Source organism: Microcaecilia unicolor, chromosome 11, assembly GCF_901765095.1.
Source record: "Microcaecilia unicolor chromosome 11, aMicUni1.1, whole genome shotgun sequence".
Lineage (NCBI taxonomy): Eukaryota > Metazoa > Chordata > Amphibia > Gymnophiona > Siphonopidae > Microcaecilia > Microcaecilia unicolor.
The window spans coordinates 175,142,546-175,214,190 of NC_044041.1; the positions used below are offsets into that span (position 1 = coordinate 175,142,546).

Genomic DNA, 71,645 nt, shown 5'->3' on the forward strand with positions numbered 1-71,645 from the left:
AACATGCGTGGGATAAACATAAAGGAATCCTGTTCAGAAGAAAGCCGAGAGCTTAGCCGAGATTGGATAACAGAGCCGGTGGTGGGAGGTGGGGCTGGTGGTTGGGAGGCGGGGATAGTGCTGGGCAGACTTATACGGTCTGTGCCAGAGCAGATGGTGGGAGGCGGGGATAGTGCTGGGCAGACTTGTACGGTCTGTGCCCTGAAAAAGACAGGTACAAATCAAGGTAAGGTATACACAAAAAAGTGGCACATTTCTTGGACAGACTGGATGGACCATGCAGGTCGTTTTCTGCCGTCATCTACTATGTTACTATGTAGTTCAAATATTGACCCCAGTGCACGTGGACAGGCTGAGCTACAATCCCCTAAACATCCATGAATTTCCAGCTTTGACTTCTCTTTAGAAAAAAAAATTCTACCAGAACAGTGTACCAGTGATTTAATGGTAATAATCCTTAAAGGGAACTTTAAAACAATACAGGAACGCAAGACCTTTGAAGTCAAAATGACCATTAATATGATTCAAGGACACTAATTACCCGTTATTATCATTTACCTATTGCTGTTTAATTGTTATTCTATTCATACGCTCAATTGTATAATTATACCTCTTGTACTGTAACCTTATTACAGCTTTATTGTAAGCCACTTTGAGCCTGCAATCAGTGGGAAAATGTGGGATATAAATGTAATAATAAATAAATAAATAAATATTTTGACACCCACCAGACAGGACTTAACAAAGATCTGGGTTTTGTAGCCCATTATAAACCATAAAATTGTACTGCTTTGTCACCCTCCTGTCTCCATGAATATCTCCCTGTCCCTCATCCACCCGACCCTTCCTGTCTCTCACCTATCAACCCCCATCCTGTTAGACTGTCACTGAAATGCTTTGATGTTTCACTGGGGAAGATCTCATGAGAGGATTGAAAGATATAAGATTAGAAGGAGCCTTGGCTTTAAAATATTTGGTTATATGAGATGAGAAGTTATATATTCCATATACTGGTCTGCAATAATCTATGATCACTTATATATACTGTCATCTACCAACATTTGCTTAGTTCCAATCTGACGAAGAAGGGCAACCTTTGAAAGCTAATCAAGAAATGTATTAAGTTATGTCCAATAAAAAAGGTATCATCTTATTTTCTTTTCCATGTTTTATTTCTATTGATTACCTAAGAAAAAAAAAAAGCAAAGGACTGCAAATGCCATGGATGCACTGAAGGTAACAATAGATTAAAGACAAATTCGAGAAAGTATTTTTTTCAACACATGACTAAGCAATGGAATTCCCTGCCAAAAAATGTGGGCAAGATTAACAATACAGCTGAGTTTATAAAAAGGATTGGATAAATTTACATTAACTATTATTTAGCCAGATAGCCCTAGTTGTCCCCATCTTCCACGAACAACATGGAATGGACCTTCCTACGTAGGAACTGACAGGTAACCCAGACTGGGCAGTGCCCGAGACTGAATGTTGGATCCAACAGATCACTGGTAGAAGCCAGCCTGACAACTCTTAAGTTCTTAAAATCAAGACTGGATCAACCTGTACAAGAGAAATAGGACTTTGCTTCTAAACCAGCATAGGAAGCCTAACCTAGGATTGAGTGGAAATGCTCCTGGCCTTAGTTCCTCAGCACATTTCTCAGACCCGTTGCCCTGTTCTCATTTTTACGCATGTGATTATGGTCTTCAATCCTTACTCCAGGTCCTGGGCATGCTGCTCATGTAATCTGCTCTGACCACAGATCTTATACACGATTCTAAGTCACTCTGCAACGTCCTTTGCTCCCGGCAGTGTCTCAGACAACCCCTCCCCCCCCCCCAACACCCTGCCCTCATTTCTTGAGTATATCAACAGAACCATCTATTCTGCCCTCAGTTCTTGGGGCTCTGTCCTAGTTTCTGGCTGAGATTCCTTGGCGAGCTCACTGCTGTAATCCAAGCCAATAATAGTGCAATGTGGCAACATTTCCTCCATCATGATGGCGATTAACTCTTTGTTTGACACAGAAGGGAGGTGGGAGACATCAAGCCGCTTCAGGTTCCTGCAGAGACAGAAAGAGGTGGAATGAATTATACTGGTAATGACGCTGTGGCTTAAGTTCAAAGAGGTTCACCAGCTAACGACAAAACCTGGGAAACTGTTAAACCTGGAGAAAAGGACAGTGGAAAGCAACAGATCTCAAGTTGCTTCTGTGTCCTCTTATCTACAGCCCACATCCTGTCCCCTCTTCCATCCCCCACCAGTATGGGTAGATGATGACAATGATGGCAAATAAAGACCTAACTATCCATCCAGTCTGTCCAACAAGATAAAACTCATAGCATATGGTATGATGTGATATAACGTATGCATACTTGATCTGTCCTTGCACAGACCGTAGAAGCCTGTCAGGCATTGTCCTTGTTCCTCAACTACTTGAGTTGCCATTGAAGCCTCATTCCAGTCCATCCAGATCTCTCTAGTCATAATCAGAGCCCAGATCATAGAAGTCTGGCCTTATTTTCTCAATTACTGGTACCACTCCAAGTTAGTTTTGCTGCCATTTCTTCCACACTCCAGCCATTGCTGGGGTGGAGACAGACTGGTTGCTGCTTATCTGTTTCCCTGAAGACATTTTCACAAATACATGAAATCTAAGGGGGGGGGGGGGGGGGGGGGAAAGATATCACCGGTGCAGAGATATGACCACAGCATTGTGGGGTCAGCAGGGCAGGATAAACAGAGCATCATGAGGGTTAAATACTGACTCTAAGTGATGCAATGTGGCCAAGCCTCGCTCTGTGACTTGGGGGCAGCCAGCCAGCGACAACTCCTCCAAGGAATCCTTAAATACGTGCAGTCGGCTGAGACACCAATCATCCAGATAAGGGCAACCACTCAGATTCAACATCTTCAGCTCCTTCAGGGTAACTGGACGGAGACAAGAAAGAAAGCCGAAATCAGACATCTCAAAGCCATACTGCATAACTCACATATGCTTAGTTTATGTCAAAGGTTCCCATCAGGCTTTTTAAATGATAGTTTTCAAAATGTTAAAGTATTTCTTCAGCAAAGCAGACTTTTAGACACTGCAATTTGGGCGCTGCTGTTTTGGCACCTGTACGCATTGGCGTTGGACCTATGGGCGCAAAAATGGAGGTATCTAAAAGTCTTGCTCTGGCAGGGTATACAGCTTGCTGGTGAGAAAAACAAAAACAAAACATTCCTCTGAAATGAAGCCTTGTTGAATCCTGCCACCAGTCCTAGCGGTTCCAGCCTCCAATGGTGTGCCAACTTCTCCCAACGCTGCTCAGCCATCCTCCGGTCACCATGACACTATCCCCAAAGGACAGCTCATCCAGCCTATGACGACGCAACAAGAGAGACACCCCTCCCCCTCATTGGAGCCACGAAATCCCTCCTGAGGTCTTCCCCGAGTCAGCAGTGACATCGGTGCCGACCTTGGAAGCTTGGCAGCCCGTTTCACAGTGGGGCTTCTTCAGGGGATAGTGGATACCGAGATCCTGAATACAGGTTATGGCTCCACAAGTGCTGTGGACTTTGATTCTTACAAGTCCACAGCACTTGTTGAGCCATAACCTGCATTCAGGATCTCGGTATCCACTATCCCCTGGAGAAGCCCCACGGTGAAACGGGCCTGTCGGGTTTGGATGCCTTCCTGGGACGACGTATGCAGTCAAGCTCAGCCAGTTAAGTTAAATTTACAGACAAAGATTTCAGTACTGTGGTGGAAAGTGTTTGTTTATTAATTAAATCTATTTTCGCAAACAAAAGCAAATTAGAAAAATAAAAGAAAATTGAAATTTCGCTGCAATATTACTACTACTATTTAGCATTTCTATAGCGCTACAAAGAGTACGCAGCGCTGCGCTATCTATTGGTTGGATCGGGGGGGGGGGGGGGGGTTTCTGACCGATGATTAAAGAGAAGACCTGTGACCAGTAAGATCTTCACTGTCTATTCCAGCTCTGGAGCTGGTGGCCACAACTTTCTGAGGTCTTTCCCACCGCTTTTTCATTTTTCACATGTATAACCCATCACATTCAAAATTTGTACCCTAATTCACAGGATCATTCATGGAGATGCTCCGGTCTATATGTTAGATCTCATAGATCTACCACCCAGGAACTCTAAAAGATCATCTCGCACACTCTTGAATCTCCACTTCCCCAGCTGCAGAGGATTAAAATATAAACTGACAAATGCATCCAGCTTCTCCTACATAGGTACGCAGCTATGGAATGCACTACCAACTGCTATGAAAAAAATGCACGACCTACTTAACTTTCAGAAATCCTTTAAGACTCACCTCTTTAATAGAATTTACCATAACGATCCATCATTTGAACATTAATACATTGCCGCGTTACCTGTTATTCCGATGTTATCTATATATATGATGCTTTTATACACTATGTTTCCCAAGTACTTATGAAATTAATAATTGCATATGCTATTCTGTTGTGGTGACACCATGGCGGAACAATGTAACCACATTGAGCCTGCAAACATGTGGGAAAATGTGGGATACAAATGCAATAAATAAAATAAATAAATAAAGGCATTAGTCTCATTTTTGTTTTTGGTGGATACAAATATAACAAATAAATACATTAAATTAATAAGTCAGTCCTCACCTAGGTTGTCCAGCCCAATGTAGTTAAGCGGTGAGCCGCTGACATCCACCTCTTCCACTGGCACATCTTTGAAGTTTAAGAAATCCCAGTTGATCTTCCCTCGCTTGTTTGAACGAAACCATGTCTCCTGGCCCTGAAACCTTTCCAAAAATACAGCACCTGGATCACTCTCACATTAAAGGCCAGCTCTCCTGATATTGCAGGGTCCATAAACAGATTATATCCCCCGGCTTAAAGTTTTTCTTTTTTAAAAGATACACTCATTTCAAAAAATATATAAATACGGTACAATTTTACAGCTATGTGAAAGGAAGAGGGTAACTTGTTAAAAACATACTTGGTAGCAGAAACAGGATTGTTTCTTATAGAAAAAAAATCAGTATCTCCTGGAAACACACTGCAGAACAGCCTGAACCAGTCCAAGTTTTGTTTGGCGTTTAACTAGTCACCCTTGGGCTTCTTATCAGCAAAATGTACAACAGAGGGTATTTTACTGTTCAGACACGGAACACAGTATATATTTGAATGAGTCCTGACGTGCAAAAGTAAAGATAAAATTAGTACGTGATCCTCATACTCAAAGCTCAAGGACCTGTCTATAAGTTTTAGCTATAAAGTTCTACTTCAGGTATGCTGCATTATTTCCCATCCCCCATCTTTCTTTATTGTCAGTCACATGAAGGAATTTCTGGCTGGTCACATGCTCTGATGGTGCTTCATGTTGCTAGGGCAACTCAAGCTACCCAGGGTTGCCAGGTAGAAATTTTTTTTCCAGCCCAATCCGGGCCAGAAACCAGCCCAAAACCCGCCCAAACACAAACCCCGCCCCTGACACCCCCACCCCCGCGTCACCGGCCCCGCCTCCCACGTCATCGGGCCCGCCTCCCCGTCATCAGCCCCGCCTCCCACGTCATCGGGCCCGCCTCCCCATCATCAGCCCCGCCTCCCCGTCATCGGCCCCGCCTCCCACGTCATCGGCCCCGCCCAAAACGTCACTAACCCCGCCCAAAAACGTCACTAACCCCGCCCCCCGCGGCCGAAAAAAATCAAAAAGCCGCCCAAAAAGCCGCCCGGAAGCCTAAAAAACCGCCCAAAAAACCGCAACCCGCCGCGGGCAAAAATTTCCCGCGGCGGGGCGCGGAAAACCGCCCAATTGGGCGGTAAAACCGCCCACCTGGCAACACTGAAGCTACCTGGTACAACTTGTTACAAATGTAATTTACTGAGAAGAGGTATGGCAAGGACACCAACTGAAAGCCTCTAGCACATATGAAAGACCCAATTACAAGACTCCAGCACATATGCAGCACCTATGATTGGTCCTGGATAGAGGAGAGGTGGATGCTCATCACAGCCTATTAACCAACGCTGCAGACAAAGAAACTCTGAAAAACTAGGCACGCTTGGAAAGAGATTTTCAGATTCGTCCAAATGGACTATTTTTCCCGAAGGGGGTGCTCTCCCACCTTCGTAGAAATAATTCTTTACAGCTAAGAATCTTTCTTTCATTCTTTCTCTCTGTTCTGTGACCTTTGTATGAGGAATAAGCTTTCCTTCCTCCTTTTTCTCTTCTTTAAATAATTAGCCTGATTACTTATAATTACCAGAGGTACTGATGTTAGATTTTGAAAGTTTGTTATAACTTATCACTGATGTCTGATGCTGTGCTGGTGGGTGAGTAATAAAAGACTTAATTCTCTGATTCCTGTACAATTTTTCTATATTATTTTGTAATATTTCATAAGTTGTTTAGAGAATAGCAAACCAAATGCGCAGCCTAGTACAAAAGACTACAGACTGCTGGAATTTTAGCCCCCATAACGACATGCGCTTAGCCTTCTAGAACCTACTGCAATAGAAGGCATTTTGCCTCCATGGCGCTCATTCCAGGAGAGAAACAGATACCTTACACCACCCTTCTGGGACAGGACAAAATACGTGACTGCTGCAGAACGTCCATAGTGCTTTTCTGTGTACCCAAAGTACCTGCAGGAAGAGAAACAACAAATAAAAACAGAACCCTCCCAAGATGTTAGAACAGGATTATATGGTTCTAGCTGCTCAGTCTAGAAACCTGTGCCAGTCACCCACCACACTGCTAAACCCATTTAATCTTTTGCAAATCAGAACCAAGGAATCTCCATTTTGCAAAACTGGCTGCAAGTTTTCCTGCACAGACAAAGCAGTACAGATAAATATGGCTTATTACAGAAAGATTTCTTCCACTATCGACACATTAGAGATTTTCTACTGCACAAGGCCAGTGGTGAACTGACTCTGGAAGAGACAGCCCTTGAATGGGCACCGAGGTCTGGATCTGGCCGAGGGAGCATTACTAGACTTTATCAAGTGCTATTGCTTTAACGGAACCCCATAGCATGTTTTATCATCACTTGGGAAAAGTGATCTGGGTAATAACTACGATTTTGCTAAATGGAGGAAAGTTTTTCAGCATCTTTTAAAAGTTTCTATATCCAGCAATATGGTGGAGAACGGCTATAACATTCTCTTCAGGTGGACTATATTCTGGTCTGTCTACATTGGATTAATAAAACAAGATCAACTTTATTGCTGGTGGCAGTGTGGTAGGCAAGGAGACTTATCATACCTAGTGGACATGCACTAAAGAGCAGCTCCTGGCAAGAGTTACTGGAACAGTTGAAACAAATCACAGGAGTCTCCTGCACTGTGGAATGTTGCCTGTTACATTTTAAACCACCCAATGCATACCATGGCATACATAAATATGCAACATAATTCTTCACTACCAGCAAGCTACTCCTGGCTCAACATATAGTGTTACTATCCCTGGTTTGTTGCAGTCCTCGACTGGTCAACTCCAATTTGAAACTATTGGAAAATTAGAGTGTAGATCGCTATTTCCAATAGCTTTAAATTGGAGTTAATCCTAATAATATCACATGATATAAACATCATAAAATAATTCATTGATAGACATGCATTAAAGCAATTCAATAGAGTATAAAATATTAAAGAAAAGGCATCAGGTAGTCCAGTTATGAATAATTGTAAAGAATGCCACTTTTAAAAGTTGGCACATCTGCTCAGCGACTTTTCACCCCAGAACATTAGCTACAAGAGCTGGACACATCATTAATGGATAACACTATATGATGGCTACTCTGAGGCTTGAAAAGAAGAAACATGATCAGCGTCTCCTAGGAAAATCTGTACTATAGAGTGGTATCCCATGTCCTTAGTGCAGAGACAAAGGATGGATACATTTGCACACGCATGTCAGGTTGCATGTTAAAGAGAGAAGCCACACATACGCATTCTTCCGCCTGATATTCCACTGCTGGAGATGAACAGTCCAGTTAATTATGCTCTCCAAGTCATAAAACCTGGTGTACAGGTGATGGATGATCCTTTGTTTCAGGGGTGCTGGCGAAGAACTGAATGATGTACTACTGTAGCGAGATCCTGCGGTCAGGAGGCTGGCAATATCCCGCCCTCGTGTCCACTGCAGAGAAATCATAGTCCCTCATCATTATTGTTCCCTAATTTAATACACAGAGGCTGGGCGGCCTGAGAATCTTAAGACAGTGCTTTATCTGGGTTCTCAAGATCACAGAGGTCTCTTTTTTTTTTTCAGATATGCCTAATCTGCAGGCTTTTAAGAATGCATTCGCCCACTCGTCACCAGGGCTGTGGAGTCGGTATACCAAACCTCTGACTCCTCTATTTGTCTACTGTCCAACTCTAACTCCTACTGATATTAAGCTTTAAATTTTTTGTTCTGATCTAAAGAACTGGCAAATATAACATATTTACCAGTACTTTAGATCCAGCACAAAAAAACCCATATATTATAGTGTTGTAAGTTTTTATTTTGAAGTTGAATTCAGAGTTGGTGGGGGGGGGGGGGGGGGGGTGGGAGACAAAGGTGTAGGGTGGGTAGAAGAGCATGAGGATTCAGAGGAAGAAAGGAAACTCAGGGAGCTGCAACGGTGTTTGGGGAGGGTGACCAAAGTGCATTGATTGCATCTCACTGGAAGACCTAGAAGGGGGGGATCTGCACTTGTCAGGGAACAAAAGTATTCATCATATACTCCCATCTCAAATTATTGGAGGTAAGGAGTCAATAATGAGTGTCCCTTTCAGAACCTAGCTTATGAAGCCATTCAGACACAGGTGCTGCCAGATAAACAAGTAACTGAGCATGATCTGAATTTTTCTTTTGCCATTAAAAAAAAAAAAAATCTATGTACAGTCATCACAATAGTTCCTGTTGCATGCACCCAGTCAGTGCAATCAACATTTGCAAAGGCCATTTTTTAAGGGTAGGCGAACACTTAGTAACACTAAAAAGAAAAAAAAATTAAATACACAAGATCATGTACACACAACTGACTCCTGAGACACGCCATTTCCATTACAAAAGTGAGCGTCTTACAAGCTCTGCAAAATTTGATTTCAGAGCAAAGGGCCGGCTCTGACCTGTTTTATCCATGAATTACTACAGGGCTATTAAGAAGCACACAATCTTCGTTGCACAGTAAGCTCTGCTGCTCTGTACGTTAAGAAGATGAACACAGCAGTTACTCTCAATCAGAGAGAGTCAGGACGCTCAGGTGTTGCATGACTGTGAAGGGCTTTGGATTCTCCAGCTTTGCAAAGATACCAGTTATGTATTCTGTGTGGTATAAATAGATGCATTCTACATTCCATATCAAAAGTAAAGTAATGATTGTAGTGCCTCTTTATCCGTGCAGTTCCCTTTCTAATCAGCATGACCCCATTTTAACACCTACAAATTCGAGTGACCCCAGCTGACGATGAAAACAAAAGGGCAGACCTTCACCCCCTTTCATTCCTTAATAAATGAAGACCAGAAAATGGAGGGGCAGACCCAGTATTCTAATCTCTAGAGATGAGATAAATAAATATCCATACACTACACAGATGTCTGAAACACATTAAAAATAAAAAAAAATCTCCTAGGGATGACAGCTGAATTACCAGAATCCATATGCAGGGAGCACAGTGTGTGTATATACTTGCTCTCCGCATTCTATAAATGATTTAATTAAACCTATAATAAGTAATATAGTAGTGCCACCTACCAGCCCGGCCGCGGCCATCTTGGCCCCATCACCTGACCTTGACAGCAAAATAGCAAGAATAGATTGAGCACAGGAGACGGCATGACGTCAAAAAACTGAAGCCCTCTCCCTCGCATAGCCACCATAATACACCCAAAACAAAACAATCTTTGTCGTCCTTTATTTTTGTAGCATTTTTATTTGATCTTATATTTTCAAGGCTTGTGCAGCATACGGATATACACAGAGGAAGTATCGGTTTCATCGGTTAGAGTAATCAATTAGTTCTAAATCGTAATCACTGTGTCATTTGGAGGACTCCCTGTTTTCGTGCAGAGATGTTTTCTCCTAGCATGAGGGCGAGGGCCACCAAAATAGACACGTTATGAGAATCAGGTGCTGAACATTAAAAGTTTCTATTTATAAGTACAAAGGGTTTTTGTATTTGTGTGGTTTTTTTTTAACATTAATCAGGTTGAAATCTGGGAGGATTTACAACGCAGATGCAAGTTGGGGACGGTGTAAAAGCCAGATCTGCGGTATCCGTTTTTTACCTCTTGCCACGAATAGGGTTGCTTGCTTTGTTTTGTGTGAATGGCAATGACGACTGCAGTGCGCGGGGGTCGGGGAGTGGAAAGAAATAGAGATGAACCAAATTGGCTTCCTTACAGTGGACTAGATAGGCTCACTCACTCCTGGCTATTAAACCCCCTTGCAGCAGCTCATAGGTTTGCGTGCTGTGATTTGAGTGTATGGGAATGACGGCTGCCGAGATTAACCCAATTGGCTTCCTTACAGTGGACTAGATAGGCTCGCTTCCACTGCAGTCTATTGCACCTCTTTGTTTAACTTGCTAAAAGATTTGTGTAGTGCTGGGTTATGGCTGGTGATCGCTGCATACTGTCAGCAGCAGCAGCGCGGCCGTGAAACAAAGAAGCGCCCCTTCTGTGACTGTCTTGAAACCTTATTTGACGCGTGAGAAGAACGCCCGATCCGCTAAGTTACGCCCCCTGTGGCGTAATGTTACCGTCCCACGGAGGATCGCAACTTTTAAGGAGGACAAGATTGGTAAGGAAATAGGAGGATCCCGGGAGAATAATCTTCAGCTTTAACTACATCAGCTGTCTTGTAAAAACATTTATTTTGACAAATATATGTAAAATGTCCACATGTAAACGTCTGGGCAAAGAAAACAAAAATGAACTTTTAAAGGTTTTTAAATCGAATCCGGGAGGATCCCGCTGTATCCGTTTTTTTACCTTTTGCCCAGAACTTCCTATCCTAAATTCAGAACTATCTTGACGTTTTTGTAGCCAAGCTTAAGTTTCCCCAAATGAGAAGGAACGGTAGTGCTCGGATGAACTGCAACTTTTTTTCTTTTCCTTTCCTGTGCTACATTTCTGTTTTCTTTCTCTCTTTCCTATTGGATTGTAGTTCCGTTTTGATAGCGTTGGTTGTAAACTGGTTGCTTTGTGAAAGACGGTATATCAAGCAGCAATAAACTTAAAAAAAAAAAACGGGGCATCTAATTTTTCACGATAAGCTATTTTTCTGGTCTACATATGAATTTTCTTAAATGCTACACAACCTACACACATGCTTGCTAATACAAAAAACAGAAATCTTTCTAATCTAGACCACCCTTGGTCACTAGCTGGTTCCTACCACTGAAGCACTGTGTGTGTGTGTGGGACGGGGGTGTGTTTGGAAAGATAGTTTTTCTCGTAATCACATCCTGGATCCTTAGGCAAAATTTCTGATCGAAGAGGTGGATTTCTACTGTTTGTAGCTGATGTAAACAGAAAGCCCGGTCCAGCTGGAAGAGTACACGTCAGTTCAAAAGATGAACACCCCCTCTGGATGAGGGACGAGTGGAAAGTCCCAAAACTAAAACGTTTGCAGTGCTCGCTCGCCCGACGCCGCGGCGTTCAGCTTTAACCTGTACGGATCGGAAACGAGAGAAGGAAAGCGGAGCAGAAATAATAGATTGCGTCGTGTGGTGTGACCCCGTTTATAGTGAGAGCTGTTGGGCACCATGACTGTTAAAATTAATGTGGTTTATTGGTAAGCAGCACGGGCAACAAGCTATTATTAACATTTGTATAGCGCTAACAAGCTCCTGTTCTCTTTGCAATAGGTAGATCTAGGCTGGCAGAAATGTGCAGTGTGTTTGTGAATTAGATGGTGAAGCAGTGCAAACATCTTTAAGAAACATAGGGGTCCTTGTGCAAAGGTGCGCAGAAAAATGGCCTGCAGTAGTGTAGATGCGTGTTTGGGCGCAAACAAACATTTTTTAGCGTACCTGGATTTTTGGTGAAAATTGCTGTGTGTCCATTTTGGGTCTGAGGCCTTACCACCAGCCATTGACCTAGTGGTAAAGTGTCATGCGGTAATGACCTGCTACGCGCGCCATGAAAATAAAAAATATTTTTTGATGTGCGTAGTGGAAGCATGCCAAAAATGAAATTACAAGGGCCATGCGGTAGCTGGGCGGTAACTCGGAATTGGCGCATGTTGGGTGCACGTAGACGCTTATGCAGCTTAGTAGAAGGGCCCCATAAATTGTGCTCTAATCCAGCAATGATCAGACTCGCAATAGTTATTTTTGTCTTGATGGCTATTGCCAGAAATAGTGAAGATCACTGGCTCACACAGTGCTTTAGTGTGCTGGTTGAAGTTCAGGGGAGTTCCAGGGGACTGAGTTGGTCTTCATACTGATCTTCCACCATGTGGCATGGACCCAAAGCTGGTCAGTTTGACGATCCAGAACCTCATAGCAGTGGTATAGGAAGGGCTGGGGGGGGGGGGGGGATGTCGTGGTATAGGAAGGGCGGGGGGGGGGGGGGGGGATGTCGGCTCCGCTGGTTTCCTGCTCCCTCTGTCCCGGAACAGGTTACCTCCTGTTCCGGGACACAGAGAGCAAGGAACCAGCGGAGCCGACGCAGCTCCCAGTGACGTGCACTCGGGGGCGGATCGGCCCTCTCGCCCACCCCTCGCTTCCTAATTGAAGTAAGAATGCGCTCTGGAGGGGGGAGGGGGGCGCCGTGCTGCGCTCTGGAGGGGGGAGGGGGGCGCCGTGCTGCACCCGGGGGGGGGGGGGGGTGCGCAGCGGCGACCCACTCCGGGTGTCAGCCGTCCTTGTTACGGCACTGCCTCATAGTCTTGGAAACCGATACAAATACAGGCTGCTCTGATCGCAGCATTTTTTACTCAAGTTATTTGGTGAAAAGCAAGAGTGCAGCAAGACTCCACTAGAAAGTAGGGAAGTTAGTCCCCTCTGTAATTGCACCAGTACCAAGAACCTTGTCTCCGAACCTTTGCTCCTGCTCCATTGACCTCCTCTTTTTTTATTGTTTGTTTTGGAAAACTGAGCAGAATTAGAAATTGCAAAGCACTGTAGTTCTTTCAGTGCCCTCCACTTATGCACACAGAAACATAATATTTAACAGAATTAGAATGAACGCATCCCCACCCCTAACCGCCCCCTGTAACATAAAAATATCCTCATAAAATTTCCTCCTTTCAGTTTTCTTATCTCCTCCCCCCCCCCCCCCCCCTCCCAATCACCCTCTAGGATGCAGGAGCGAGGTCCTGAGCTGGCTAGTGTAATGCTTCGATCCAGCACAGAACTGTGGCTAGCTCACTAACCTTAGATACCAGTGGATACAATTCTCTTTCCCACTGCTCTCCCATTCCCATCTATAGTGAAATTTAGAAAAGATTCAGAGGTGACAAAATGTTTAAGGCGATGGAATTCCCTCATTTGAAGAAAGGTTCTTCGGCTTGGGACAGCTGAGGGGTGATACAAGTCAACAAAATCCTGGATTAGAGCATATGAATATCTTTCAAAAAGTACAAAGACTAGGGGGACGCTCTATGAAATTACATGGTCATTTTAAAATGAATAGGAGAAAATATTTTTCACTCAATGAATAGGTAAGCTCTGGAACTCGTTCCTGGAAGATACACTACCTGGGTTTAGACAAGTTCCTGGAGGAAAAGTCCATAAACTGCTCTCAAGGTGGACTACTTCCCATATCTCTGGGATGGTATCATGAATCTTGCTACTATATGGGATGCTGCCAGGTACTTATGACCTGGATTGGTCACTGTTGGAAGCAGGATACTGGGCTAGTTGGACCATAGTTCTGACCCTGTGTTACTGTTCTTAAGTCTTTAAGATTCCAAACCTCCTGTTAACACTATCTTTTGTAAATTGTCCTCTGCAATGAGGTTCATAGGCTCCTTAGTTTGGTAAAAGATTTAATTGTGATACCTATGGCAATAACTCAAAGTGAAGGAGCAAAGTGAGGGTGTGGACAATGGTTATTTCATTTAGTTAAAATGTTTAAGAAGCTATAAGTACATAAGTTACCATACTGGGAAAGAGACCAAAGGTCCATATCTAAGCAGCAACACTTGCAGCATACGGAAAAGGTTAGACTTTTTGCAATACGTATCACCTACTCATTCAGCAAGATTATGGGAATCCTGTGTAAAATTCTTTTTTTTTTTTGTAAATCTATTTATTCAAAAGCAGTAAATTAGCAAACAGAAAAAGAGAACATCATCACAGAGCAAAATCACCAACATCCATGTTGCACAACAGCCCAATACCTCAAATAATACATATCAAGCGCTACAGCCAAAACATGAAAAACTGCTTGTCATTTTCTATGTATAAAACGAACCAATGGATATCCCCAACTTCCCACCCCTTGTACTACCCAAAAGAAAACTACCCCCCTCCCTCCCCCTCTTGTGTCTGGGTGTCTTGAAACTAAAAGTTAAGAGGGTATTGCAGAATTGGAACCAGAATCTCTAGACATCGCTTCTAGCACCCTCACACAACTCTTCCAGAGACGCTCATCCTTCCAAGGAGGCCTTTGTGGCCTAGCTGAAAGTCTTGTATTTTCCCACTCAGCCATCTCTTTCATACTGCTATACCACTGTTGCACGTGCAGGACCGACTGGGCAGCCCAATGCAAGAGTATTGCATTCTTGGCTAAGACCAAACTCAGCGAAACAAATCTGCATTGGGAGTCACTAAACCCTTGATGCTGTAAGTCCGCATCTGAGCCCATAAGCAATATCCCATAGGACCACTCAGGGGTGGTATCTAAAACATTCTCCAGCAGCGTTAGATCCCCCAGCCAGAACCCCCTGAGCAAGTTACATTCCAAAAAGCCATGTACAAGGGAGCCCCTACTCCGCCCACATTTAACACATTGATCAGAATCTCAGAGGCCCATATTCTTGCCCTTACTTCTGGTTATGTATGCATTGTGTAAGATCTTATATTGAATTTTCTGCAGTCCTACGTTAAGTTCACCCACACAGCCAGCCTAAAACACCTGGATAGCTCGCATTGCGAAACCTCTTTCCTCAAACGTGTACTCCATTCTGTCGCCAGCAGTACAAAAAAGGGGGAGGGCCTATATTCTTTGCCCAGCTTCTACCATATAGGGAAAGCTTGTTTTGTGTGGCAGGAACCTGCATGAAGGCCTTATCCAGAGCAGTGAAACCAATACTTAAGTCAGAAGTTTTCTTCATGTAGTGCCGAAGTTGTAAAAAGGAATAAAAGTACTTCTGCGGTATATTCCACGCTTCCTGACACTGCGCAAAAGAAGGGCAACCTCACTGTCCCAAGGCAGTAGGCCTACATATCTGCATCCCTCTGTTGTCCAAGTGTCGAATTGAGATTTTTCCTGCCCAGGTGTAAAGTCGCGGTTGTGCAGTAATTCTAGGAACGGGGAAGCCCCCTTTGCCCTGTCTATTCTAGACCTCCACCAATTCCATGCTGACTTCAGAGGGCAAAATAGTGGAGCGTGTCATCCCACACTTCCTGAGGGGCATACTTAAACTGTCCTGTGTGGAACTCGTGCACCCAACACAGGGCTGCAGCGACATTATACAAGCGCAAATCTAGCAGATTGTTCCCCCCCCCCCCCCTTCTCTCGGTCTCGGGTGAGCTTGTTGTATCCTATTCTAGCTCCTTTAGCTCCCCACACAAATGTGGAGATTATTCCTGTGTAAAATTCTAAATTTTAACTTTTTTTTTGTTGTTGTTCTTTTCAGTGGTGCCTGAGGATACGGTCCCAAGGTAAAGTTAGCACAACCTTTAATATGGAGTATAAGTAGAGCGAGCTTAAAAATTGGTCAGTGCTCACTATTATCTAAATATCTGAATAAATGAGGTGAAGGGACTTCTGTCCCATGATGTAGATTTTACTGCTGATGCTCATGCTGGTACAGAAAAGGGAAAAACAATTGTATCTTCAGGGTTCTTCCTTTAGAAAACGAATCATTTTATAGTTTTCCTGGGAACGTTTGGGTAAATGGCAGTTAAAAAAAAAAAAAGTTTGTGTTGTGTGGTAAACCCTGTTTTTGTTCTCCTTCCCTAGTACCAGTGTTTAAAGGCAGATCTGGAGAAAATGTTCCCAGGACTGCTTGATATCGTAAGTAGCTTGATATCTAGCACACTTTCTAGCAAAAGAGGGCTTCCAATCCTATATACTCTGCTGAACAAGGCTTTAGTGCATCAGTGTTTTAACCATAGACGATTAACGAAGTAGATCACCATGCAGCACTCAGATGAGAGGGCATAAAATATTTGTCATGCTCCAAAGTGTATGTGCTGAGAAACACCCAGTACACAGCCTGCCCAACTGCTGCTGGTGTAAGGGTATAATAACACCTGCATTAAGGCTTTCAAATGCTGTATGCCGGGCCTTATTCAGCATTTGCATGTGTCCTGCATGATGGCCTGTTGGAGACTGGTAAGGACCCCTTTTTAATGTTATACTGAATTGATGAGATTTTTTTATTTATTTATTTATTAATTACATATACAATTAACCATTAACTTTCCTGGAATAAGACCATAACATAGTACAACACTGTTTATCTGTGCATCGTTATTTTGGTATTAGCAGCCAACATAAGGTCTCCGATTTCTGTAGCTGAGTATTTTTTTTAATTTATCTTTCTATACCCTGCTTTTCCTACTGAAAACTTTACTGCTTCCCAACATTTAACTTCTTGTACAAGTAGGTAATTCCCTGCTCCAGGGGTTTATAAACCTGTACCTGAGGCAATTGACATGACTTGTCCAACGTCCAAAGGAGTGTTGGAGGGAGGAGAGGGATTCAAACCAGGACTCTCCAATTATTCAAGCTGAGGCTTTAACCACTAGGCCAGACAAGTTGGTTTCTGTTCATTAAATGTATAAGAATTCTTGTGAATTCAATGCATAAGATGACAGATTGAGTTGCTGTGAAGTGGTATTTTTTTTTAATTTATAAGAAGTCTTTATTAAATGCATAGTCAAAGGGACACATAACAAAGTAGTGAAGTGGTATTTTGAGGTGTTTGGTGCAACCAGCATATTGGCAGTTGGACCCTTTCAGTCCCCACCTTCTTATTTCAGAGCTTTAAATTCTCAACTTTCTTCCCAACTGTAGACTGGAGAAGGGACCCGTACCACCACAGGCTGGTTTGAAGTCACTGTTGAAGGCAAACTGGTGCATTCGAAAAAGGTAAGAGAGTGGTGGCAATAGGGGGCCACAGACTTCTCTCTCAGCAGGGGGTCTCTTAAGATTAGCATCGTGCTATTTTGAGATGCTTTCTAGAGTGTAAACTCTACACTGAAGCTAGAATTGACACAAGGGGCAAAGAACTCTGCTCCACACTGCACCCCCCCCCCCCCCCAGAGCAGTGGGTACTAAAGGCACAAGAAAGCATTGTTTTATAGGCAAAGCCCCCTGTGTTCTACCTTCTTAATACCTGCATGATGATGTGCAGCTAAACCAGAGTATAAAAACATCACTATGAGAAGACTCAAAACTCTCTTGAACCAAAATCATCTTTAATGCAGTAATCAAATAAGGAAAAAAATGACTTGCAGTTCAGATGTGCTGGACATGAAATTTTGCGTTGCAAACTGGGGAGTCTGTTCTCATCTAGCCCTCTCTCCATGCAAGAGAGAAGCTGGGAGCAATGTTGTGTATATACCTCTTATACTGGTAAAATCTTGATAGTGTCACAGGGCTTTAAAAAGGGGTCATACAGCAAAGCACAGCTTAGGCAGATAACAGTTCACAGAGGAGAATGATGCAGGTTCTCTCTTACAGACGCAATGAAGGAGGGGGGAGGGCAACTATCCTAGCATGTACAGGGAACAAGGCAGGCCAGTAAAGCCCCATAAGACACAGGGATCTGGGACATGTGCTCTGAAAGAGCCTATTACAGGCATTTGTAGTCTTAGGCATTTTAAAGATACATAAACAACAAACGGCCTGCCTCCCCTTCACATGGGGGCAGAACACCCAGATAATCCAAATACTGTGCTTTTCTCTTTCTGTTGTTTAATGTGCTTTTTGGGTTCTTCTAATCTCTCCTTTTGGACAGAATGGGGATGGATTTGTGAATGAGGCCAAATTTAAGAAGATAGTGGCAGCTGTTGAAGCAGCTTTGAAGTAATGGTGGGAATTGGGTGACCACATTTATGCACGAACAGCAAAGGTAAGACTGATGGAACCAACGTCTAGGGTGAGAATGTCCATCACTAATACGGGGAGGGGGGGGGAATACTCTATTAGTAAAATCTGTGTAGCCAGTCTACCACCTTTAAACCTTATTTGCTGTTAAGTTGGCTCAGGACTCCTGAGGATACAGGAAGAAGGTGGGGTCTCCCCACCCCCGAGGCAGAACCAGTGCATGGCGACCAGACACTGTCCTATGCATCATAGCCTGAGGGCTATTCTAGCACAGAGGGGCAGGAGCACATCACAGCACTATGCCTCTGGAGCAGTACTGTTGGGGCCACAAGTTTGCTTGGGAAAGCACTGGAACGTCTTATAATAAATGGCAGATAGATTGGCGTGGCTCAACCAGTCTGCCCAGAAAGGCAGCCAGGGGTTGTACCTGATTCTATGCTGGCCCCTGTCCCTTGTTCTTAAGGTTATAACTGACACCCAATAGTCTACTCCCTCCCCTTGTCCTATTTTTTTTTGTGTGTCTCTTTTCCAGTAAACGTGAAAGTTAAAAAGTTCCACTGTGAGTGGAAATGCTGCCTTTTTCATATGCCATGAAGAGAGAATAAAAATCTCTTATCCCACACCTTGTTTTGAATTTCATCACTGTCTTTGACATCACCATGTCTGTGGAAGAGTACACCAGGCATCCACTACACCTCTGAAATGTATTGTGGTTCCTTAAATTTATATAGCCCAAGTGCATCAATCAACATCTCTTCACATTAAAGCTTATGTGACTATCATCATTAGTCCAAACTTTTAAATTTTTTGTAGATCACTTTTCATGCTTTCCACTCCTTCTGGGGTGTCAATGCTGTTGCCCATCTTCTGTCATCTGTAAAAAGGGCATACTTCTCCCATATATCGAACAGAATTGGCCCCAGGATGGATCCCTAAGGCACTCCCACCACTCGCCTTTCTTTTGAACATATTCTCTTTACCACCACCCTTAGCTGCCTGTCACTACCACCAGTTCTGATCCAGACAGAGGAAAGCAGAAACTAGAGATTGGGATAAACATGATCAGAAAAAAGCAAAGTGACCAGACAAATATAGAAAGGACAACTTTATTTTTTACGTGGCTTGAAATGATGTACTACTAAGACCATTGTGGATTCTTTTTAACAAGAATCCATATTCTTACATATCAAAATACAACACACAAGAAGAGGCATTAACACATTATAGGACACATTTGATTTTCAACAGGACCTGAATGCTGTAATGAGACTGTACTTTAAAACAACAAACTACAATTTTGGTGGAGAAAAAATATGGTTGTATCCAGATTCAACAAAAGCGAAAACAGTTTCTTTCAATGAGATTAAAAACAATAGAATTGGGAGGTTCCTTTTTGTTAGCATATCCATGCAAATGTATTGTGAGGTTTAATAGTACTAAATATGTTTTTTATGTTCCTGATCAGCTTAAGTTGCTCCTAGATTCAAAACAACGATAGAAATAACAAATAGTAGATTGAGAAATGCGGTGTCACCATTTCTTATAGAAATTGTTAATACAAAGGTAGCTTCACCTATTCTAAACCCCCCAACTTTTTGAGGTCTAAGAAAGCCATTTAAAGAGTAATGTTTAAAAGACTATGTAAGAAATGTTTTATTTTGTGGCTGTTTTTCACTTAACAGTAATATTTCTGTTTAAGTTTAAAGTAAACTAATAAAAATTATGAAATATAGGACACATTTGATTGAATTTACAATACAGGTTGAGTGAGGAGATGAGGGTGAAAAAACTGCAGGGATGGTTAGGGGATAGATCCAAAATGCCTGATGTGGATCAGATTGGTGACATCTCTAGAGGTGTGCACAGGGACACAAAAAAGAAAGCAGAGTTAAGGGGTAGTGGGCTGGGGGAGGTTGTGGTTAACTTGGGGAAATCAAAGGGAAATAAGTCTTAGGCTATACTGTTTGATGCATCTGAATTACTTGTTTTACTGAGTTTGTTTTGTGAATTTCCAATACTTTATTTAATACGAAAATGGCATTTGGCGTTTACGGGGAGGTAAAATTGAAAACTTGTTAGCAAATAGTTTGGAAAAAGATTCACTGACCTTTAACCTTTTTTGTTTCCTCCCTACCCATACCCATCCAGGTTGAAGGCATCCTCTACTTTGTTCATCTTGGCCAAATTGCTCCATGAGGGGAGGTGCTTAAAGGTCCCTCGAGACCTGGCACTTCCCTGAAGAAAGTATTGTGCAAGATGCCAGTTTGAACAGGCTTGAGGACTTGAACTTTTTGCTTCTGAAATTTTTATCATAAAGTACCAGCTCTGCACTTGGAAGACCAAGACAGCAGGCAAAGCTAACTTACAGCCACCTCCTGGATTGTTGTTGCTTTTCAGGAATGTCACTAATTGTATTCAAATAGCAGGAGCATTTTCAGGAGTCAACCTCTGCCATCAAACAGAAAAATATTCTACAAGATCAGCTCCGGAGCAGGCTCGTCTTTGCTAATGTTAAAATACATACAATGAATTTAACAGATTAAATAGTGCACACGTAAGAATGCAAGTCCACATGCAGTTGTTCGCATTGCAAAAGAATATCTTGATTAGAGGATTTTGACTTCACAATGATTAGCATTATACGTCTTCTTACATAAGTATCTAAAAATTAGATTTGTTTTCCAATACAACAGAGTTAACACTAAGTATATAGTCCTATGTCTTTTTTTTTTTTTTTTTTATCCTAAAACTTGGAATTCCATGTGTATTAAAGGTGATGTGAATTTTCATGTACACAGTCACTGTGGATAGCTTACAGGGGCTGCACAGCAAGACTTCCTATACTTTTCCTTTACCTATTGTGTTTTTATGGTTTTCTTTATTAAACTAAAATTCCCATCCTGGCAACTTCAACTGTGGCAGCTCGTGCAGTAGGAGACTAGAATTGTGACAGCGGCAAGTTTATATACCTAAACATCACAGTAGGAGGTGGGTGTGGTTACGATTGTAACATAAGCAGGGTTAAGCTGGTTGCAGCAGCAGTGCCAGAACTAACATTAGATATAGTGATGTGCATATATCAATTCTTAAATGGGTAAGTAATTTGCCTGCTCATTTTTTTAATGGAATTGGGATCACGCATGTTACACAGAGAGGCTAAGGATGGCCTGTCCCAAAGAATGAGATTTCTAAAAGTGTCCTAGGTATAAACATGGAAAGAGTTTAGTGGGTTCTTTTCTTTTCACTCAAGGATTTATAGACCATTTGGTGGTGCTGGTACACATTTAAAGTACAAATCCAGCATGGGTGTGCATGTTTTAATGTACTGAGTAGGGTTGCCAATTTCTTGCACACTTTGTGCCTAACAGTAGCCCAATCTACCATCACATCCACTTCTTTATGGTGCTGTGTTTTTTTTTTTAATTTTTAGAAGTCTTTATTCAATGGGAATAAACAATTCACAGAAAATTGCAAGAAACTCACAACACACATATATAAAACAACGTGTGGTAAACAGCAAACTAGACCAAGGCACAATCAACCTGGTACCGCACAATTCAATGCCACCTCATCCCCAAATCATGTAAGGCCCTTAGCCACCTCTAATTATTTAGAAACATTTTAAACTGTAAAACCTATCCAAATAACAAAAAAAAAAAAAACACACACACAAACCCCCAAGTAAACACACTCAAACACACATGCATGTACACTGCATGTAATTTAAGAAACAATCTCTTCCAGATGTATGGTGGTATGGTTCTAAGGCATCTGTGTGTATTGTACATTTTCAGTCTTCTTTCTAGTAACTTGCTAGAGCCTAGAACTTTCACCACAATTTGACGCTTAAGTTGGTTGAGATCAGCCCAACTCCAACCATCTTGTTAGCCAAGAGGCAGATGTCGCAATGGTAGCAATACTCTAAACCACAGCACCAGAAGCTGAACAGAGGCTCACCCCGTCACAATATCACTTTGTATTATCCACACCATGTATTTGTTCATACCGGAATCGGCTTTCGCCGTTAACGGTAATATGTAAGGCACATTGAGCCTGCAAATAGATGGGAAAATGTGGGATAATAGAAATGTAACAAAATGAAGCGCTGCTAGGGGCCAGAGTACAAAGGAGAGGTCCCATTGGGATAAGACAGGCCAAAACGGGGAACAAAGCTATGTGGTGGCTGCCCCTTCCGGAAGTAGACATCAGGCAAGGCTGCTAGAGACTTATTCTCTTCCCCCCCCCCCCCCCCCCCCCCCCCCGGGGGCACTTGATAGTAGGCCAGAGATAATTCAGAGCAAGACTGTGGTCCAGCCCCTCCTGGAGAAAAAGAAATGCCAACACCTCTGTCTTCCAGGGAGAAAACGTCCTCTGATCGCACCACCCTTCAAAAGTATCCCACACCCTTACATATGCCTGAAAAGTAGAGGACATCTTTGCCCACAACAAGGTTTTGACCACAGGTGTTAAGTATCCTTTGTGCCCCATCCTCCTGGGAGAGCAGATATGATGGTCTACACATGCACTCATCTGAAAAAGGTCAACAGTTTTTTTTCCACTGGTAAAGTTCTAGGTCTATCCATCCTACTGTATCAACTTAGCATTTGCACAGGACCTCCGGGATAAGAGGAGAAAATGACTTATTAAATTCAGACAGAAAAAATACAATAGAGCTATGTTGTAGTATAAACATTGCTGGATTTCTAGTTAACTCTGCCAATGACTATTAAAAGCCCCCTTTAGCTCATTTCTTTTAAATGTTTGGCTTATAAATTTAAACTGGCTAGTATAGCTTGTCTATATAAGAGCTGAAAAGCACTGCTCTACTACTGTGAGAACATCTGTAAAAGCTGAAACAAACTAACTAATTTTGTGTAAGGGAAAAGACCTCAGTGGCTCTCACAGTTCCTTACAAGGAGCCCATGGAAGAACTCCACAACAGGACCACCATGCTCGGTCAAAAACCCTTAAGTTACCTTACAACCATGTCATCATCATCGGTCAAAAACTCTTTTTAAGTTATTTTATTGTGTACTAGGAAAAAATGCCCGTTTCAGAACGCAATGAAACGGGCGCTAGCAAGGGGCTCCGTCCCTCCGAGCTCCTTGCCTTGTTCGCCACAGTTTCCGTTTCGGCCCTCGAGTGTCATAGCTCCGCCCTCGACGTCATGACGTTTTGACGCGAGGGCGGTGCAGACACTCCAGGGCACACCGGATATCTCGGGCGCTTCAATTTCCGTGGAGGCTTCAGAACGTTGGGGTTGCCTTTTATTTAGAGAGATATTACTATATAAAATTCCTACTTATCACTAACACCCGGTGTAAATCTGTGTAACTATAATTTTCTTAAATTTATCATTGCGTATTGTGCCTGTAAAAAGTGCATTGATACTGACAAAACACTTATCTTGTAAAACTAATTAGATGCTCTCAAGCTCAACAGAGCCTTCTGCTTCATCAGCCAAATCTGTGGGTGCTAATGCGTGCTGAATATCCCCAATATTGAACAACTCCCTTCATTATATCCAAGGAGGGTTACTTTCTAATGGGCACTAGACTGAAGAGCTGAATCACACTAGTTTGGTGTGGTTGCTTGTTTTTCAGCGGTACTTACATAAGGCCAAATGCTAACACCTCATCTCTGTATACAAAGATGGCGTTCTGAATGATAAGGAACACTGAAATGCTAACTTGGCAGGCCTTAACATAGAATTCAAACCGGAACTTCAATCAAATGCCTGCCATTCAATGGCATTTAAACCATGTGGTTCGTTTTTAACCTGTTAAACCACCTCTGTTCAAGCTGCTACAATTTTTTAACCCAATTCCCTCCCCTTATGTTATCTTGTACTTGATCTGCAACAAAGTACGTCAAAATGGTAATATGTTTTATAGTCAAACTGTGCCTTACAATAGGAGCATGTAACATTTTTATGTAAATTACATGACCACTATGACAATTGGTACAATTGTTGTTTGATTCACAGCAGTCTTAAATTGTGTCGTCTCTTCGGTGATATTTAGAGTAGCAACCTTGTGAAACAGTGAAAGTGATAGGACAAATTAATGGACTCAAAATTTCTTTCAAATTACACCCTCTGGCAAATGCTACTCTCAAATCGGTGTTGGCAAAAACAAGATGACTTTGAACTATGCCCCAATATTTATAAACTAGTGAGAAATGCCCGTTTCAGATAAAAATGAAACGGGCGCTAGCAAGGTAATCCCCCCCATCCTCCCTCCTAAGTTCCAGACCCCCCCTCCGTCCCTCCCTTCTGATTTCCACACACCCCTCTCCCTCCCTCCCTCCATCCCTCAGTCACTTGGTTGCGAGTTTGTGATTAAAGTTCGCAGCGCTCTCCCCGCTGCTGTCACTGAATGTGTGGGACTCCCTGCTGCTGTCACAGAATCTGTGGAACTCGTGTGTTGTGCCTTCCCCCGCCCTCTACGTCATTGCGTTTTGACTCGAGGGCAGAGGTACAGTGACTGCAGGCCTCATCCCGCCCTCTACGTCATAGCGTTTTGACGCGAGGGCGGAGCTACACTGACTGCAGCCCAAACCGGATATCTCTGGCGCCTCAAGTTTCCGGCTTGAGGCTTCATTGGAACATTGGAGGTGCCTTTTATATATATAGATGATATCTGTGTATTGTCTGCTACGTGAATTAAATTTCAGTACGCGTCTGATATGTAGTAACTGATGCAGAACCTGTGTTACCTTGTAACAGACTCTAAAAAAAAACCAAGGAGGAGACAGCATGGCGTCAAAAAGTTAAAGCCACTTAGGTTAACGTCTGTGTTTCCCCTTCTCTTTCTCAGGCAGCCGTCCTTTTGTGTCCACTCAAAACAAAGCAAGCAAACTTATGAGCTGCTGCATCTACATTGTTCTTAATTGTTGGTAGCATTTTTATTAATGTCATTTATATTTTCAAATATGCCGGCTTGTGCAGCATATGGATGTACACAGAGGAAATATAATAACGGAATAACTTTTCATAATTAGAGTACTAATCTATATAAATAATTCTCACCTCCAATTCTGAAGCTCACAGTGTGGCTGGGAAACAGTGAAGCCCTGTACTGTTGTAGCCTGTCAGCACCACTCCTTGTCACTGTCACTCATACACCCGCCCCCCCCCAGCCACGCCCCTTCTGGACATAATTCGCTACCTGAATGTTCTATTGAGGCCCCAAGCTCCAGCCACTTCTGTCAGCAGTTCGTTAGTTCATGGTGGTGAAGCCTCTCCACTCACCATGTCTGTCTGTCTGTCACTCAATCTGCAGCCCCTCATTATCTCTCCACCCTCATCTCCCCTTACGCTCCTACCCTTAATCTCCGCTCACAGGACAAATCCCTCCTCTCAGTACCCTTCTCCACCACTGCCAACTCCAGGCTCCGCCCTTTCTGCCTCACCTCACCCTATGCTTGGAATAAACTCCTTGAGCCCATACACCAAGCCCCCTCCCTGCCCATCTTCAAATCCTTGCTCAAAGCCCACCTCTTCAATGTTGCTTTCAGCACCTAACCATTGTACCTCTATCCAGGAAATCTAGACTGCCCCCAATTTGATTGACTGCACTTTTTTGGCCTTTAGATTGTAAGCTCCTTTAAGCAGGGACTGTCCTTCTTTGTTAGATTGTACAGCGCTGCGTAACCCTGGTAGCGCTTTAGAAATGTTAAATAGTAGTAGTAGTAGTCACGCCCTTGCGTCGAACGTGATGATGTCGCGGGCGGAGCTATTAAGGAACGCAACGGAAAGGGGGAGTACCGTAATGACGTTGCGGGCGCAGCTATTAAGGAATGCAACGGAAGGGCCTACTCCTCCCCCTCCCTCACAATCACCTGAGTGCGCCGACTAAACAAAACATGGCGCCGAACACGACCGTTCCCGACCGCGACACAATGTGACGTCAGGCCACACGAGCAGCGGGTTCACAGTGAAAAGATCTGCTCGCTGCTTGCCGTGCCATCTTCCATCTAAAAAGCCAGCTGATACTCTTTCCCCAGGTATGTTACGTGGGTGGCCGCACGAGGAGGGGGGGAGTGCCGGTATTCACGACCTCCGTGGGGGTGGAAAGGCGGTGCACTGGGTGCGGAGACTGCAAACGTACCTCTCCAATCCCCTTGCTAGCGCCCGTTTCATTTCAGCCAGAAACGGGCCTCTTTTACTAGTTTATTATAAATTGTAATCAGTGTGTCATTTGGAGGGGCTGGTTATAGGGACACCCTAGCATGTTTTATATTGGTGATTTTATTTTCTTCTGGTAAAGGGCCACTACAACAGACATGTTATGAGAATCAGATGCTCAACATTCAGAGTTTCTATCTATTTATTTATTTACTTATATCCCACATTAAGCATGAATTAGGTTGAAACTTGGGAGCATTTAAAATCTTTTTTTTTCCTGTGCCTAGATTAAAAGCGAAAGATAGTTTGTGGGAACTTGTTCCGGCTAGCCTGAAGTCAGTGCCAGGCAGAATGATAGAAGCTATTATGAAGAGCACAATTACTGAACACATAGGCAAACATGATTCGATGGGACAGAATCAACGTGGATTCAGCCAAGGAAAATCTTACCTCATCAATGTTCTACATTTTTTTTTTTGAAGGTATGAATAAACGTGAATAAAGTGAGCCAACTGATGCAGTGTATCAAGATTTTCAGAAAGCTTTTAACAAAGTCCTTCATAAGAGACTCCTGAGAAAATTAAAAAGCTGAGAAGCTTAGCCCAGATTGGGTGGCAGAGCCAGTGGTTGGGAGGCGGGGCTAGTGGTTGGGAGGCGGGGCTAGTGGTTGGGAGGCGGGGTTAGTGCTGGGCAAGACTTTTACGGTCTGTGCCCTGAAAATGGCAGATACAAATCAAGGTAAGGTATACACAAGAAGTAGCACATATGAGTTTATCTTGTTGGGCAGACTGGATGGACTGTGCAGGTCTTTTTCTGCCGTCATCTACTGTGTGTTACTGTGTTTCTTTTGTTTTGTGGAAAGCAGTGGTACATTTTTATAATATTTCCACAAAACAAAAGAAGCAAAATTTTCTGTTATTACCCAAATGTAAACACAATTATAATGTTAATAAGTTTTGGATGTTATGGAATTCTATTCTGTCACACTGTTATTTTCAGTTTTGGCACAGTATAAGTATAAAATATAAGAAAACCAATGGTCTGCATTAGTTATGTTTAATCAAATGAGAGATTTGCATGAAAAAAATATTTATTTTTATTATTTTATGAAAACCACTTGTCTCTGAACCATGCTAAAAAAAAAAAATCCAGAATAATCCATTTGTAACAAAAGAGATGAGGTGACAATGTGATTCTGTGTGTCCCAATACAAAGAGAGTTTAATTGTACTTCCAATCTTTATAACACCAGGTGCTTCCCAATGCAGATTACAACAACAGTTAAGATGAACTCATCAGTAGACAGGATACCCTCAGTGAAATTTGGCCATGTATTACTGTATTGTATAGAACAGTGTAGACAAATGAGCACAAAATACATCCTTTATCAGTGCTGTTTCCACCAGCTACAATAATTTTTGAAGCTGTTGAAGTGATCATCAGTTTTGATTTCATGATATATATACCTATGGGCACCTTTCAAATAAATAATGCTGTCAAATAAGTAAAATTAAAAAAAATCTTTGGTCCACCTTTTAAGGCACTGCCTATCCAACCGGAACAGTTTTTGACTTTTCACGCATAGGCAGTCCATTATTTCTAATAATCTTTTACTACTGCTTTCAATAGCGTTTGCTATTGTTTTGGATAGTACTTGTGACTCCGCCTACTGGCTTCAAACCATATTATTGGTTAGATAGCTTCGTACCGTCTCCTGTTCTCAATCTAACCTCCTTGTCGACAACTGACCCTTTTCCCCAACCCCCTCTATATACGATCTTTCCCTCCCAAGCTCAAAACCAGTCCAGTAGCATCTCCGAGAGGGGTGTCCTTTCCCGTCTTATCTTCAGATTTGTTTTTAAGGTCACCAGCGGTAGCAGTAGCCATTCACAAGCACACAGATTGCCTACGCCCCCCCAACTTTCCTTCCGCCTTCTATGAGTGCAGTGCACGTCCCGGCCGCATAAGCGATCCGCCCCCTATGACGCAACTTCTGGCTGGGCGGGCGGCTGAGGGAAAGACCAAAGACGTTACGTCTCCGTTCTCGCTTACGGCCTGGATCTTGAAAAGAACAGGTTGAAGAAGAAAGGTTTTTCATCTAAAGTGATTGATACTATGTTGCAGTCCCGTAAACAGTCCACGTCCTTTGCTTATGTTCGTGTGTGGCGGATTTTTGAAAGTTGGTGTGAGGATCGTTCTTGCTCTCCTTGGACCTCTTCTATTCCGGAGGTGTTAGAGTTTTTACAGGATGGTGTAGACCGAGGTCTTGCTCTTTCCTCGTTGAAGGTGCAGGTTGCAGCTTTGGCTTGTTTCCGGGGAAGGATACGGAGGATTTCCTTGGCTTCTTCTCCAGATGTGGTTCGGTTTTTACGAGCTGTGAAATTGATTCGTCCTCCACGTTGTCCGGTGGTCCCGCCGTGGGATTTGAATTTGGTGTTGGAGGTTTTGGTGAGTCCTCCTTTTGAGCCTTTGGTTAAGAGTACTCTTAAAGATCTTACTTTGAAGTCAGTATTTTTGGTGGCTATTACTTTGGCTCGGCGAGTTTCGGAGTTACAGGCTTTGTCTTGTCATGCGCCTTTTCTGATTTTTTTGAAGGAAAAGGTTTCTTTGAAGCCAGTCCCTTCATTTTTACCCAAGGTAGTGTCTTCTTACCACGTGAATCAGGACATTTCTTTGCCAGTTCTGGGGGATAAGTTGGGAGATTCTTCTCAGCGCCGTTTGGCCAAGCTGGATGTACGTCAAGTCTTGCGTTCTTATTTGGCCAGGACTAGGGAGTTTCGGTCTTTGGATAGGTTGTTTGTGTTGTATGGAGGACCTAAGAAGGGAGCTGCAGCTTCTAAAGCAACGATCTCCAGATGGTTGAAGGAGACTGTTTCCTCGGCGTATCTGATCAAGGGCCGTAGAGTGCCTGAGGCACTAAAGGCACATTCGACCAGGAGGGTAGCTTCTTCCTGGGCTGAGAGTTGTTTGGACCCGCCTCAAGATATTTGCAGGGCGGCGGTTTGGTCTTCATTGCATTCTTTTGTGAAACATTATAGAATTGATGTGCAGGCTAGGGAGGATGCCAGTTTTGGTGCAGCAGTTTTGACTTCTGGGATGCAAGGTTCCCGGCCTTATGTTATATACTGCTTTGGTACTTCCCAAGCATCTTGACCGGTCTGGAGGGTCGCTGAGGAAGGTGAAATTAGGTCTTACCTGCTAATTTTCTTTCCTCTAGACCCTCCAGACCGGTCAAGAACCATCCCGCTGTGTACATGTTTCTTTTTCTTTAGTGTGATTCGCAGATTTCTGGTATTGATATGGTCCATGTTGCTATAGCTGAAAGGTATCTAAATTTGGAACTTTGGTGTGAGTTCTGTTCGATTTCCTCTGGATTTCAGAAAAGGACCGTTGCGCGGTGGCGTTCGGTCAGTAGAAGTACGTTTCTATGCTTTGTTTCTGAGTACAGGGTTCTTTGACCTCTCGGGGTTGTGGTTGGTTAATGGTTTGTTTGTGTTCTGCTTTGATAAGGATTTACTGGCTGCTTGGGGGTTGGCTGCTGGCTTATACTGGTTTAAGTTTTAGTGTTCTCAGCTGGTAGGCGTGCATAACCCAAGCGTCTTGACTGGTCTGGAGGGTCTAGAGGAAAGAAAATTAGCAGGTAAGACCTAATTTCACCTTTGAAGAAAGGAGCGGGGCGGAAGGGGGAGCTTAAGCATGAGGAACTGCGGGCTGGGTAGGAGGAGAGGAGGGAAGGATGCTGAAGTGGACCGGGGAGAGATGATAGAACCACGGGGCAGGAGAGTCTCAGTCGTTGAAAGCGTTTGAAGAGGGGAACTCAGAGTGAGGGCAGCCAGATTCACGTGACTTTGTATCTAGAGAATGAATGATACGGGAACAAAGTTTGTCCCCATCCCGCCCCTCTGGGCTCTGCTCAAGCCTTGAACACTTATGATTTTATATATTAAATATTTTTATTAAAGTATAAAAAAGAACACTATGCTGTCCAACTGTTATTTATAAATCACAAATAGAAAACAATAACAATGAGCAACTATAATAACTCCACCCTCACCATCCCCAACAATAGCAGGCTGCTACTACCTCAAGGAATCCTATGACCCTGTTCTTCTTCCCCTATCTTCTGTTGCCAATGATTGATCTTCCCCTAACCCCCCTATCATTTCCTCCTCATCCTCTCCACCCTCTTCTGGCCTTTCTTCTGCTAGAAGCTTTCTTTCCTTGTCAAGTGCCTTGCGCCCTCACTCCACCCTGTTCTTCTACCATTACTTCAAAGCCTGTCAGTCCCTTGGCATTGTTCCCACACTATGGAAACATGCCTTGGTTGACCCCCTTGCTCAAGAAACTACATCTAGATCCCTCCCTTCCAAGTAACTTTTTCACATCTCTAATCTCACTTCAGCAAAATTCTGGACAAACTTGCTCTTGCTCAGCTTGACACCTTTATTGAATGTATTAATATTCTTCTCCCTTATTAGTCTGGCTTTTGTATGCACCACAACACCAAGAACCGCCTCCTTGCCCTTTATACCATCCGTGCTGCTCTGAATCACCGTTTTTCAGGCATTATTACCTCGATCTTTCTTCAGCACTTGACTTAGTTGATCATTCCTGTCTTTATCGTCTCAACACTTTAGGGATCTCTAGCTTAGTCCTTCCGTGGTTCACTAGCTAGCTCTCTGATAGTTCTTTTCCAACTTGTCGCTCCCGTTCTTTCCCTATTTTGTCTGGGGTTCCACAGGGATCCATTCTCCCACCTTGTTTAATATTTTCCTTGCATCCTTTCTCACTATCATACAGGACAGGGCTGTCTTTCTTTCTGCTATGATTCTCTACCATGTCTCTGATGCTCTTGCTCCCCTTACTGTTCTGAACTCTTGCCTCTCTGCAGTCTCCACTTGGCTTAGGGATCATGGACTTTTTCTTAACTCTTCTACATGTGAAGCTATTGGTTGTTTTTGGGTTTTTTTTTGTAGTTCTCATGCTCCTCTGCCATCACCTCCCCCCCTCCTTGGCACTCAGTAGCTCCCCTTTCGCAATTCTGTCAAAGTTTTGGGTGTTTTCTTTGATTATAGGCTAACCTTTAAAGCCCAGATTGATTCTGTTGTTTGTTGTTTGTTCTTTTTTCGCCCTCCACCTTATTTGCTCAGTTTGTTTTATTTCTGTCTGCTCAGTCCATTTGCTGTCTGGTCTTGGCTTTGATCATTCACATTAACTACTGTAATTCCCTCTATGCTGGTCTATCTCTCTCTGCAATTAAATGTTTTCAATTGATCCAGTCTATTGCTTTTAAACTTATACATTGTGCACACCATTTCAACCATGTCACTCCCCTTCTTTGTCTCGAGCACTGGTTTCTTGTCTCTGCTCGGATTAGCTTTATGCTACTGCCAACTCCAGACTTCGCACCTTCTGTCTCGCTACACCCTACGCCTGGAATAAACTTCCTGAGCCCCTACGTCTTGCCCCGTCCTTGGCCACCTTTAAATCTAGACTGAAAGCCCACCTCTTTAACATTGCTTTTGACTCGTAACCACTTGTAACCACTCGCCTCCACCTACCCTCCTCTCCTCCTTCCTGTACACATTAATTGATTTGATTACTTTATTTTTTGTCTATTAGATTGTAAGCTCTTTGAGCAGGGACTGTCTTTCTTCTATGTTTGTGCAGCGCTGCGTACGCCTTGTAGCGCTATAGAAATGCTTAGTAGTAGTAGTAGTATGCTCCTTATGTTAGTCTCTAAATGCCACTTCCCTCATGCTCCATCATACCTGAACAAACTGCTGATTCCCTACTCTCTCTCTCTTGATGTTTACGTTCCTCTTCTTATAACCCTCTATGTGTCCCCTTTCAGCTCTGCACCTGTCTCTTTCTTGCAACGCTGCATTTAGCCCTAATCTCTGGAACAGTCGCCCTTCCCCTCTTAGAGCACCCATGCCTCTACAGCCCTTTAAAGCCAAGTCACAACTCTTCTCCGATTCTTTCGATTCTATTATTTCATAAAACTTCTTTCCTCTTCTCCATTTGGTGTCTCCCCCCCCTTCCCTTTATTTCCCTCTGTCCTTCCCTTTCCGCCTCTCCTCACCCTCCCTTTTCGTTCCCTTTTCATCAGCATTGTCATCAATTTTATTTGATGTAAACCACTTAAGTCGCTTGTCAAGGATCAATTTTGCGGTATATCAAGTGTACAAATGAATTTCAACCATCAAAAGGGCCTGGCTCCGGCCGGGCCACAAAATTCACAACGTGCATAGGAGTATCAGTTTGGAGTTCAGTATTAAACTAGAAAAGGCCTGGCTCCTGCAGCGTTGCAATGAGAACTTTTCCTACTGTCCTTCAAGTTGTGGAGGGTTATTCCTTCCTGCTCTGGACCCTGCTGGTTTGTTTCTGCTCCGGGTTTTTATCTCCCCTGACTGACTCATGCCCTCCTTGTGTTGCACTCTAGAGCTAGGTCTCTTAAGGTGTGCTTAAGGGGGATTGGCAGTTTACTATTTATTTTCATCATATTCTGCCTACTCATTTGCTATCCTGATTTCTTTCTTCATCTTTTTGCAGTGTTTCTTTCTTCTTTTTGTGAACTTCTATATTTTGTGAATCTTTTTTTCCCCCCTTTTATTCTTGCAGCGCCACCTCTTTGGAGAACCATGCAGATTTCCTTTGCCTTTTCCTCTTGATTTTATTTTTCACTTAAATAAAGATCTGTTGCCCTTTGTATAACCCCTTTCAGTTTAGCCCACGGTTCTGCCATTTCGTTTAACCTCCTTTAAATACTTCTCCGTTTTCTATATCACCTTATTCCTCAAAACGGAGACCCAAGGTGATTTTATATAAATAATAATATATTAACATAATATAAAATGATAAATGCAGTAATAATTCCTATTGCAGATCTCCCTGATCCTTTCTGTCATTAAGAAAATTGATATTCTGTGTCGCAGTGTAAATTGAAACAGATTTTCCTCCTGCTCATATAAAATAGCAAAACAAAAACAAACTACCCCCCCCCCCCCCCTCAAATCCATACAATATGTTGGAAGTGTGTGCTGGTTTGAACACTTATCCCAGCAGATGCCCAGTTTTCTCTGGTTGTGCATCTGCTCATCACCTGCCTTTTTTGCCTTTTTATGTGTTTCAGGTTCTGATTGTAATCTAGAGTGCATACACCATGGCCCGTACGAAGCAGACTGCTCGTAAATCCACAGGTGGAAAAGCCCCATGCAAGCAGCTAGCCACTAAGGCAGCGCGGAAGAGCGCCCCACCCACTGGTGGTGTGAAGAAGCCTCATCGTTACAGTTTTGGGCAGGAGGAGCTATCCAGAATACTTGGCATGTTGGAACTAAAGCATAGTTAGGGAGCATTCACCATTCAGATAGCAATGTTTGTGTTTATATTTATTTATTTATATGCATTTGTACCCCACATTTCTCAATCAGGTAGTCGGTTCAATGTGACTTACAGGTTACATCATGTAGACATGTTACAATAACCATTAGAAGGACCTTGAATTGAATCAGTGTGTGGAATATGTATCTTGGAAAGTAGTTTTTAATGTGCTTCAGGTTCCACATGGATAGGAACATTTTCTTCGCTACACTTGAGATTTGTTTGTCCAGGGTCAAGTTTGTCTGAGGTGACTCCAAGGATTTTTAGATTGTGAGATATTGGGAGTGATGTACCCATGGTGGAGATGTTTGGGAATTGGTCAGTGGTGACGTGATTATCAGACATTGTATTTTGTCTTTAAGTTTCAGCTGGAACGCTGATGTCCAGGATTCCATTACGTTTATTCTGTCTATAATCCTGGTCATGATTTCTTGCAGGTTCTTATTAAAAGGTATGTAGATTGATGCATCATCGGCATATATGTGGGGGTTGAATCCTTGTTTGGATAGTGTTTGGACCAGGGGGGGGGGCCATCATTAGATTAAACAGTTTTAGTGAGAGCAGTGAGCCTTGGAGGCCCCCGCGTTCATCTTTCCATGGAGGGGAGAGAGAGGAATTTATTTTCACTTGGTAGGATCTGTTGGTTAGGAATCCTAGCAGCCATTTGAGCAATTTTATTGAGTATTCTTATGAGGATTTGATGGTCAACCATGTCGAATGCACTTGACATGTCAAATTGTAGTAGAAGAATGTTTTTTCCATAGGTAATTTCCTTGTTGAGGTTGGCCAGTAGTGTGATTAGTACTGTTTCAGTGCTGTGATGGGGTCTGAAGCCTGATTGAGATTCATGGAGTATAGAAAATTTGCTGACATAGTCGGTTAGCTGGTTGGCTACTATGCCTTCCATTATTTTGGTCGTTAGATGTATGGATGCCACTGGCCGGTAGTATGAGGTATCATTGATGTTTTTCTTGGCATCTGTAGGGATTGGTGTAAGCGGCATGTTGCATTTATTCAGTGGAAATCGGCCTTTCTGGAACATGTAGGTCAGGTGGGATGTGAGTTGGTCTATGAATCGATCAGGGGTGACTTTTAGTATGTGATCGGGACATGTATTTAGCATGCAGTTGGCGGAGGAGAATTTTCTGCTTTTACTATCCAAGCAGAGGTGCTTTCAAAGAGCTTACAAGATCATGCAGGGACAGAATATGCACAATCCAAGTCTGTGCTGATATCTCAGAGCCATCCCACTTCAGTGCATTGCTCACTGATACCAAGATGTGTTGGTGGTGTCAACAGGGCCGGTCTTAGGCCGAGGCGACCGCATAGGGCCCCGCGCTTAAGGGGGCCCCGCGCGGCACGCCTCAGTCAGCCTCTTCCCAGGGCACCGACGTACGATAATTTTTCTTTTAAATTCACCCTCCGTCGCCGGAATCCAGCACAGCAGCGATCGTCAGTGAAAACGCTCCTCCCCTCCCGAGTCCCCCCGACGTCTGTAGCAGAACAGAAGCTCTTCCTGATTCGTTCATTCTCATTGTCCCGCCCCCGAGGGCGGGACAATGAGAATGAACGAATCAGGAAGAGCTTCTGTTCTGCTACAGACGTCGGGGGAACTCGGGAGGGGAGGAGCGTTTTCACTGACGCTACTCCAGCGGCGATGGAGGGTAAATTTAAAAGAAAAGTTAACCTTCCTTGGTTGGGGGGGAGAAGAGGATGGCAGGAGAGGGCAGGGGGAATAGGAGGGTCGCTGGGCATGGTGGAAGGGGAGGGGGGGTTTCTGGACAGGATGGCAGGGGCAGGCAGGGAGGACAGGAGGGTTTCTGGACATAGGTGGATGGCAGGGGAGAGCAGAGGGGACAGGAGGGTCGCTGGACATGGGTGGATGGCAGGGGAGGGGGGGTTTCTGGACATAGGTGGATGGCAGGGGAGGGCAAAGGGGACGGGGGGGGGGGGTTTCTGCACATAGGTGGATGGCAGGAGAGGGCAGGGGGGACAGGAGGGTCGCTGGACATGGTGGCAGGGGAGGGGGGTTTCTGGACAGGATGGCAGTGAGGACAGGAGGGTTTCTGGACATAGGTGGATGGCAGGTGAGGGCAAAGGGGATGGGGGGGGTTCTGCACATAGGTGGATGGCAGGGGGGACAGGAGGGTCGCTGGACATGGTGGCAGGGGAGGGGGTTTCTGGACAGGATGGCAGTGAGGACAGGAGGGTTTCTGGACATAGGTGGATGGCAGGTGAGGGCAAAGGGGATGGGGGGGGGGGTTCTGCACATAGGTGGATGGCAGGGGGGACAGGAGGATCGCTGGACATGGGTGGATGGCAGGGGAGGGGGGTTTCTGCACATAGGTGGATATCCGGCAGGGGAGGGCAGGGAGGACAGGAGGGTCGCTGGACATGGGTGGAGGGCAGAGGGGACGGGGGGGGGGGGGGTTGCTGGACATAGATGGATGGCAGGGGGGACAGGAGGGTCGCTGGACATGGGTGGATGGAGGAGAGAGAAGAAATGCTGGACATGGATGGAGGCAAGGGAAGAGTGAGGAAGGAGATGAGGTGAGGGAAAAGGAAGAGAGGAGAAAAAGTGCACATGGATATAGAAAATAGGCAGAAGCTGGATCCACTGGACAGTCAAGTCTGCGGAGGTCCCAGCTTTTACTTACGGATGTAGGGCAAGAAATGAAGAAGAAAGGCGGAAAGTAAAGAAATAAATGAAAAGGAAGCCCTGGAAACGGAGTTAAGAGGACAGATAGCAGCAGAATCAGATACTGAGCCAGCATGATCAGAAAAACAAAGTCACCAGACAACAAAGGTAGAAAAAACTATTTTATTCAGGATTTATTAATTGGAATATGTCAGTTTTTGGAAATGTGCATCTGTGATATTTTTCATGTAAGTTTCAATTTTTGTAGTATTGCTGCATGCTGATTCTGACTTCTTGAGGTAACTTTCCAGTTCAGTATTTTGCCTTCATGTGTTTTTTCAGATGTGATCAAGGAAGGTGCAGTATTCTGCTAGCGTATGGTTTGCAGCCATTTTTTTTTTTTTTTTTTTTTTCACTAGGTTGTGCACTGGTGTTTTAGAGCCCGGTGTAATTAAACTTGGCTTTCCATGCCACGCATAAGGTTGTAGCTCGTCTTGTCCTTGGAATTAGTGCTGTTTATGGTTTCATGATAGCATTTTGCTTATTATTTCAATCAGTTTTTTTGTACAAGTTTAGCGTCATTTGTCTTTATTTGAAATTTCATAATTAAAAAAATTTTCTAAAAATGGAATAATCTTATCAATGGGGTGGGGCTAGGGTGGGGGCGGAGCCAGGCTGGAGCGGGGCTAGGGTGGGCGGGGCTAGGATGGGGCCCCACCAAATTGGTCTGCATAGGGCCCCGCACTTGCTAAGACCGGCCCTGGGTGTCAATACATGTCTAATTATATCATAGAATTATTGAAGGTTACTTTTGTTTTGTTCCTTAATCGTTTAGGGCAGTGGTTCTCCACCAGTGTGTCCCCAAGGGTGGGAGGTGTCACAAAGTATTTGGTGTGGACAGCAAGCCTGTGTTTCTTTTACAGCCATCAGTGCCTGCAAGCTGCGAAGACCAGCAATCTTGTCAGGTTCTTAAAATCCCCGTAACTAGTTCTGCTTCTCCACTACCCCTAATAATAACTGCTGCCTCCAGCCCTATTGCAGGTCTGCTGTCCATGGATTCTATTTACTACGTAGTTTGAGTGACATATTTGCAGGTTTTTGTGTTGCTTCACAGTATCGGGCAGTCAAGAGATTTTGTGGTGCTGTTCTTGATGTGACACTAGAATTTGAATGTATACTGGTATTTGATTTGTTGTATGATACGTGAGAAATTTGGGACTGATGTGTTGCATACAGCTTTTTGATATGGGGAAAGGGAATGGGACTTGTATACCGCCTTTCTGTGGTTTTTCCAACTACATTCAAAGCGGTTTATATATTATATACAGGTACTTATTTGTACCTGGGACAATGGAGGGTTAAGTGACTTGCCCAGAGTCACAAGGAGCTGCAGTGGGAATCGAACCCAGTTCCCCAGGATCAGGGTCCGCTGCACTAACCACTAGGCTACTCCTCCACTCATACTAAACTTACAGTTAAAAAAATGAAATATTTAGGTGTGCTTTGTGAATTTTAGTGTTTGTGTCACATACATGAATGTTGTCTGTCAAGTGTGTCGTAATAGAAGAAAGGTTAAGAACCACTGGTTTGGGGTATATTTATTTATTTTATTTTATTTATTAGGATTTATTTACTGCCTTTTTGAAATAATTCACTCAAGGTGGTGTACAGTAAGAATAAATCAAACATAAGCAATAGACATTACAGTAGTAAAAATATTCAAATAACAATACAAAGTATGTCATAGTGTTCTACTTACAATTCCAACACAATATGTAATAGAACATTTTAAAAGACAGCATGGGGTATAAACAAAGATGGAACATATAGGTAAGAGAGTAAGAGGAAGAAAATAAGGTGACTATTTAAGAAAGTTGCACGTGAGGTCAGAGAGATAATTAAATATAGTTAAGTAGGAGTGGATAAACATGTCCTGCTGCAGTATGTGTAACTTGTGTCACTCCCCATATGTGTGAGCCAAGAAGCCAATTACTTCTTCCATTAAAGGCCTGGTTGAAGAGCCAGGCTTTCACCCTCTTCCTGAAGTAAAGATAGTCTTTTGTGTATCTGAGCCTTTCTGGGAGAGCATTCCAGAGTGAGAAGGCTTGTTTGTGGGTATCACACTGTGTAATGTCTTTTGGAGAGGGTGTGGTTAGAGATATCTCTTGGGGAGGACCTTAGTGTTGTTGGAGGTATGTAGAGGGTCATCCTGTTCTTGAGGAGTTTGGGTGTATGAGCAATGCATGGAGGGAGAGTGGTTGCTTTTTATTTGTATGATGAAAGGAGAATGAATGCCTTGGGTTTCTCTAGATTCCAACTCCTTGCTAGGATAGAGAGACTTTCCTAAATCCTCAGTTGAAGAGCAGGAGGAAATCAGATGTACTAGTGGTTGACGTTAGACAGCACTAACGCTGACACAGACCCGCTGTTTTGGAGCTCAGATCAGTAGGTCTTCCTGAGCACTTATGTGGGTTCCCATTCAGTAGCTGCCTTCCGAGTCCCCTTGATATGCTTTTTGTCTTTGCATGGACACCAATCCTACTCTTTCTCCTCTGGCACTGCCTTAATGAGTAGGCTTTTTGGCCCACTGTGTGATCTAATTAGACAAGACCATAGAGGACCAGAAGCAAAAGGGCACACCCATTCCACAAGTAAACATAACTCACACATTACTACTAACAACTATGCATATGTCAAAATTCCTTTATTAACTGTTACAATAACCAAATGGATTAAAATTCTACTAAGCTACTTATATATATGCCTACTCCACTCACACTCTTACATTCAAACCAACATTCACCTATCTCATACTCACACATACCATACATACATCACAAACATTAACAAACACATAAATTGTTGCATAATATGCAACATGGGACCAGTCATCTATTAATAACGTTTCAAATCCAAGTCCAACACAATTGCTTTTGATACTTGAATTGAATATATAAGGATTGAACGGCTACTCATAACCGCCCACCCAAGTTCTTAATTAAAAGGGTGTGTATCAGGTGAAAGATCCTCATGAGAGTCAGCGAACCTGCAAAGTCCCCACAAAAGCTAGAAATCACGATATTCCAAACTGTTATATGCAGAGTGAATCTACTCCGACGTGGAAATAGTGGAACCCAGTCCGTCACAATACAAATATGCCTGTAAAATCCTTGAACAACAGCGATGCTTCATCCATAAACTGGACCAAATATCTTACAGAGAAGACGCTTGTGTTGAGTAATGACCCTACTCGATTCGTGTTTCGCTCGTACGAGCGTCGTCAGGGGTCTGCATGATAAAAATATATAAACATCAAAACAACCAAAAACATTCATTCAAACTTTCACATAACTCACATATATACAAAAACCAAATGATTTAAATCTCTTACCGACCATAAACAGGTCGCTGGGAACTCACTCCCATGCTATGCAGCGGTGCCGTCAGCCACGACACCCGTTCATGCGTTAGGAGCGTACCAGAATTACCTTCTGTATATATCTTCATCAGTTTAAAGGGCAAGCCGCTCAATTTCCGCTGCATAGCATGGGCGCATGAGTGAGTTCCCAGCGACCCGTTTTTGATCGGTAAGAGATTGGTTATTGTAACAATTAATAAAGGAATTTTGACATATGCATAGTTGTTAGTAGTAATGTGCGTATTAGAGAGGCAATACGCTGTGGGTTTCATTATGGCAATTTATCAGGGACAGGTGAGAATCTCCAAGAGCTGCTTCATCCCTGATGAAATTGCCATAATGAAACCCGCGGCATCGGGTGTTAAAGAAAGGGAGCTGATTTGAATGTTCGAATGACTGTCTCCTAGATTGTCAGTTTTGGAGGCCGTACCTTGCGAAGGATGTTAAAAAAATGGAAGCAGTGCAAAGAAAAGCTACGAGGATGGTATGGGAGTTGCGTTCCAAGACGTATGAAGAGAGACTTGCTGACCTGAACATGTATACCCTGGAGGAAAGGAGGAACAGGGGTGATATGATACAGACGTTCAAATATTTGAAAGGTATTAATCCGCAAACGAATCTTTTCCGGAGATGGGAAGGCGGTAGAACGAGAGGACATGAAATGAGATTGAAGGGGGGCAGACTCAGGAAAGATGTCAGGAAGTATTTTTTCACAGAGAGGGTGGTGGACGCTTGGAATGCCCTCCCGCGGGAGGTGGTGGAGATGAAAACGGTAACGGAATTCAAACATGCGTAGGATATGCATAAAGGAATTCTGTGCAGAAGGAATGGATCCTCAGAAGCTTAGCTGAAATTGGGTGGCGGAGCAGGTGGGGGGAAGAGGGGTTGGTGGTTGGGAGGCTAGGATAGGGGAGGGCGGACTTATACGGTCTGTACCAGAGCTGGTGATGGGAGGCGGGACTGGTGGTTGGGAGGCGGGAAATACTGCTGGGCAGACTTATACGGTCTGTGCCCTGAAAAAGACAGGTACAAATTCAAGGTAAGGTATACACATATGAGTTTTATCTTGGGCAGACTGGATGGACCATGCAGGTCTTTTTCTGCTGTCATCTACTATGTTACTATGTTACTATATGTCAGCGTTTCTAGGCAGGAAGCCTGGGGACGGTTAAGTGCATTTCTTTATCAAGATATAAGTGATCTAACATCGCTGGCATTATGGACATTTATAGTTTATGAATTTGTTGAACAGTTAACTCCGAAGTGCAATGTGCAATATTCATTTTGCCTGATGATAGAGATGCAATAAGCTCACCCAATTAATGGTTATTTGAAATTGGACCATGGCATGGGTGTACTATTATTTTTCTGAGGGCTTTTCTCCATATTTAGCTTTAGTAGGGGTCTTCTAACTCCTGGTTTGTTTTGTTGTACATTAAGTATTACCAGTGAGTAAGAGTGTTGTTATTGATTGTTTGAGTATGACAACTAGACATGACACATCCCTCAGCTTTGGGGTTCCAAACATAGCGTAGCTGATGTTTTCCTATTTGTCAATGGAAAAAACAAAGCTGTGTATGTGTAATGTAGGTTCTTTGTAGACAGAAGGCTAGATCAGATGCAGAAACCCACCCTCCATCCCCTAGAGTTAGCCCCTATGCTCATATCAGATTGATAGGTTTGGGAGAGTGAGGTTTTGTGTGGGAGCTGGTGCATATGCTCAGAAAGACTTCATGACCTTTCTGAGCTCAGAGAGCAGGGTCTGTTTTGGTGCCTTTGAATGATGTCGCCTACGAATGTGGCTGATTTATCCTGCTATCTATGGAGAACTCCTGTTACATGTAAACAGTCTTGTTCTTTTACTCTACGCCTTTTTTTTTTGACAGACCAGGCACTGTAGCTCTGCGTGAGATCCGCAGGTACCAGAAATCAACAGAGCTGCTAATCCGTAAACTTCCCTTCCAGCGTCTTGTGCAAGAAATCACTCAGGACTTCAAGACGGACCTGCCTTTCCAGAGTGCTGCCATCGGAGCCCTGCAGGTGTGTACGTCCCAACCGTGCCACTATCCTAAACACAAATCTAATCCAGTCTTCAGCAGGTCACTAAGCAACCCTGCAAATTATTCTGTAGAGTACTGTGTATATAAAGAGCACTACATAAATTTAATTTAAACACGTCTATTCTGCCCTTTCATTTAATGAAGCTCACATAATAACTCATCTTACTCTCTTACATATCTATATGTTCCATCTTTGCTTTGCCCTTCACTATCAATTAAAATATTCTATTACGTATTGTGGTGACATTGTAAGTAGTATTCTATGCCATACTTTGTATTGTTATTTGAGTATTTTTACTTCTGTAATTGCCTATTGCTCATGTTTGATCTATTCTTACTGTACACCGCCTTGAGTGAATTCCTTCAAAAAGGCGGTAAATAAATCCTAATAAATAAATTCATACATAAAACCAAGTCAGCAAAGACCATAACCATTAAAGCAAATAAAAACAAAACTATACCATTAACTTTTTATTAGAGCTTCTTTGTATTTTATTATCGTAGGCTGCCAAAGTAGTGTACTAAATTAAAACTTTAAAATTATATACAAAAACAAAAATAAGTCATTACAGCTGTTTCCTTGAGCCTATATTTATTTATTTATTTATTGCATTTGTATCCCACCTCTTTGCAGGCTCAAAGTGGCTTACAATACATCATGAGTAGTGAAGGAATGTTAATAGATAAACATTTGGTATTGCAGGATCTTGGTCAGCATGATGATAGTAAAACAAACATAATAAACGAAATCATAGTGTACAGCAGATATTATGAAACAAGTTCTGAATATAAATATGCGAGTTGAGCGTATTCACAGTTGTTGATCTTTGTGTCTTCAATAGTATGGGGAAGTTTGTTCTTTCGTATATCGATTTCAAACTGCGTGGTAGTGCGTTCCATAACTGTGTGCTCAGGTAGGTAAAGTTTGACGCGCGCATTATTTTGTATTCATTCCTTTGCAGCTAGGGAAGTGCAGATCAAGGAATGTGCGGGATGATCTTTTGGCATTCCTAGGTGGTAGGTCTATCAGGTCTGACATGTAAGCTGGTGCATCTCCATGGATAATTTTATGAACTAGTGAGCATATTTTAAACGTGATGCATTCCTTGCGTGGGAGCCAGTGTAGTTTTTCTCGTAGGGGCTTGGTGCTTTCAAATTTTGGTTTGCCAAATATGAGTCTGGTTGCAGTGTTTTGGGCTGTCTGGAGTTTCTTGATTATTTGTTCTTTACAGCCGGCATGTAGTGCGTTGCAATAGTCTAGATGACTGAGCACCATTGATTGTACCAGGTTGCGGAAAACACTCCTTGGGAAGAAAGGTCTTATTCTTTTTAATTTCCACATAGAGTGGAACATCTTCTTGGTTATGTTTTTCGCGTGGTTCTCTAGTGTTAGGTGTCAATCAATAGTGACTCCAAGTATTTTTAGGGTTTCTGAGATAGGAAGGTTTAGAGTTGGGCTTTCAGCTCAGTCTGAACCAAGGCTGGTATCTGCCACCAGGAGCCTTCACTGCCTAGTGCCCCAGTATCTTTCTATGTTCCTTCCCAACCTGCCTAGCCCAGCCATCCCCACAGCAGTCCTGATCTAACTGCTGTATACCGGGCTGCTTCTGAAACCCTACAAGTGTGGGGTCTAAATCGGCCACTAGATGTCACCATTGCATGATGAATATTATGCCATCCGAGCAGCCCTTTGCTATTTTGGAGGCCCTTTTACTTAGCTGAAAGTGGAGTACTGCAAGATGCGCTCGGGTTTCCTGTGGTAACTTTGATATCTATGCATGCTAAACAATGTTTCAATTTTTTTTGAGGGGGCACATCTGGCAGAATGAGTGTTGTGTTAGTGCACAGTAATGTAGATGCGCTATCTTGCCAGTGCACGGAGGAGTGGCCTAGTGGTTAGGGTGGTGGACTTTGGTCCTGGGGAACTGAGGAACTGCGTTCGATCCCCACTTCAGGCACAGGCAGCTCCTTGTGACTCTGGGCAAGTCACTTAACCCTCCATTGTCCCAGGTACAAATAAGTACCTGTATACAATATGTAAGCCGCATTGAGCCTGCCATGAGTGGGAAAGCGCGGGGTACAAATGTAACAAAAAATAAATAATGCAGGAGCCCTTGTTGCCTACAAAATGTGTGCTCATGTGGTAACTTAAAAATTGGACTTGTGCCAACGGCAACATTGACGCAAGAACATCAATGGAAAAATTGGGGGTTTTACAGCCAGTGGCGTTCCTAGGGGCGCTGACACGCGCCCCGCCCCCCGGGTGCAGCGCACCCCCCGGAACAGCATGACCCCCCCTCCGGCGAAATAACTCCCAGGTGCAGTGTGACCACCCGGCGAAAGAACCCCCCCCCGGGTGCACGCCGCTGGGGGGGGGGGGGTGCCACGCGCCTGTCAGCTCTTCATTTCCATACTCCCTCTGCCCCAGAACAGGAAGTAACCTGTTCCGGGGCAGAGAGAGCATGAAAATGAAGAGCCGACAGGCGCGCGGCACCCCCCCCAGTGGCATGCACGTGGGGCGGACCGCCCCCACCGCCCCCCCTTGGTACGCCACTGTTTACAGCCAAGATAAAAATGACCTTAGCATGTGGGAAAGACCCATGTAAGGACACGCTAAGATCAATTTTTACCAGAGCTTAGTGAAAGGACCCCTTGGGAACCAATGCCAGGCTCTCCCACACTGCAGTGGCAGCATAACGTGTTTCTAGAAGGTTGTCTTTGGCGCAGTTGTAATAGTATGTAAAACTTCCATTTTCTTAGCTGTCCTTCAACTTTAAAATCCATTTTAAAAGTCCCATTAGCTTTTCTTTTTTTATTATTATTACATCAAGCATTATATCTTGAATCCAGAAAATGATGATTATAGTCAATACATATTGCAGGAAAATATCTCTCTCTATATAAAAGGCACCTCCAACGTTCTAAATTTGTAGTTGCAAGATCCCATGAGTGTCTGCCCCGCCCCCGCGTCACAACGTGATGACAATGAGGGCGGAGCAATGACACTCAACAAATCGGATTCTCATTCGGTAATCTCTGTTTCCACTCCCCAATGCAGCCGTCATTCCCATACACTCAAAACCAACCAACAACGGCGCTGGACCCCGTCACCCCGCCCACAGTCCCCCTCACCCACCCTCCCGCAGCCGATCGCTCACCGTTCCACCGCCCTCCCTCTCCTCTCCGACTCCGGCCATGGTGCACGACGATTACTACACACGAGCAAGGAAGCCCATTGGTTAATCTCTGTTTCCACTCCCCAACACAGCCGTCATTCCCATACACTCAAAACCAAGCACACAGACGGTTTTTTTTTCTTCCGAGGAGCACACACACACACATTCACTCTCTCACACACACTCACTCTCACATACACTCTCTCAAACATAAACACTCCAAGGAAAACCTTGCTAGCGCCCGTTTCATTTGTGTCAGAAACGGGCCTTTTTTTACTAGTATATATATATTATAAAGTTAGCACAGAATTAACAAAGTAAGAAACTATTAACTCATCTTTAGCCCACTATTTTGGGGGTGCACACAATATTAAAGGCAAACAGAGTAATCTGAATTAGAACCAAATTTCTAATTCTAAAATAAGGCGGCTAATAGGAGCAAACCGGGTGACTTAATAATAATTACGGAGTTGATGTTGATATAGTCCTTGATGTTGGCGGCAGTGAGTCTTTCAGCTTGGCTTCTAAAAAATTGTTAAGCTGTTTCGCCTCAAAAAATACATATTTGATAGAATTTAATTTTATTATGCACTTGCAGGGGAAGTTTAGCCAATATAGTGCACCGAGCTGCAATGCCTTCGGCCTCAATTTCAGAAATTCTTGTCTCTTCCTTTGTATGGCTCTTGAGACATCAGGATACATCCTACTTTTACAACTCAGGAAATCTTGTCCTTTACGTAGAAAAAATTGTTTGAGTATCCAGTCGCTGGCTGTAGTATGAAGATTACCTTAAGTGTTGCTGTTGTCAATCCCACATTGTCTTCTTCAATAATTTGAGTCAGATTTAAATTCAAAGTTTCTATTGGAGATACCGTATTCTCTCCTTGTTCTAAACATTAGATATTCTTTTCACAGCCTATAAGGGTTTATACCCCAGGCACAGCACTCAACCTTTACTATATGAATTTATAAAACCCCTACATCTTGCCCCATCCTTGGCCACCTTTAAATCTAGACTGAAAGCCCACCTCTTTGACATTGCTTTTGACTCGTAACCACTCGCCTCCACCTACCCTCCTCTCCTCCTTCCTGTACACATTAATTGATTTGATTTGCTTACTTTATTTATTTTTTGTCTATTAGATTGTAAGCTCTTTGAGCAGGGACTGTCTTTCTTCTATGTTTGTGCAGCGCTGCGTACGCCTTGTAGCACTATAGAAATGCTAAATAGTAGTAGTAGTAGTAGTAGAAATAGAGCACTCTGCGCATCTCCATGGGTAAAAAGCACTTTTTAAATCATTTGTGACTGTAATGAAGGATTTACCGTGCAACTTACACACAATTCAAAAGGATAGTGAAAATAACAGCTGTATCTCCTTGCCAGCAGATAGGAATTTCTGCCCCCCTCCATCCCCCCACTATACACATCATGCTTTTTTCTTATTTTCTGTGTGTTTCTTTGACAGGAAGCCAGTGAAGCTTACCTGGTGGGACTCTTCGAAGACACCAACCTCTGTGCTATCCATGCCAAGAGAGTCACTATCATTCCCAAGGATATCCAACTGGCTCGCCACATCCGTGGGGAACGAGTTTAAGTTCTGGCTCAGTTTGAAGAATGGTCTGTCTGTCCCACCCCCTCACCCATTCTGTTCAAATAGACTGGCGTTTTTTTCTCTCTTTAGCAGCTAGGACCTGAAAAGTGTATAACCAGTAATGTAGCTATGTTTTTCTACGTGTGGAAGTGTCAAGAAATCCTATATTAGAAAAAAGTGAGATAATTTAAACTTGGATTATTTTATTTCCTTTTTATTTTGTTAATAAGATCTATTTTTTTCTTAACAACATCAAATAAAAACAGACAAAAGGGAGATCAATTTTTTTTACAACAGCTGTTTTTGTACACACAATTGTCAAATCGAGGAACAAAAGCTTAAAACCCTTGACCTATATATATATATTTTTTTTCTATAGTAACATAGTAGATGTCGGCAGAAAAAGACCTGCATGGTCCATCCAGTCTGCCCATGACAAACTCATATGTGTATACCTTACCTTGAATTTGTACCTGTCCTTTTCAGGGCACAGACCATATAAGTCTGCCCAGCAGTATTTCCCGCCTCCCAACCACCAGTCCCGCCTCCCATCACCGGCTCTGGTACAGACCGTATAAGTCTGCCCTCCCCTATCCTCGCCTCCCAACCACCACCCCCTCTTCCCCCCAACTGCTTCTTTTTCCCATCATGTAAATACGTATTGATAAAAATGACTATATATTATTTTTTTTCAATTTATTTTCTTTTGTTGTGTAGGAGAGGAGAGTGGTGTCAATACATATACATTTTTTATGTTTGTTTGCCTGTGTTGAATGTTTAGGATCTGAATTTTGTCGTTTTCAGATTTCTCGAAAACAAGGTGGTAATAAACAGATGTTTAAAAAACAAATAAGCATTCCTAATTTCTTATGAGTTATAGTATTACTTGTATTATAGAACTTAATCCACATAAAAGGACAGGGACATTGGTGTTTAGTCTTGAGCTTTGCTTCTTTTTGTATTGTGATTCTTCATTTTAGAAATTAGTGTCGTGTAGCTAAGTGTGCTGTCCAGCAAAATAAGCTGTAAATTGCTAATTTTACTATAGACCTATCTTTTAACAGACCACACTACAGAGCTTCGTAACTGTGGTTTGTTTTCTTTTGGTGTGAATAGGATAGTGTGGGTCCATTTTCTGGTATATAAGACATTCATCCTTTGGACATAGGGCGGGCAGTTGCTGCAGTTCCATCTATAGCATAGTCAGCTGATTTGCGGGAATGCCAATTCCACATTCTTCTCAGGGGATATGTCACCTGCCGCCAGGTTTATTATATGGGAATAGCGACCAATGTGACATGTAATAAATGCCAGGAGAGTAGGGCCACCTTCTTATATGTGGTGTGGAGGATTTTGTAGACCTCAATTTTATTTATTTTTGTTATATTTGTACCCCGCGCTTTCCCACTCATGGCAGGCTCAATGCGGCTTACATGGGGCAATGGAGGGTTAAGTGACTTGCCCAGAGTCACAAGGAGCTGCCTGTGCCGGGAATCGAACTCAGTTCCTCAGGACCAAAGTCCACCACCCTAACCACTAGGCCACTCCAATCATGTCTCCACTCAGCCATTTCTTTTCCGAGCTGAAGAACCCTAACCTCTTTAACCTTTCCTCATTTGAGAGGAGTTCCATCTCCTTTATCATTGTGGTCGCTCTTCTTTGAACCGTTCCTAATTCTGCTATATCGTTTTTGAGATATGGCGACTAGAACTGAATGCAATACTCAAAGTGAGGTCACACCATGGAGCGATACAGAGGCATTATATAGTGTTCTTGGTCTTATTTACTCTCCCTTTTAAAATAATTCCTAGCATCCTGTTTGCTTTTTTTGGCCATCGCCACACACTGAGCAGAAGATTTCAGCGTATTATCTTCAAAGACACCTAGATCTTTCTCTTGGGTGCAGACCCCCAGGGTGGACCCTAAAGGTAACTATGATTTGGATTATTCTATCCAATGTGCATCACTTTGCATTTGTCCACATTAAATTTCATCCGCCATCTTTCTCCAATATTGTCTGTTCATGATATCACGGAGAACTAGCACCTTAAAACGTACTATTTTACAGTATTTCAATGACCATAAGAAGACATGATCGGGCCATCTCACTTGCTCTAAGTCATATATCCCATGTAAATAAATTGATTTTTTTTTTCATCTTCTGTTCTTTCAGGTCTCCAGAGTAGTTGGAACCAGAGCTAATTTCTAGCTCCTGGAATCTTTATTGGCAGTAATCCATGGCTTTTATACTTTGTCCAGTGACAGTCTTTTGTCTGGGATTCAAACACCAGTGTTCCCTCTATAGTGATGTACCTGTAACTCTCTCCATCTCCTGTTACTTGTAAGTTTACCTCCTTTTCCCCTCTTAATTTCCTTTCCATATCACCTTCCTTCCAAGGTTCCTCTTGATGTGTTGGCTTGGTTTACATTTGCAGAAGCGCTTCATCTACTACGCACTGTAAATTGACGCGACAGTCACTTTTAGCTTCAGTGCATTGTACAGAAATATAAATCACTTATGTTTGAAGTCTCCTTATGGTGTGTGTAACATCTAAAGCCCTCGTTGTGTTCTGCTAGCTTCACTACCACCTCTTAGTTCTTTAGCTACAGGAAGCCGAAATACTTTATAGCTACTAGCATGTGCTGTGAAGAAAGCTATCTTGTCCTGGCCAGACAAGGGGGACTTTCCGAGCAGCTAATGTATGTGTATGATATTTTAGTTTGTAGTGTAGTGTATGGTCTCAAATTGAGATTCAGTGGAGCTTTCTGAAAAAGAAAATAATAAATAAATATGAGGCTTGAACTCCACTTTCTGATTTCTTTCTATCTCGCAGTATGGGATATTTACAGTGGCGTATGAAGGGGGGGTGGGGTGGTCCACCCCGGGTGCACGCCGCTGGGGGGGTGTTGTCTCCGTTGGTTCCTTGCTCCCTCTGCCCCGGAACAGGTTACTTCCTGTTCCGGGGCAGAGAGAGCAAGGAACCAGTGGAGCCGACGCAGCTCCCAGCGACGTGAGCTCGGGGGTGGATCGGCCCTCCCTCCCGCCCCTCGCTGCCAAAGTAAGGTACAATGCGCTCCGTGGGGGGGGGGGGGGGTGAGAGTGCGCACCGGAGAAGGGGGGCACGCGCCAAGGTGGGGTGCCGTGCTGCACCCGGGGGGGGGGGGGGGTGCGCGGCGGCGACCTGCCCCGGGTGCCAGCCGCCCCCGCTACGGCACTGGATATTTAGAACAGGAAGTGACAATGACATTTGGTTAGCAAGTTGCTACGCTTTCAATCTCTCTACCTTTCAATGAGAGGCATTGTGAGTGAATATGAGAAGAGCTGGGGAAATGTGGTTTTGCCAGACCATCCTTTTAAATTAAAAGTCATATAGGCCTAAAAATGGGGAATTACTTTTCGATCTGTGCCAGCCTAGAATACATAGACTTTTAAGTTTCACTTTCAAGCTTATTTATAGTGTATGTTCTTGCTTGGGTCTGAGTGTTTTTTTCGCCTGACTTGCAGTATTCTTTGGTTTGCTCCTTGTTTCTACTGCCTCTTGCCAAGATGCAGCTATATCGTTTTGTCCTGAAACAATGTGCTTTTTCCTGCTTCTTCGATTGGTTGCAAAGTGTTACTTAAACTCTATGTGGTTGGGAGGCGGGGCTGGTAGTTGGGAGGCGGGGAATAGTGCTGGGAAGACTTATACGGTCTGTGCCAGAGCCGGTGGTGGGAGGCAGGGCTGGTGGTTGGGAGGAGGGGATAGTGCTGGGCAGACTTATACGGTCTGTGCCCTGAAAAGCATAGGTACAAATCAAAGTAGGGTATACACAAAAAGTAGCACATATGAGTTGTCTTGTTGGGCAGACTGGATGGACCGTACAGGTCTTTTTCTGCCGTCATCTACTATGTTACTATGTATGTGAAGGTCAATCAAGGGTGTCCGCTCTTTTAAATATTTTTTCCTTTTTAAAGGTAGTTTTTTTGCATTGCAAACTAAATATGCCCTGTTGCAATGCAAGTGTAGGGTTTTTTCATACATTTATATTTTGACTTTTTTTTATTTTTCCTGTCTTACAGAGGCATTGATTTGAAATTTAGGTTTGACATCAATTATTACAGTACATTCTTTTTCAGTTTTATTTTTATTTGCCCTTATTTTTTTTTTGTTTCACTATTAAACAATTCGGAGTAATTTTCTAAATTGTTATTTTTTTATATGTTCTCAATGAATTGTTTGAACGGAGTCACTCCGTACATTTTAGCCGTACTGTCAACTACTGCTGTGCGGGTTATTTTCTGCTCACTTGTTTTGTGCTAGAATGTTACATTTTGTCCCATAGGGGGTTGTTGATGCCCCTGTATAAGTCGTTGGTGAGGCCCCACCTAGAGTATTGTGTTCAGTTTTGGAGGCCGTACCTTGCGAAGGATGTAAAAAGAATTGAAGCGGTGCAAAGAAAAGCTACGAGAATGGTAAGGGATTTGCGTTACAAGACCTATGAGGAGAGACTTGATGACCTGAACATGTATACTCTGGAAGAAAGGAGAAACAGGGGTGATATGATACAGACATTCAAATATTTGAAAGGTATTAATCCGCAAACGAACCTTTTCCGGAGATGCGAAGGAGGTAGAACGAGAGGACATGAAATAAGATTGAAGGGGGGCAGACTCAAGAAAAATGTCAGGAAGTATTTTTTCACAGAGAGAGTAATGGATGCTTGGAATGCCCTCCCGCGGGAGGTGGTGGAAATGACAACGGTAACGGAATTCAAACACGCATGGGACAACATAAAGGAATCCTGTTCAGAAGGAATGGATCCTAAGGAGCTTAGCCGAGATTGGGTGGCAGAGCCGGTGGTGGGAGGAGGGGCTGATGGTTGGGAGGCGGGGATAGTGCTGGGCAGACTTACACGGTCTGTGCCCTGAAAAGGGCAGGTACAAATCAAGGTAAGGTATACACAAAAAGTAGCACATGTGAGTTTATCTTGTTGGGCAGACTGGATGGACCATGCAGGTCTTTTTCTGCCGTCATCTGCTATGTTACTATGTATTATGTTTCTGACTACCCTTGGCCTGCCTCCTGCCTAGGCCCCTTACCCATCCCTTTCTAATACACCCCCAGCCACACCCCGGACCCGCCTCCCTCTGCTATATATTAATTTAAAAAGGTAAATAAATACTTCTTTTCTCTTAACCGTGGTCATCTTCATCTGCCCCTCCCCCTGCCTTGGAATTCTCTGCGCCTCTCATTTTGCCTTAGATTCTTTTCCATCTTTTTGTTTTCAGAGTCCTCTCTCTCTCTCTCTCTCCCTTTCCTCTTTAGAGTCCTCTCCGTGGGAGTCAGCTCTATGGGTGCAGTAAGCATCCCCCAGTATTGAGCAAGGTCCTTTGTGCCCAGGGAAGGGTAATTTGTATTGTGTTTGGCACCACTCAGTCATTTTGAAATGTTGGTGCCTATTTCCCTCTTTATTTACTTTATTACAACAATTTGCTTGACGGCCATTTGAATGGAAAAGTCCACTAAGGCAGTTTACAATGTAAAATCTGCCATCAATAAAATGAGAGGACAGTACACTAGACAAAGACCCAGCCTAACCATTCATACAATCAGAGTCTCACCTCTCCCTGCCTATTGAAAGTCTGACTCAAAAGCTTGTTGAAAGAAAAAAAAAAAAATTTAAGGATTTTTTTAAAAATGTGAGTGACTTGGAGGTGTATTTTCAAAGCACTTAGACTAAGTGCTTTGAAAATGAACCCCAAAGACTCTTGACATAAGGAAGCAGAATGTTCCAGAAGAAGGCGCCAAATGGCAAATGAAGGCCAGCACGAAGTCTTAAGTTTGATTCTAGGTGGGGAAGGGATAAAGAGCAGCAAAACTTGGGAAACAGAGAAAAATTATGTTAGATAAAGAGCATATGGTCTATCCAGTCAACTGTGAAGCACTACAATCCCTTCCCCTCCCTTAGAAATCCTCTGGGCTTGCTCCATGCTTGCTTGAATTTTGGTAGTCTTCATCTCCACTGGGAAGAATGAAAAGTCTGTGTAGGTAGGTAGGGAATGAGATAATTAGCAAGATACCCAGGCTGGTTGAAATGTAATGCTCAATGTGCCAGCAGTAAAATCTTGAACTGGATGCGATGTGAAACTGGAAGCCAGTGTTGCGACATCAGCAGCAGTGAAATCTGACCAAAGTGTTTTGCTCCCAGCAGAAGCTTCACTGCTGTGCTCTGGACTACTTAGAGCTGAGAGATAACAGAGGTAAGCCATTGTAGAGAATGTTAAAGAAATCAAGCTTTATAATAACCAAAGCAGGCAATAGGCTCCTGGGTTAAACCCCACTTAGTGACCTGGCACCCGATATTCAGTGGAACTTAACTAGTTAGTGCCACCAGGGGCGGCCCAAGGCAAGATGCTGCCTGAGCCAGGGCTGAGGTGCTGCCGCCCCCCTCCCCCCACATTATGGCATCTCCCTTCCTTCACCTTCTTTCTTCATTTTCCAAAAGCTGGCAATGGCATCGATTTCCATACGCTGCCCTGCTGCCAGCATCAGCCTCTGCTCTACTGCGGCCGCCTCTGAGGAAACAGGAAGTTACATCAGAGAGGCGACCGCTGTAAAGAGAAGAGGCAGGTGCTGACAGCAGGGCAGCGAATGGGAATTGCGCCTGCCACTGCAGGCTTTTGGAACATGAAGAAAAAAAGTAAACTCAGGGAATGGGGTGGAGGAAGAAAGAGGGGAGATGACTCTCCAGAAAGAATGCCGCCTGAGGCCTCTGCCTCAGGTGGCCTAATGGTTGGGTCACCCCTGAGTGCAGCTGAATATGAATATCATCGCTAACCGGCCATCTAACCAGTTAGGTTAAGGGTGGGCCAAGGGCAGATTGTGGGTGGAGCACCCACTTAGACAGTTAGTGGCGATTTTCAGTCCACTAAACAGCTAAGTAACCGCATAAGGCTACAGTAAAAAGGCTGTCCTAACTTTATGTGCTAAAGTTAACCGGGCACAGGTCTGAATATTACATGGTGCCTGGTTAACTTTCGGGTGACCGCTGATAACTGGATATTCAATGCAGGGAGCCTCATATGCCCTAGCATTGACTATCTGGGGTCAGTTCAGCCTGCAGCTGCGAGCAACTCCAGCACCCACATATTGCCACAGGATGAATATCAGGCCCAGAGTTTTTATCAAGAAAAAATCCAAGGTGGAAGAACGCTGAATCTCACGGTAGTTACACGAGAGTTTAAGACAGTGGGAAGTAGACCGTGAACTCAAGAGACAAGAACAGCGATGTGAAGCTTCTTAACACAAGTGTATTAGTTGGAGACTCGACACAGTACTCTGTTTGGCCACAGGCCTGCTTCAGGAGTCTAAAATAATAATATACATAAAACGTAACTACTAAAAGAACAGTAAAAATGAAGATAAAATCCTAAATGTATGATAAGACTGTGAGATATGAACAAATATATGCAGATACATAAAATAGCATTGGAAAAGCATTTGATATGTAAAAAGAAAAAAATATATGCAGGGGACATGTGCATTCAAAGTAATTAATGCACATGAGGTGCATATAAAGAACAAATAGAGTATGTTACAAATTCATATATATTGTAATAACTGTAATCCCGGTAGCAAACCTTCAGGGGTGGTAGGCTCCCTTTAGCAGTCCACAAACAAAGTCCTTCCAGACAACACAGCTTTTAGTTCCCAGACAGTTTATTTCCCTTCCTCCACAAAATCTCAGTTCAAGGGGTTAAAGTCCCATTCAGTTTCCAAAATAAAGCAACAAGAAAAAAAACTTCCCTTTAAATCCAAGTTCTCCCCCAGTACAACAGCCTGGGTTTCAGTTTTAAAAGTCTTTCCGCTTGGGTGGTTGCAGAATGGCAGTACGCCGCCCACAACACAGCTAATTGACTCCTGTGACCCACCCACCGCCTTCAGTCCCTGCAACTCTGCCCCAAAGTACTAGGCTGTTGGTTGGAGACCTCCTCCCCCTCCCAGGTGGAAGGAATCTTGTACTGATTTCTAACCCAAGGGTATTGAGCTTTGTCATCCCTGCTCCCCCTTCTGGCCCTCGCCTGCCATAGCAGCTGCTCTCTCCAGTTCTTTTCCCCCTCCCTTCCACGTGGGGGCCATACCGGGGTTTGGGACCTACCACCCCGATCCCTTCTCTCAGGGCCTTGTGAGGAATGTCGTCTGGCCTCATACCTCCTCCTGAGCTACTTAGACCCTCCAACCTCCTTACAATATCAATGTTGGAAATCATAAGTCCATATATAGTAATGCTAAAAACAAATAGACTACATAACAGCCCATCAAAAGGGAAAAAAATTGAAATATAATTATTGCCCCATTAGATACACCCAAACGTTGTACAGGATACATTAAACAGGCCTATATTTCAACTCTTTCCCTTTTGGTACACTTCTCCAATGTGTTCATTTAAATCAATTAATTATGCTATCAAGTTAACCTCGAACATCTTTTTGTATGCACTTTTTAATATTTTTGACACTGTCCCGTTTGTCAATATCTCAGTGACTAGGTTTATTTGTAATCTCTTTTGTACATTTTTACTCCATGATTACTTTATATGATATTTTTTTATTATCAGTTTCTCTTGTTGTTTGAGTTGAATGCAGTTAATGTCATCTATATATATAAAACTCACCCTCAACGTTCTGAAGACAGTGACGTCAGTGAAGCCAAGCCCTGACTTCCTTCAAAAAGGTTCGAAGGTTCGTGGTGGTGAAGCCACCAAAATCGCTCCGGGCCCCACCCTCGAGGGCGGAGCAATGGCAGAACAATGAAGGGGTTGGCAGGGAAGGAGGGAGGCGGGGTGGGGGGTGGGAAATAGCTACGGGCCCCGCCCTCGCGTCAAACGTCATGATGTTGAGGGCGGAGCAATGGCACAACAACGAAGGGGTTGGCGGGGGGGGGGTGTTGCTGACGAAAACCTTGCTAGCGCCCATTTCATTTGCTCAGAAACGGGCCTCTTTAACTAGTAATTTATAAACCACACTATTAAGTATTTGTTTATCATTAGTATATATGTACCTGTTATGATATCTAACATTGATACTGTAGATATTTATTTATTTAATACATTTGTATCCCGCGCTTTCCCACTAAAAGCAGGTTCAATGCGGCTTACATAGTATTAGGTTATACAGAATTTTGTTAGATAGGTAGGATGATTAAATGTAGCATAGGAATAGCTTGGATGGGTTGGTAAATATAGGCGATATGGGGTAGTGATTGGATGGAGAAGTGGAAGAATGGATGAGTTGGTAGGGATAGGTGATGTGGGAGATGTAGTCTGGGTCAATGTTGTTGTCATTGTTTCTTCGGTGTTCGTTAGGTAGATCGGTTCATAAGTTTAATCAGGGTCTTTGGGGTAGGCTTGCTTGAATAAATGGGTTTTTAATGCTTTCCTGAAAGGTAGATGGTCATAGATTGATCGGATATGTCTAGGGAGGGTGTTCCAGAGTTGGCTGCCCAGGAAGGAGAAATTGGATTCATAATAAATTTTGTACTTGAGACCTTTACAGTTGGGACAATGCAGGTTGAGGAAGTTTCGCAAGAATACAGACATGTTTCTTGCTGGGAGGTCAACTAGATTTGTCATATAGGCCGGAGAATCGCCGTGTATTATCTTGTGGATTAATGTGTGGACTTTAAAGTTGATACATTCTTTGATGGGGAGCCAGTGTAGTTTTGCACGGAGAGGAGTTGCACTCTCAAAGCGTGATTTGCCTAAGATGAGTCTCGCTGCTGTGTTTTGGGCAGTCTGAAGTTTTTTCAGGATGTGGGCTTTGCAGCCTATGAAACTGCTGTTACAGTAGTCAACGTGGGTAAGTACCGTGGATTGCACCAAGTTTTGAAATGTTTTCAGGGGTAGATATGGTTTTACGCGTTTTAGTATACACATCATTGTGGCGTGGTTCTCGAGGGAAAGGTGGTTGTCTAATGTCACTCCAAGGATTTTCAGGTTGTCAGAAATGGGGATTGTAGTGCTGGAAGTGGTAAGATTAGCTGGGGGGGGGGGGGGTGCAGAGTGCTGAGAAGAGAGGATTAGGCATTGTGTTTTTTCTTTGTTCAATTTCATCCTAAAGGGCCCAGGAGGTTAAGATGTTCATTCCCATGGATATTTTGTCAGAGATTTCTGTTAGGTTTGATTTAAAGGGGATGTATATGGTAACATTATCAGCATAGATGAAAGGGTTGAGATCACGTCTGAATAGGGCCTTGGCTAGTGGGATCATCATTAGGTTGAAGAGTATCGGTGATAGGGGGGATCCTTGAGGTACACCACAGATTGGAGACCAAGGTGATGAGGTAGCTGTGGGTGATTTAACTTGGTAGGATCTTGATGTGATGAATCCTTTTATCCAGTTAATAATATTTCCACCGATTCCCAGTTTGTCCAGAAGTTTGGTTAGTATGTTGTGGTCTACCATGTCGAATGCACTGGATAAATCGAATTGTAGAAGGAGGATGTTGTTTCCAAATGCAATTTCTTGTTTGAATTTGGATATTAGAGTGAGTAGGACAGTTTCTGTACTATGGGCTGGGCGGAATCCCGATTGAGACTCGTGTAGAATGGAGAATTTTTGTATATATTCATTGATTTGAGAGGTATGAATATGAATTTGAGATATGAAACCATTATGTACTCCTGTTCATTAATTCATTCACTTGGGGACAGAATGTTAGCATCGAATCTAGAATATAATACTGAGACGGTATCTGTTGAGAGAACAGTATCTCTTTAAGGGTCAAATTACCAGGGAAGGAAGTGGATTGTGGTCCTAACCAGAGTAACGTGGTTTGAGCAGGATTTAATTTCAAATGATTACCAACAGCCCAGCATTCTATTTTATAAACACAAATAGACAATCTGGCAAGAGAAGCTTTGATGTCAGGAAATATCTCCTGAAGGACAAAGATGTCGTCAGCGTAAAAGTATAAGATTTTGCCTTCCTCCAATGACATTAGATGTAATGAGCGTAAATAGATGTTAAAAGGAGAAAAGAGTGAGCCCTGAGGGACTCTGCAAACCGGGGACTAGAACTGAGACAGTTCTTTGTTAACTTTAACTGCGTAAGATCTAACCTGACCCTTTCTGTCCACTTTTTAGGAACCCAAATTTAGCAGGGAATTCATCAAGTGACGTTAAGGGAATTAGCATGTGCTAAATGATAAAAGCTCATAGGTATAGAATGATGCGATCAGCATTTCACATACACTTATTCCCTTAACGCGCATTAAGGTGCGTTACAGCCATAACCCTGCTCGATGAATTCCCCCCCCCCCCCCCCCTTAGACACCTAGTGAAAAATAAGTTTTTACATTTCATGGAATGTTTTCAATGTGCCGAATGAAGGCACCTAGTGCCTTCCGGTGAATATCAGCCTGGATGTGTTTATATTCCTGCATCCTAAGCAGTGCAAATGTCTTTCTCTTACTGAAGGGGTTCTGCTTCATTTCTTCCATCCTTTGCCTCTCCGCTGTCTCTCGGTGCTCAGCACGCCTCCCTTGATATTCTCATGTTTCATTGCGTTGGACGTAATGTGTTGGGTGTCTTTGTTTTTCATGCCTGTCAGATGAAGCAAGCGACAAGAGATAAGTAATCTCCCACCCCCTGTTTTTACCTTGCCCCCCCCCCATCCTACTCCATTGAGCTGTCTGGGAAGCACGAACCAGGCCTCTCACTCTACCAACACTACAAACAATTTTGATTGGATTAGACATGGATTTGAAATTCCTTGGGGATTTAAGCATCCAGCTCTCAATGTCCTTTTTGTATAATTTGCTTTGAAGTCTTTCAGGGCCTAGTCATCCAATATTAGTCTGTTTCTCTCTCAACCACCCCTATGCACCCCCCCCCCCCACACACACACACAACTGCCCCAACACACAGGTCTTCCGAATGCTTGACTGAAAATAAAATCACTGTTTATCTCCTCCATTCTCATATAATACCCTCTGAAAAAGGATTAAAATACTTGGGATGTGTTTTTGGTGCAACTGAGCCAATCAGAGCTGTTGGTCACTGGCCAGCTCTGCAAGAGTAATGCAGAAAACCTTATATTTTATTGACTATTAATGACAAAAGATAACAAGGTGCCACTATGAAGGAAGAATGGACAGTGGGGAGTGCCAGAAAGTGATGTTCAAACCCAGACTCCTTGTCATGCCTACAACTTCTTGTTCTGTCCTTCTGTTGGTGTGATGTCATATGTGTGTGCTCGATGCAAAGAGCTCCTAGACCTTAGAGAACGTGTTCATTCTCTCGAGGCTAGAGTAGCAGACTTGGTATAAATGAGGGAGATAGAGAAATACATAAAGACTAGACCTACAGGGATGTTGTAGAGAAGTCCCACCTCCAGTCAGGTAGTCTGGGTGGGATACCAGTGCTGGACAGGGTATGCGAAGCTGAAGAGTCGGAAAAACTTATTGAAATATCTGTAAATCTGGAAGACGTAATGGAGCAGTTCTGCAAGCTGAAGAGTAGCAAATCTCCTGGACCGGATGGTATTCACCCTAGGGTACTGATAGAACTAAAAAATGAGCTGGCAGAGCTACTGTTATTGATTTGTAATTTATCCTTAAAATCCAGCATGGTACCGGAAGATTGGAGGGTGGCCAATGTAACGCCGATTTTTTAAAAAGGTTCCAGAGCAGACCCGGGAAATTATAGAACGGTGAGTAGAGACTATATTCAAGAACAAATTACAGAGCACATTCAAAAGCATGGACTAATGGGACAAAGTCAACATGGATTTAATGAAGGGAAGTCTTGCCTCACCAATCTGCTGCATTTCTTTGAAGGAGTAAACAAACATGTGGACAAAGGTGAGCCGGTTGATATTGTATATCTAGATTTTCGGAAGGCGTTTGATAAGGTCCCTCATGAAAGACTATAGAGGAAATTAGAGGGACATGGGATCGGAGGTAGTGTCTTACTGTGGATTAAAAACTGGTTGAAAGGAAACAGAAAGTAGGATTAAAAGATCAATATTCGCAATGGAGAAGGGTAGTTAGTGGGGTTCTTCAGGGATCGGTGCTGGAACCTCTGCTTTTTAACATATAAATGAACTAGAAATGGGGGTAATTAGTGAGTTAATTAAATTTGCCGATGACACAAAGTTATTCAAAGCAGTCAAATTGCGGGAAGATTGTGAAAAACTACAAGAGGACCTTACGAGACTGGAAGACTGGGCGTCTAAATGGCAGATGATGTTTAATGTGAACAAGTGCAAAGTGATGCACTTGGGAAAGAGGAACCCAAACTATAACTACGTCATGCAAGGTTCAGCGTTGGGAGTCACAGACCGAGAAAGGGATCTAGGTGTCGTAGATGATACGTTGAAAACTTCTGCTCAATGTGCTGCTGCGGTTAGGAAAGCAAATAGAATGTTGGGTTTCATTAGGAAAGGGATTGAAAACAAAAATAAGGATATTATTCTGCCTTTGTATCGCTCCATGGTGCGACCGCACCTCAAGTACTGTGTTTAATTCTGGTCGCCGCACCTCAAAAAAGACATAGTGGAATTGGAAAAGGTGCAGAGAAGGGCGACAAAGATGATACAGGGGATGGGATAACTTCCCTGTCAGGATAGGCTGAAGAGGCTGGGGCTCTTCAGCTTGGAGAAAAGGCGGCTGAGGGGAGATATGAAAGAGGTCTATAAGATAATGAGTGGAATGGAACGGGTTGATGTGGAGCGACTGTTTACTCTTTCCAAAAATACTAGGACAAGGGGGCATGTGATGAAGCTGCAGTGTGGTAAATTTAAAACGAATCGGAGGAAACTTTTCTTCACTCAACGAGTAGTTAAACTCTAGAATTCGCTGCCGGAAAAGGTGGTTAAGGCGGTTAACTTAGCGGACTTCAAAAAAGGGTTGGACGGCTTCCTGGAGGAAAAAGCCATAGAATGTTATTAAATTGTCGAGGAAATAATACAGTATTTTTAGGATGGGTGGGACAAATTGCTTGTTCTTTTGGCCACTGTCAGTGACAGGGTGCTGGGCTCGATGGACCCTTGGTCTGTCCCAGCATGGCAATGCTTATGTACTTATTACTTTGACTGCCAGCTGTGGTTGGGCTTCATACATGTACTCTTTGCTAGGTGATTGCCTTTGTGCATTCCATTGAGGAACAAGATGTGAGGAGGGCATGTGGACCAGAAACCACTCGACTCTGTGTCTGGAGTGAGAACCAGTATAATCCTTCACTAGCATTGAGAAAGACACAACCCAGAGATAATTAGGACAGAGGCATGACACACCCAATCATTTTCTTCCTCATAATTAGTCATGGGAAGGACCAAAGTCATTTACCTGAGTAAATATTGGTTTACAGAGGCAATTTAGAAACCTTAGAAACCTCATCTAGGGACTGCAGCACATTTTCAAAAAGGAATTTCACCAAGGAGATTCCCTTTGAAAATGCAGGGGTTGCACAGTTCTGTGGGCACTTACATACTGGTGGATTTTGCACCTGCTTTGCAGCAGAGTTGGCAGGGATTTCAAATTACACCCAGACCCACAATTTATTTATTTATTAGGATTTATTTACTGTCTTTTTTGAAGGAATTCACTCAGGCGGTATACAGCAAGAATAAGTCAACCATAAGCAGTAGACTATTATAGCAGTAAAAATATTCAAATAGCAATACAAAATATGGAATAGTAGGCTACATTACAATGTCAACACAATATGCAATAAAACATTTTAATAGCATAGGGTGTAAGCAAAGATGGAACATATATATCGATAAAATAGAGTAACAGTAGTTGGAAAATAAGGGGACAGAAAAATCCAAGATGGCCGCACAGTGGCTGCTTGAGCTGCTCCTGCTGCACGTCAGTTTCCTGTTAACTTTTGTTGGATGTATTCTTCATTTGATGCTGAAGAGGAGAGAGAAGCAAGCAGCTTCTGCCTGGCCGCAGCAAGACTCCTTTTCGGTTTGGCAGGTAGCAATTACCAGTTTTATGACACCTTCATTTCGGGGCATACCAGCTGGCCCAATAGTGAAGTTTTGCTTAGCCCTGTAGGACTGGCACCTCTTTGGTGACTGCAAGACCCTAGGGCGATGGGCTAGTGCCAGACTACAGAGCTTATGTTGCCTGATGCTATCAGTGGCAGGTCAGCTTCTCAGAAAGAGTTGGGAAGGGAGTCAGGTCCCTCAGCCAAGCAGTGGATTGGTAGAGGGTGCGATGGGGAAGGGGCTAATCCAGCTGTCCCTCCTTTGACGAGGCTCTCTGAAGTGACCCTTGATACTATCTGGACAGCGCTGGCCTCCATCTATAAAGTATGCGCAGGAGTTTCCCCTCAAGTTCAGCAGCACGCACAAAGGATTGCCAAGTGTGAAAAGGTGTTGCAAATCCAGACAGATAAGTTGAATTTATTAGACTCTCAAACCCAGAAGTCTCAGAGTGTTCAGATGACTTTGGTTTAAGATAAACTTATATTGCATATATTTCTTCTTCTTTATCTACAACATTAGCAAAATCCGCCCCTTCCTTTCTGAATACGCTACTAGAACCCTTGTTCAAACCCTTGTCACCTCTCGTTTGGATTATTGCAATTTACTTCTCACTGGTCTTCCTCTAAGCCATCTGTCTCCTCTCCAGTCTGTCCAAAATTCTGCAGCCCGACTTATTTTCCGCCAAAATCGTTATACCCACACTAGCCCACTCCTCAAGTCACTTCACTGGCTCCCTGTCCGCTTCCGCATACAATTCAAACTTCTCTTACTGACCTTTAAATGCATCCATTCTGCAGCCCCCCCATTACCTCTCCACTCTCATCTCTCCCTACATTCCTCCCCATGAGCTCCGCTCACTGGACAAATCTCTCTTGTTGTCCCCCTTCTCCTCCACCGCTAACTCCAGGCTTCGTTCCTTTTCTCTCGCGGCGCCTTATGCCTGGAATGGACTTCCTGAGCCTGTACGTCTAGCTCCATCTCTACCTGTTTTCAAATCTATGCTGAAAATCCACCTTTTCACCACTGCTTTTGGCTCCTAGCCACTACTCAATTGTCTCCCCTTGTTCCTTCTCACCCAGTACTTCCCTCGCCCTTAATTGTCTTGTCTGTCTGTATTATTTTTAGATTGTAAGCTCTATTGAGCAGGGACTGTCTCTCTATGTCATGTGTTCAGCGCTGCGTGCGTCTGGTAGCGCTATACAAATGTTATTAATAATAATAATAATCACAGCGACAAATAGAAAATATAGACAATTTCACTAGACATTTAAACCTGTGATTTCTGAATTTTCCAAACATTTTGACGGCTAGATGTTTGGAAACTTTAAGTATTGTAATTCTGGACTTCCACCACTACATAAAGTATATTATTTGCCAGTCCCTAGACCAGTGATGGCGAACCTAGGCACGCGTGCCAGATAGGGCATGCAGAGACCTCTCTGTTGGCACGCGTGCCCAGCCACTTTCCCTTCATCCTTCATGGCCGCTACAAAAAGAAAAAGATTAAAAAACAAGCAATCGCGGCACCGCAGCCCAGGCAGCCATCGCATTGGCTGTTTGGCTCTGCAGCCAGTAGGGGGTGTCGCCGGCGCACACCTTCCACTTACGCCATGTTCGCTGCCTCGCTCACTGCGTCGTCTCCTCCCACTGTAAGGTTCCTCTCTTCCGAGTCCCGCCCAAGGAAGTTTGCACCGTCCCCAGTCCAGCCCATCTGGACTAAACGTCACGGTCTCGCGTCTTCCTCCCCCTGCACCAGCACGTTAGTGCGCCTGCCCACTGGTCTTCAGTGCAGCTTCCGCTCCATGACTCCCGTCTTCTGCTTCAGCTGCAATGCTGCACTCCACCCCCGCTGAGCCACCAATATCATCGGCACTCGGGAAGAATCTTGACTTGCATTTGGAGGAACAGAGCAGACAGAGCCCAGATAATATCCCGAAACTTTGGAAGTTGAGGGTGGGGGTGGGTAGGCTTATTTATTGTCTCTCTTCCCCCCTCCATTAATACTTTCTCACAGATATATACACATTCTCTCCATTGTTACCCCTGGAACTGGGAGGGAGGGAGGAGGGGACCATGGAACTCGGGGGGGAGGGAGGGAGGGCCGACTCTGGAACTGGGAGGGGGCCTGGAACTCAGAGGGAGGGGGAAGGGGGAGGGGGAATGGTACTTTGCAATAAATAATTAGATTTTGGGTTGCTGTTTGGGCACTCAGTCTCTGAAAGGTTCGCCATCACTGCCCTAGACACTAGCTTGCCTGCTGGCACTTCTTTGGTAGAAGTATCTTCTGTGACTCTGGGAAAGTCACTTAATCCTCCATTGCCTCAGGTACAAATAAGTACCTGTATATACTATGTAAACCACTTTGAATGTAGTTGCAAAAACCACAGAAAGGCGGTATATCAAGTCCCATTTCCCTTTCCCTTTCTGATAATCTTAATATAATTAATCTCTTGGAAAGTTTGAATGAGAAAGATGTTTCCAGATCTACATTGCTTGTGACCTTTGAGTTTTGGTTGGAGAAAGGTGATCTTCAGTTTCAAAAGAGGCTAAAAACATGGCTTGTTTGTAAATTTTATATTGTACACTTCTCTGAATGAGCTTAATGAAATGTATAATTAAGTGGAAGAAGAAAGAAAGAAAGAGCAACTGTAATGGTTTTTACCAGCTCCTAAGTCAAACATATAGCTCTGGATAATTCTAGAAAGATAAAGAAGTGTTGGACAGTTTCCTCTCTGAAGGAATCTTACTAGAATTTCTGCTGGAATCCCTTCACAGTGGTGGAACCTGAGGATCCAAGATGGAGCTGTAAAGGAGAGACGTACCTGTAGGCGCTCTGGACTGCGAGGGACTGGCAAAAGTACACCTGAGAATGGAATGGATATAGCACTGTTCACGGAAGAGAGTGTGTATCAACAACTTGGAAAGCTAAAGGTGGACAAAGCCATGGGACCGGACGGGATCCACCCCAGAATATTGAGGGAGCTCAGAGAGGTTCTGGTGGGTCCTCTTAAAGATTTGTTTAATAAATCCTTGGAGACGGGAGAGGTTCCGAGGGACTGGAGAACGGCAGAGGTGGTACCTCTTCACAAAAGTGGTGATAGGGAAGAAGCTGGAAACTACAGGCCGGTAAGCCTCACTTCGGTTATTGGAAAAGTAATGGAAGCCATGCTGAAGGAAAGGATAGTGAATTTCCTAGAAGCCAACAAGTTGCAAGATCCGAGACAACATGGTTTTACCAGAGGGAAATCATGCCAAATGAATCTCATTGAATTCTTTGATTGGGTAACTGGAGAATTGAATCATCAACGTGCTATAGACGTAATCTACTTAGATTTTAGCAAAGCTTTTGACACGGTTCCCCACAGGAGGCTCTTAAATAAACTAGATGGGCTGAAGATAGGTCCCGAAGTGGTGAACTGGATTAGGAACTGGTTGACGGACAGACGACAGAGGGTGGTGGTAAATGGAGTTCGCTCGGAGGAGGGAAAGGTGAGTAGTGGAGTGCCTCAGGGATCGGTGCTGGGGCCGATTCTGTTCAATATATTTGTGAGTGACATTGCCGAAGGGTTAGAAGGTAAAGTTTGCCTATTTGCGGATGATACTAAGATTTTCAACAGAGCGGACACCCGGGAGGGAGTGGAAAGCATGAAAAGGGATCTGAGGAAGCTAGAAGAATGGTCTAAGGTTTGGCAATTAAAATTCAATGCGAAGAAATGCAAAGTGATGCATTTAGGGAGTAGAACCCCACGAGAGACTTATGTGTTAGGCGGTGAGAGTCTGATAGGTACTGAGGGGGAGAGAGACCTTGGGGTGATAGTATCCGAGGATCTGAAGGCGACGAAACAGTGTGACAAGGCGGTGGCCGTAGCGAGAAGGTTGGTAGGCTGTATAGAGAGAGGTGTGATCAGCAGAAGAAAGGAAGTGTTGATGCCCCTGTTCAAGTCGTTGGTGAGGCCCCACCTGGAGTATTGTGTTCAGTTTTGGAGGCCGTACCTTGCGAAGGATGTTAAAAAAAATGGAAGCGGTGCAAAGAAAAGCTACGAGAATGGTATGGGATTTGCGTTCCAAGACGTATGAGCAAAGACTTGCTGACCTGAACATGTATACCCTGGAGGAAAGGAGGAACAGGGGTGATATGATACAGACGTTCAAATACTTGAAAGGTATTAATCCGCAAAAAAATCTTTTCCGGAGATGGGAAGGCGGTAGAACGAGAGGACATGAAATGAGATTGAAGGGGGCAGACTCAAAAAAGATGTCAGGAAGTATTTTTTCACGGAGAGGGTGGTGGATGCTTGGAATGCCCTCCCGCAGGAGGTGGTGGAGATGAAAACGGTAACGGAATTCAAACATGCGTGGGATATGCATAAAGGAATCCTGTGCAGTAGGAATGGATCCTCAGAAGCTTAGCCAAAATTGGGTGGCGGAGCAGGTGGGGGAAGAGAGTTTGGTGGTTGGGAGGCGAGGATAGTGGAGGGCAGACTTATACGGTCTGTGCCAGAGCCAGTGATGGGAGGCGGGACTGGTGGTTGGGAGGCGGGAAATACTGCTGGGCAGACTTGTACGGTCTGTGCCCTGAAAAAGGCAGGTACAAATCAAGATAAGGTATACACATATGAGTTTATCTTGTTGGGCAGACTGGATGGACCATGCAGGTCTTTTTCTGCCATCATCTACTATGTTACTATGTTCGTGTTCCGGGGGTTTCTTTGGGCTCCTTGTGAGCATTAATGGGTAAGAGGAGAGCAAAGGTTGGAGGGCTTACCCCAGCTCCTTCCTCCTCAATACCTCCGATGAGACAAGCAACTTTGGAGTCTTTCCGAGCACCAGCTGGCTCCACACCCACTGCTTCTTCACCCCTTCCTGTCACCGAAGCTTCGGGTAGCAGTTTGAACGGGGTCTCCTTGAGCCCCATGGAATGTACAGTGCCTCCACAACCAGGAAGTAGCTGTGCATCGGGTATGCAAATCTTTAATAATGACTTTTTATTGTATATATACCATATGTCTTCATGCCTTAATATTGCCCTTTAAGCCTCCCATTGTCCCCTTCCAATGTTTCAATGTCTGTGTTCCATCGTTATATTCCTTAACGTTACTTCGACTGTCTCGCTTAACTCTACACAATGTAATCCATAACCAAGTTGTAACAAATTGTATTTCCATCATTCATATCATATTGTAAGCCACACTGAACCCGCAAAAAGGTGGGAAAATGTGGGATACAAATGCAATAAATAAATAAATAAATATTCATCTCCCCTGGTTATTGAAAGGGCCAGATCATCCTACTCCTGTATTTGCTGCACTACTTTGACATAGGAATTGAGGGTTCCTCCACTTTTTGGGAAGTTTGGAGGCAGTCTCAAAGAGAAAAACTTTACTCAACGACATTTGGAATATCTGGATAATTGGGTTAGAAAACTTAATTTGAGATTACTGAACCTTCCCAGTGCTCCATTTTTGCCTGCGATTGAGATGTTTAAGAAGTACATGGTGGAGATATTGAAAATGCCTCCAGACGCTTTGCCTCCTATCACCGGGGCTCAGTATATTCCGGGCATTAGGAGCTCCAATAGCCCAGATTCTCAGCCTAAAGGTGAAAGGGATATGAATTTAACTTCTTTTTTCGAATCTTTTCTGGAGGTCATTACTCAAAGGACTACTTTGGTGGTGACATTTGCTCTGGAGCCTGATTGCAATACTGTTTTCAAACATTATTTTCAACACTTGGAGTTGCTGTTTATGGGTTCAAAAATTAGGGTATTTCCAGATTTGGCAAGAGGAACACAGGCAAGACACAAAGCCTTCCTGGCCATCAGGCCTAGGGTTCAGGCTTTTGGGGGCTAACTTTGGGTTATAGTTTTCTTGTATTAGTTTTGTTGTATTTGAGGGTAAGCAATTTCAATGTTTTGAACCTAAGCAACTTGAAGATTTCCTGAGTTCAAGGGAAGATGTTAGTATTGTAATGTAGCTCTTACATGTGGCTGAAGTAGTGGGTGGAAGGGACAGATCTCCTATGTTTGTTTATTTATTTGGTTGGTTTTCTTAATAATATATTTCTTTATCATCTTGGATCTTATTCCCTGGTATGTCGTCGAAATTGTTATGTACAATTTGGAAGTTATAGTTTTCTTAACAGTTTGTTTCTGATTTTCTTGTATCTTGGTACTGATGGTTGCCTGGATATTGTAATGCTTAAATGATCATTAAAAAAAAAAAAAATCCCTTCACAGTAGCTTCAAGCTCTGCTTCCTCTTTTGCTCTTCTAGGGACTCTGACCTTGAGCCTTGGATTATTTTAAAAGAGTGAGCCCAAAACTTGTTTCTCACAACCCTCAGGCTTCACTCAGTGTGATATGGTGTATCAGAGCTGTCAACAATACTTCCTCTGATTTTACAGCAAAGCCCCTCTGTGGAGATGCCTGCAGGGCTGACAACCACCAAGCAAACTAGGTGGTCACCCAGGGTGGCACCTTCTGAGGAGTGGCAAAGAGCAGCTGCAGGCAATGTGGAGGAGTGGCCTAGTGGTTAGAGCACTGGTCTTGCAATCCAGAGGTGGCCGGTTCAAATCCCACTGTTGCTCCTTGTGATCTTGGGCAAGTCACTTAACCCTCCATTGCCTCAGGTACAAACTGAGATTGTGAGCCCTCCTGGGACAGAGAAATATCCAGAGTACCTGAATGTAACTCACCTTGAGCTACTACTGAAAAAGGTGCAAGCAAAATCTAAAATAATAGATCCTAACAGCCACAGGAACCCAAAGCACCATCAGCATGTACATATACCTGCAGGGAAGGTGGGCAGTTTTCAAGCAGCCATTTACCGGGGTAAGGGGCTTTTGGAAATTGCTGTCATTTTATAAAGTTTTCCTGTGCATAAAGATGGTTTTACATGGTGAACGGCCTTTTAAAAATCATGTGATCATTTATTTACACAGACATCTTGGCACACACTTACACATGTGCTAGCTGTACCTGGAGCATGGTTTCAGTATAGGAGGAAATATAGAGAACAATGCTGGATTTTTCAGTTAAGTTCAGTGATTCCATCAGGTTTGATTGTGGAAATGGAGTGGATGTCCTTTGGTTTAACCCAGGAATACTGTGACTGGTTATTTTAAATAGTCGGGTTATATACAATATTAGAAATACCACCACCATTTTAGGAACAGCTAAGTTAACCGACTAGAAATGTTGGTGTTGGTTTTGTAAAGGTAATTTACTATACGGAAGGAGATGATAGCTTTGTTATTTCAAATGTGGCATTTTAATGTTATGCTTTTGTTGCAGGGGACATTCCTTGAAACAGATTTATGGGAAACATGGCTCATGTCGGACACTCAGTCCCCTATGCCGACCGAGAAGTTGCATCTTAAAGATGAGTAATTTTCTTTAATTTAAAGTGAAATTAAATTTGTATTGAGGGATAAAAGGGATAAGTACATTGACATGGTGATAAAATTATTTATTTTTATTACATTTGTACCCCGCAGGTTCGATGCGGCCTATATATTATATACAGGTACTTATTGGTACCTGGGGCAATGGAGGGTTAAGTGACTTGCCCAGAGTCACAAGGATATATCTAAAAAACCATACTGATCTGTGGGGCCATTGACGAAGCAGGTGTGTGATTCTCATTGATCGTGAAGTTGATGACCAAGAAGGGGAATGCTGAGGTCCATAGATATTATGGATCAAATTCTATAAATGGTGCCGAAAAAAAATACTTAGCAACCACCAGTGTGTATCCTCAAGGAGGTGGGCATTTCCAAATGCATTCTCTTCATAAACATGCCTTGTCCTTCAAGATGCAGCTTTTACTCTCATCCACTTCTCCCTTTCTGCCCTGAGCTTTGGGGAAAGAGGCAGAGAAAGTCAGAATAATAATGGGCTGCTCTAGAGGTCTCCAGGGGCCGCCATTGATCCCCAGGCCTTGCATCAAAGAACACTGGCTTAGAGGGAACATACGCCAGGGCTCTGTGGGGATAACCAGATAGTGCCACTGAATATCCCTTCTACCCACCTGAGCTGAAACCGGCTATGTCAGGCTTGTCCAACCTACGGCCCAAGAGCCAGAATCCAGCCCACCAAGTTCTTTTTTTCTGGACTCGGAGGCTTGGCAATTCTTGTGGTGCTTACAGCGGGATTCCTGCCTGCCCATCATGACTCGCTCTAAGTTTGGACCACATGGTGCCAAAAATTCGGATCTGTATTGCAGTTTCAAGTCTCATCAGACTTGAAAGCACAAGACCAACCCAACCTTCCAGCACTAAGTGGCTCAAGCTTGCAGGGTGCTTTGTTGCAGTGGAGAAGCAGGAATCTTGCTGTTTCTTCTGCAGCTGATGTCAGGTGAAGGGAAAGAGACTGAATGAAGGCTGGGGGGGGGGGGGGTTATACGAGAAAGCAAAAGAGACAGGGTGAGGGCTTGGGGGGGGGGGTACATGTGAGTGAAGGTGAAGGCTGGCGAGGGGACAATGCACCGCTATATTTTGCCACTATCCCCCGGATTCTATATAGCGTGCCTAGAGATCTGCACTGAAATCAGCACGGATTCTATAACAATGCGAATAACTAACAAGTTTAACAAGCTAATGAGCGCTGATAACAGCACTTAACAAGCATTAATGAGCACAAATCGGCACTGATTAGAATTTAGGTGCACAACTCTCTAAACGTATTCTGTAACAATGTGAGCCAAACTTCTAATGCGCACAGGCAAAAAGGAAAGTAATTATGGGCGGGGAAATGGGCGTTTTATGGGTGTTCCAAAATTTACACGCCTAGTTATAGAGTATGACCTATTGAGCCTAAATCTACGTGCAGGGATTTGCACCAAGTTTTCGTTGGTGTAAATGGATGCGCTTAGATTTAGGTGCTGAAATATGAACTAAGCCTATTCTTAATCGACCCCTAAATCTAGGCACCGATTATAGAATACGTTTAGTTGGAACTGAGTCCAGCGCCAGTTTTTTTAGGTGCCATATATAGAATCCCCTCCTATATGACTAAACATGAGGCAAAATATGACAGTGCGTGTTTTGGCCCTTCCAAATATTACAAAATATAAAACGTGGCCCCTGATAGAACAAGGTTGGACAAGCCTGGGCTATGTTGTGGGTGGTCTGGAGGCAGAGGCGGAGTTGGCATTTATCCAGCTAAGTGCAGAAATCCGTATAAAACACAGACCTATCTTTGTCCAGTTTTACTTATCTGGTTAAAAAGGCTGAATATTGTCCCTTAACTGGATAAGTGCCAGCCATTTGCACATACCTGGATATTCAGTGCTGGTGCCTGCGATGGCTAAAATATTGCTTAATTGCTACCAGCTGAATATTTACTCCTAAAAGGTTTGGCAAGTACAAAGCATTTCATAAAACACGTATAGTGCCAAGGAAAATGTATGTATAAATGGCACCATGCACAACAGCCTTGATTATCCGCCATAAAGGGGACAGACCCATTGTCAGATAAGTAAAAAGTCAGATAATAAGGGAAACAATAGTAACTCCTTTAAAAAAAATGCACAGAAAACCTACTTTATGCATAAACAACAGGCATGGGGTAGCTTTAATTAAAAACATTGTTTATTAATGTTAAAGCAGCAACAGATCAAACATGGCTTCTTTGCAGCGTGTGAAGCCATCTATACGTTAACCATCTCTCTGACCTCATGTGCAACTTTCTTTAAATTAGTCATCTTATTTTCTATCTCTTCTTCTCTCTTACCTATCTATGTGTTCCATCTTTGTTTATACCCTTCACTGTCAATTAAAATGTGCTATTACGTATTGTGTTGACATTGTAAGTAGTATACTATGCCATACTATGGTATTAAAACAGTTTTAAAAATTATTATAGCTGGTAGAAACAGCAATTTTAAACTCTGTGTATTTTGTGCACATTTTTCTACTCTAAAAACTTTATCCTGGTGAGTGCCCGTGGCTGCGTCATTCCCGCCGTTGCCTGTCAATGTGTGTGAGTAAAAGAGTATGACGGAGCTCCTGGTGGCTGAGAGTCAGGCCAGGACTTAGCTGGTGGACGGGAAA

The 71,645-nt window shown here is 43.5% G+C and overlaps 2 protein-coding genes and 2 long non-coding RNA genes across 4 annotated transcripts; 2 read left to right on the plus strand and 2 right to left on the minus strand.

Annotated features, from left to right (window-relative positions):
• Window positions 1–1,164: 1,164 nt before the first annotated feature.
• DMAC2 (distal membrane arm assembly complex 2) lies at window positions 1,165–9,837 on the minus strand. The gene is made up of 6 exons (XM_030217293.1): window positions 9,749–9,837; window positions 7,955–8,145; window positions 6,567–6,647; window positions 4,662–4,801; window positions 2,772–2,934; window positions 1,165–2,065 (listed from the first exon to the last, which is right to left on the minus strand). The coding sequence occupies exons 1-6, from the start codon at window positions 9,764–9,766 to the stop codon at window positions 1,885–1,887; spliced, it is 774 nt and encodes a 257-aa protein (XP_030073153.1). The 5' UTR covers window positions 9,767–9,837; the 3' UTR covers window positions 1,165–1,884.
• A 1,685-nt stretch (window positions 9,838–11,522) lies between these two features.
• On the plus strand, window positions 11,523–17,227 carry LOC115479416. The gene is made up of 4 exons (XR_003943689.1): window positions 11,523–11,791; window positions 15,806–15,830; window positions 16,132–16,185; window positions 17,191–17,227. It is a non-coding gene; the product is annotated as an uncharacterized LOC115479416 (long non-coding RNA).
• Window positions 17,228–20,523: 3,296 nt separating this feature from the next.
• LOC115479417 lies at window positions 20,524–38,927 on the minus strand. The gene is made up of 4 exons (XR_003943690.1): window positions 38,916–38,927; window positions 30,728–30,737; window positions 30,536–30,541; window positions 20,524–20,940 (listed from the first exon to the last, which is right to left on the minus strand). It is a non-coding gene; the product is annotated as an uncharacterized LOC115479417 (long non-coding RNA).
• On the plus strand, window positions 33,492–46,945 carry LOC115479415 (histone H3.3-like). Its single transcript, XM_030217294.1, has 3 exons — window positions 33,492–33,645; window positions 41,678–41,831; window positions 46,494–46,945. The coding sequence occupies exons 1-3, from the start codon at window positions 33,518–33,520 to the stop codon at window positions 46,620–46,622; spliced, it is 411 nt and encodes a 136-aa protein (XP_030073154.1). The 5' UTR covers window positions 33,492–33,517; the 3' UTR covers window positions 46,623–46,945.
• Window positions 46,946–71,645: the final 24,700 nt, after the last annotated feature.

Coding starts and splice junctions, on each gene's coding strand:
- DMAC2 (XM_030217293.1), bottom strand. Junction 2,935..4,661: donor CATTGGGCTGGACAACCTAG/GTGAGGACTGAC, acceptor GTCTCCGTCCAG/TTACCCTGAAGGAGCTGAAG. Junction 2,066..2,771: donor GCCACATTGCATCACTTAGA/GTCAGTATTTAA, acceptor CTGTCTCTGCAG/GAACCTGAAGCGGCTTGATG.
- LOC115479415 (XM_030217294.1), top strand. CDS start 33,518: ATGGCCCGTACGAAGCAGACTGCTCGTAAATCCACAGGTGGAAAAGCC. Junction 33,646..41,677: donor AAGAAGCCTCATCGTTACAG/TTTTGGGCAGGA, acceptor TTTTTTTGACAG/ACCAGGCACTGTAGCTCTGC. Junction 41,832..46,493: donor CTGCCATCGGAGCCCTGCAG/GTGTGTACGTCC, acceptor TTTCTTTGACAG/GAAGCCAGTGAAGCTTACCT.